General features: G+C 41.4%; 1 long non-coding RNA gene across 1 annotated transcript; it reads right to left on the minus strand.

Annotated features, from left to right (window-relative positions):
• Positions 1–39,810: 39,810 nt before the first annotated feature.
• Positions 39,811–60,675, minus strand: LOC121354516. The gene is made up of 4 exons (XR_005955292.1): positions 60,516–60,675; positions 48,824–48,919; positions 40,860–41,085; positions 39,811–39,879 (listed from the first exon to the last, which is right to left on the minus strand). It is a non-coding gene; the product is annotated as an uncharacterized LOC121354516 (long non-coding RNA).
• Positions 60,676–60,948: the final 273 nt, after the last annotated feature.

Raw genomic sequence — 60,948 nt, forward strand, 5'->3', positions numbered from 1 at the left:
CTTATTTGATGTCTCCCAATATTTTTTAGAATCTGGAAACTAAGAAGCCTATGACATCAGCTGTTCCAAGTTGCCAGCAAGATCAGAAAAGAAAAATCCCAAACCTAGAGACAATTAAACAGTTTCAAACTTCTTAGAAATACAAGTTATCAGTTTTTAATCAGCTGTCTCCCAACTTTCTCACTTCTGCTTTAACTTGTCCCTCCAGTTTCACAAGTGATACCAACATTATATATAAAGATCCACCCTTGACCTCTTCCCTTGTAGATCTACAATCATCTGCAATAGTGATTTAACTCACAGTCCCTGCACTGTGCAATATCTGCTTCTGCTAAAGCAAAAAACTGGAGCTAAACTTCATGGGAACTTGCAAGAGACTTGAGTACACAGATTTAGCTCACTGAATATAGCCAAGGATAAATTAGTTAAAGAAAGCACTGATGTTACTCAGGGTAATTGGTTTGAGTTAACCATTAGACCTACTGGACAACTTTAAAAAGTTCTTGAAATGCTTTTGACTCCAACACTGTGGTAGGAATAAGAGGAAAATTGCTTACATATATCTAAATCCTCTGGGCAAAATTTTCATACCAAACAGTCTTAATTTAGTCTGATAATTCAGAGAAAAAAGAAAAATCCGATTCTGAGCTGTGCGTTTTGATTTGGAAGGATCTTTTGGTTTTTCTTTCCTGAAGTACTTCATGGGAAAATGTTCAAAGCCTCTGAGAGTAATTTGTACTGAATATTAATTTGAGGGAGGGGGCTTTGAAAGGTTTTCCATAAATCAACAGCAAATTTAGGTACCATAGTGTCAGTGAATTGAATAAAGTAGTTTTCCTTAGTCTTCTACTTCCCTTTCTTCCTCCACTCTCTTGTATTTATGTCTCTCTCAAAATGTGAAAAAAACCCTGCCTGCAATTCCATTCCTTACTCTCTGTTTTTGCAATTAGATGTGCAGTCTGTGTTACCAGTATCCTGGGAAGACAACCAGGCTGCCTGCCTCCTTCCTGGTTGCTCTGAATTGCTCCAGCCAGCAAAGAAAACATTGTGGGACTTTGTTCAGAACAGTAAGAAACTAAATATTTATCTTCCCTCTTATAATTCATGCAGCATGGGATTAATATAGAAAGTACCAAGATTGAAAGGTCAAGTGAGCTTCCAAACAGTGTTTCACAATGATATATCATTGTACTTTACCATGTCCTGCTTTCTAGAAAATGAAACACCAGTAGCAGTGATGCACCTAAAGAAATTATCTGAATTGTGCCATGGTCCAGTTTTCAGTTATGTATTTGTAAGTTTTATTTAAATTTGCTGTGGTAATCATTATCTCTGCTGAAAATTTTAAATCTGTGTTGGTACCAAGAGAGTCTATACTTGTGCAATTTTTTGCAGGCACCTGCTGATGTTTTAATTATTCAGTGGACTGGCTATGGTATAGAGATATGTTTGTGGGATTTTCTGGTGTTGAACCAAGTCAGAACAGCCCAAATTCCTACCACCCATCTGGAACATGCCAAGGAGTAAAATTGTTGAGAATTCCTGGCTTTCCTCTCAGACATATAGTAGCAAAAAAGACATTGTCCTTTCTCATGAAAGACTTTTGAGATGGACAATTTCACTTCCTCCAAGCTGCTGGAGTCACAATTTTCACATTTATACTCAAAAGACCTCCCCTGAAATTTCAATAATCCTTGTGCCATTCCCTTTGTATGGCCATTATTAGAGAGACTTCAAGTAAGGCCAGTGCAAGCCACCAGCCAGGCTGCGCACAACAAAAAAAAAAAAAAAAAAAAAAAGAGATCTATCTCTAGTAATTTCATTTTTCTTTAGGCTCAAGTTGGTTGAATCAGATAATATCACTCCTTACTATATCCTTTCAGTTATTCACTTAACTGTGCTCTTCTCAGGCTGGAAAAGACCCTGTTCACAGCATTGCATCATGGGTCAGAGCAGCACTCTAGTTTCTACCCAAAGGATATTTTAAGTTTTTTTTTTTCTTTTGCTTAGGTTGAATAACCCAGGTTCCTAGTGGAGCTAGTGGGTTCTGCACTTCTTGAAGCCTTCAAATCAGCAGTGGATGCCTTTCTGAAAGATATCATTTAGCACAAAATGATTTATTAGCTCCACTACGGTGGGAAATGAGGAAAATACTAAGACTGGAATTATAAAGCCGCTTAGCATAGGTGACCTGATGACCCTCCCTGGTTTTAAAAATCTAACAGCTTAGCCAAAGATCTCAGAAGTGAATACAGCTTTTTTATAGGCATGATGTAAACAAGTTTATGTGGATGTTTTGTGAACCAGGACTCACTGAGGTTTTGCTAGGTCAGATTTGAAGCACTTTAGAGCATAAGGCCACTTCTTCATGAGTACAGAAGTCATAAAAGAATAATTAAAAAGAATAATATCATCATAGGTGAGAGCTAAATAAAGCAGTGGCTCAAATCCCTCAAATGTCACATTCTTTGGAAGAAGAGAAGTGGAAAATTATAGGTGCATGGCCAGAAAAAAAGGAGGGGACGTGAAGCAGAACCATCAGGCATCAAAATCTTCTGGTTTGCAGATAAGAGGGGAATGAAAGACTTCCTGCACACAGGGAGCAGAGGCCCTGGGGGCCAGAGGCAGCTGGGAAATGCCTAATGCTGTTTATAGAAACCCTGGCAAACAAACAGCTCCTGCCTGGCCCAAAAGTCATAAAAAGCAAAAGGACAGTGCCGGTCCCGACCCCTCTGTGCCTGCCTGGCCTGACAGATTTAACAAGTCCAGCAGTCACATCAAAAACACCCAGAACCTTTAGATGAATGAGCTGTTTGTTTTTCTTCCCGATGGCTTGATAAGAGGTCACAGGATGTGTTCAATTTATTTTCCTTTTTTTTCTCTCTTTTTTCTTTTTTTTTTTTTTTTTTTTTTAATATATAATGAAACAATAGGTTAAGAGAGAAGCCCCAGCCCAGTCCCAATAGGTCTCTCCGTCCCCCGTGCTGCTCCATTTCCTGCCTTTTTTTGAAGCAGACATCCCGCTTTTGTTTTCCTCCGGCCCGGCCAGCGCGTGTCGGCGTGGCGGCCACCAAACAAATGGGTTTTGGCCAGTGTCACCTCCTCGCCCCCGCCTGCCCGCCCGCCGCCACTCGCTCATGGCCGGAGGCTTCCTGAGGCCCAGCGGGCGCTGCCGACGCTTCGCCGGCCTCGCAGGAAGAGATGGCGCGGCCTTGCAGCCGCCCGGGCGGAAGGGACGGGAAATCCCTGCAGCCGCCCGATTGCAGGCCCGGGCATGTGGCGCGCGGCGAGGGAGCCTTCCTGTTGGCCCGGCCGCGCTTCTCCCCCTGACGCTGCAAGGCCGCGGCACGCCGGCTCCCACACGCACGCCGGGGGAAGTGCTGGGAGCTGGAGATAAGCGCTCCCGCTGCTGCTGCTGCTGTTGCTCCGGCTGCCACCCGGCTCTGCCGCCGCGGTGAAAGTGGGAAATAAGGCCAAGGCGCCTGGGAGGCTCGCTGTGCTCTTCCAGGACCTCTCCTACCTGGAAGGGGACACTGGGTGTCTCCAACCATGGTTTGAGGGAAGGGCAGGGACCATGCAACTCACTGGACAGGAGCAAGGGAATGTGCTGGGAAATGCCAGCTTCCAGGGAGAGGTGTGGATGAAGGATGTTCAAGGTTGGAGTCAGGTGTCGAAGCTTTCACAGCTCTTCCCAATCTGCCAGCCTGTCTAAAAACTGGGACGCAAATGGGTTGTTTCAGACATATATGAATTCTGTGGTTTTCAGGGAGTTTGGTCCCTCCCTCTGGACAATATGACACCAAGCCTCCTTGAAGGAAATTTGTCCCTAATCACAATAAACAGGGCTGAAATTTAAAAAGCAACCACTGCACTGATTTCTTTTAAAGTTCGTACACACCCTATCTGTCCCCAGAAAGAGTTGAACAGAAGTAGAAACAACAAATTTTCCCTTCTGGCTGGAGCTGCCCAGAAAGAAGGATGATGGCAGGTGTTGGCAGACCCCAGACACTGTATCTCTGCCTGTGTGAGGGATGGGGAGATGGCATCTTCAGGGATGAGCTGCTCCTGTCTGGAACTTGTTCTGTGTCAGCCCAACTTCTGAGTTTGGTCTAAAATTGTAAAAATTGAAAAAAAATGACATCTCTTAAACTGCTCATTAAAGTTTTCAATTTTCCACCTTCCATCTGATGACCTCTTTACAATTCCCTACATATGGGTGACCTTTTCTTTTTCACAGATCTCATCCACCAGGCAGCGCATGAGTTAAAAATATATTCATATAGACAAATTTGAACACTAAGATAAAATTGTCTTCCTGAGGTCATTGTCTCTGTAGACCAAATTGAGGGAGGAAGTGCAGGAATGTGATGCTGATTAAGATACCACATGCTGGGCAGGTATCAGTTTAAACACTTTAGACTGTTACCTGCTCAGCAGGGGAGACCTGAATCCACATTTGATGATTAGACCATATTTATGTCTCAGCTCAGCGAGTTTCTATACATTGGCCTGATGAGCAGAGTGTATAAAACTCACACTGGTGTCTCCACATTCATCAGGGGGCTGAAAAAAAGAAAAGTTTCACAGGTATGTCAGATTTCTAAATATGTGGGTGTCCAGGGCCCATTTACCCCAGATTGTATTATGGGGAAATGAGATTCTACTCAGTCTGCCCCCTTTCACATTTGGGATGAATCATGCAGCAAACTGAGTCATCTCAAATTAATACTCATTCACAGTTGCACAGGCAACAAAACCAATAATGTGCTGCCTGAAGAAGGGAGTTTCTAGCACATGGAAACTGCAGATATAGATACATACACAAATATATGCACATCTATCTATAACCTCTACATGCACACCTATATGGGACCTATGTATAGATGTTTTGCAACTTTGCATGACAAGCAGTAGCTGTGTTGCTTCATATGGTATTTGAAGGTCTCAAATTCTGATTAGCATTCTTGATGGGTTCTTTCAGCATGGTTTACTCAGGAAACCAGGCTTATGCAATCACAGTCTGTGTATGTGTGTACGCGTCTGTCACCATTAGACATCAGATAATTTACACACGAGAGGCATTATGAATGTCCCTAGACCAGGAAAAGCTTCCTGGAGAAATAGCTGCTGTCAGTGTTTTCACCTTAAGGAAACAGAGTGAACCCAGCTACGAGACATGTCTCCACTAAAAAATCTTCATTAGGCTTTATTAAATCCTTGTGGAACTGTTTGCTCCATATCTAAAGAATTATTATGAATAAGGAGTCACTAAAGAAGCAGAATGCTACTCATATTTCTTATTAATCTGCTAAGTTTTTCACTGAAAGAGATACACTTTTAAAGGTTCTGTTTTCCAGTTTACAAAATTCTCCTCTTGGCTATGCACAAATAGGTTTGCAGCTCTGGACAGAGTTCAGCTTTCAGGATATTGCACTCCCACATGACCCAAACCATCTCACATGACACAAGGACTAATATTTCTATTTGGGAGTTAAAGCAGCCCTCCAAATGCTTATGAGTGATGTGTGAGAGGAGTCTTTAGCCCACATGCTCTGTAAAATAGAATTCCAGAGTAAGGTCTGATTAACACAACTTCTGCTGATGGACCTGAGTGCTCGTTCAGCAACAGCCCATGAAGATTGAGCCCCATAAGGCCCAATTATGAACTTAGGATATAATATGGTATTTAATATAGGACAGTGGTTTAATTTATTTTCCTGGTGTTTTATGTTTTGAGGATTATTATACATGCATATATATATATATATATATACACACACATAACCTTGGCACTGTGGTTCACACAAAAAGCAAAGAATTGGGCTGTGCTGTTGCTTACACAGAAAATCCAACTCAAACAGCTGTGATTGCACCTGGAGAAGTCCTGGTTCCTGCCAAAAACCATCTCTGACTTGGAGAGTTACTCTAGTACCCCGTTAGGCATTTGTGCCCATGTACCCACTGCCTCAGCTGATTGCTACAGTTGGATCACAGACAATTTACTGGAGTTCTTTTGGGACAAATAATCCAGGGATATGGAGAAACCAGAAAGAGGAAGGGAATTACTGTTTGAATTGCTGATATTTCTAAAAGAAAAACAGCAGTTGCCATGACAATGAAAATGTGAAATATTCAAAGAGGTCAAAATTAAAATACATGATTTACTCTTCACAAAGAAAGTGCTACACACACACATAGCTTGTGGATTTTAGTTTTTCAGATTAAATTTTTAATTTTTTTTCTTTTACATTTAGGACACCATCTCTTGGAGAATCCCTCAGTTAATACACCTTCAAACTGACCTCTGCTGTGGAGCCCATTTCTGAAATAGGGTCCTTGTGCTTACTAGTAATTTCTAGAAAATTAGAAAAATGTGTCAAACATCTCTAGTCCATCTTTACATCTGTGACTTAATGGGAGTGAACAGGCCTGGAGAGATGGAGAATCCCCAGCTGGGAAAAGATGAGAGCATTTGCTTCTGGAATACTAATATGTTGGCAAACATAGATGTTTTGGGAAGGGCAGACCAACAATCAGTGTGTTGTGTTTCTTTCTTTTCAGATTCTCTGGAGAGGGAGGGCTGTTTTGCTTTTTATTTTTGTTTTCGTTTCAGCCTCCGTGTAGCATATTTCAAATATAGCCACCTTGGCACCTCCTTTCACCTTATTTTCTGTGTCTATAAGGAAGACTAGCTTACACCAGAAGATTGATTCAGTATCTATGTAATAAAACTGTTCACAGTCTCCATCCACAAAATTTCAAATTTGACCAAAAAATCCAATACTTTTTGGAATGCTCAGGATACAAAACCAGATTTTATTTCCCCCCTTGTGGCAGCATACTAAAATGAAAGAAGAGATTTTCATTACAAAACAAAACTAAATAAAGCAAAAACCAACAAAATACCCAGAAACTCCTCCTTCCAGGCTGGGACTGATCTCTGTTTACCTTGGGGGTTGCAGACTGGCAGGAGAACCTGCCATCTGAGCATGGCACGTGCCAAGTTCTCCTTTCAGCCGAGCCCTTGTGCTGTAATTTACTTTCCATGGAACAGGGAAGTATCCAGAAGGATCAGTGAGGTGTAAACCTTAAAGTGTACAAGGCCTCTTTTGTTCTCAACTAATAATGTTGTTACTCATGTGTGTCTTAGGTTGGAGATGGCCACGGAAGAGCAGCCAAGTCTCTGCTACCTTCACCCTTGGTCACCGTTCCAGCCACAGTGGACGGCAGTGTTTTTGTCCTCAGAGCCATCAAGAACAGGGCACTTCAGGAATTCACAAAATCAATAAAGAGTAAAATCATGTGTGAGTGGGAAAAGAGAGGAGAAAGGTCAGCAGAGAACCAGCCTACCTAATGTCTGGGGCTTGTTCAGCGTAGGGTGGGTGGACCGGGGCAAGGTTTTCTCAGAAGCTCTCCATTTACTGAAATAGGTTGAAGAGGTTGAGCCACTTAAAATCGGGTTAGTTTTAGTTCTTTTGCTGTGCTTGCTCAGGAAATGTCACCAGTGACCCTTACCCGCACTGTATTTTGAAGAGGATGGATTCTGCTCTCTGTGGTGCTGCTGGAAATCCCAAATGCATTAATTGTGCCAGATTCCCTTTGCCCAGATCCTTACCAAATTGTGCATGCATCTCATTCACTGTCATGGGTAAAACCCAGTTGAATTAATAAGTAATGATTTTGTGTGTTCAGCTTTTATTATTTTTTTTTTCAGTCATGTAGAAGGCTGATTCCTTTTATTAAGAAACTAACAATTTGCCACCAGAAACCTTTGAACCATTCATTTAAATTCCTGAATTTGGGGCAAAATATTATGTGCAGAACAGAGTCAGCTCTCCTTATCTCTATAGCCTGAAGTATTCCAAGTGTTACCTGCTGTACAGTGCATATCTCATTGCAGTACATAGGCTCTGAAGTGTGCCAAGTAATAAGCTATAAAGAGAGAAGCAGGACTCAAGCAACACAAGGATGCAAAGCAATATTTTCTCTTGACACCCAAGGTCATGGCATAAAGAAACATGGAACAAGGGAGCGTCAATTTTCATTGGAGAACAGGGTACAGTGCTGCTGTACCAAGCTAACAGAAATAAATTAATGTGATGGAAAACTTAGAGTATCCTCTTAAAATGTGCTTATAAGTGTGTGAGTGTGCATGCAGGGGGATGATGCTGCATTGCTCTGTATATTTTCATGGCTAGCAGAAACAGGCTGCTCAGACTTAAAAAGAAACACTTTTTAAAGATAATCCACTCTGTATATGCTATAAATACCGACACACAGTTTTGCAAGGAGCTCTGGGTTAAAGAGCTGAGACGAAAAAGTATGGTTTGCTGCCCAGTGAATTACTCATCAATACGGTCTTAACACATTTGCAATTCCTAACCAAAACATTTACCCAATGATAATTTTCTAGAATTGATTATATTTATACCTGGACCCCTGTAAACCTGGAAAAACTATTGTTGCATTCTTCCATTCTCTTGACTCCATGGTAGGAGCTATCTGTGTATAGGGAAATAGAAGGAACCTTTTTGTCTGGCTATGAAGTGTAAATAAGGAGTAAATGCAGAAGAATAGTTGGGTTTCTGATTGTTCTGTGCCCAATTTGTCCTGTGAAGGCAATGGAAAATCTTCTACTGGCTTAGGTAGGGTTTATATCAGTCCCTTAGACATTATCAATCCATCCAGAAGGATTCATAGCATTCACTCTATGGCTCCAACTGACTTTAATTCTTTACCTAACATTTCTGAAATGCAGACTGTAAGGCAGCATTTCTTTATAGTTAGGAAAGCACACGGTGCTTAATTTTAATGGAAAACTCTTTTTTAAACACAGACGGATCCTGCTGTGTTTGACAAATATGTTCCAGAAAGAAGCTCAATCTAGATGTTATGTGTAACTTTATCTTATTCCCTTTTGAGCACTACTGTTCTTGCAAAGTGATCTCTCAACTGCCCAAAGTCATTACACTTTTTCCCTTTCACATTGTACCTCTGTAAATGTCAGGCATAACTACATTTTTATTTGCAGAGATACCACTGCTATGAATGAGTAAAAATTTCCTGCTCCCCCGCCTCCTTCTCTTTACCCTGTGCGCTTTCTGCTAATATGATTTGTTGAACAAATTGTTCCATTAATCTGGGGCTGTTTGACAGAGTGAGAAAATAAGTGCCAAAGTGAGAAGATTCACAAGAATCGGAAATCTCAGTCCCTCTTTCTCAAGGTAAATAGTTATTATATCAGGGTGTCAGACTGGTGAAATGGATGTACTTTCATTCTCAGTTTGTAAATGTCACTTTTCCTCAGCCCATCAGGGTGACAAATGAGGTGTGGGTTACAGTAAGAGTTCATTCCTTGACAAAGTTCTTGCTGGTTTATTTCAACGGGAAGGTAACCTCCCCTTTCTGCCCCCCACCCAAAAAGCAGGGGGAGGGGGACACATCTTCAGTCAGGAGAGAAACAAAAAACACGGCAACTTGGGCTTGAATAACGCCCAAATTGCTCCCATTTGCTGCTAAAACCTGGTGGAGGTTTCTTCAAAAAACAAGTCATGATACATTTTGTTTGCTTTCCTACTCTTTTCTTGCTTGTTGTTTTTAGCAAAGACCCATACGACATACTTTTACTGGTGCTTATGTCAATATTTATTGAACAAGTGGTCAAGAGAGGGCACTTTCTAAGCCCTGTGCTATCTGGTTGTTAATTACCACACTGCAATGTGTTAATGAAGAAGAACACCCACCTCTTTTGACAGGTAATTGATATGAGATCAGGAGGCCCAATGACTGAGGAGGAACATGAAATGGCTTCTTTGATTGCCCCACAGATCACAACCAGCAAGGAGCTCACATGGCTCCTGGGCAAACACAGTCGCAGGGAGAAGAGAAAAGGATGGTCTAAACAATTTGAGCACCAGGTCTTTTTGATTTCTGAGTCTCTGATAACCCTCAGGAAAATAAGATTTGCAGTAGCTCATGAAATGTCTTCCGAGGCTGAACCATTATCTTCAGGACATAGACTGTGGGGTTTTTTTCCTAATGGTTAAGTAACCATGAAAGAAAGCTGCTCCTGTCAGAATTTGCCATAGTGGTAATTCAGAAAGATATTTGTTTGATGGATTCAACTCTTTTCTTTCAGCTTGTAGCAGCTCTTAGCTTTTAGAATTATCTGGTGACTCAATTGGGGTTCTCATATTGAGAATGGTTTGTGGGTTTAACGTGCTTGGTGCTCATGAACAAAACTGTTTTGAACGAAAAAGATGTGATTTTGCGAGAAATTCTGGAGAAAAAGCAGGAAGAAAATAAAGTAAAAAGTAAAAAGTGGATGAATTATTTTTTTTTTTAGTTTCAAAATGCAATAAAATTTTCTTCAAAAATTAGGAAAACAAGCAACATGAATGGAAAAAACAGAAACAATCAGCAGACCCCACTTGTATTTCCTCAGAAGCATATCAAAAGCAGTATGTTTCCATGTAACATTTTGCTTTTAGTGAATCAGCATTTTCTGATGAAAATACATTTTATTGCAAAATGTCTGCTCCACTGGCACATAATCCTGCACATGTCATAAGAAATGAAAAGGGTTGAGGGTGAATGGGAACAGGGATCCAGATCTGGATCTACTGCTTGAACTGAAAGGCTCCTAAATGAACAGCTATTATAGACTCCTGTGCGTGTTCGAACCCTCAGAGGGAGATATTAATTAAATGCATGTAACATGTTTCTTTTCCTGACTGATAAAATGTCAGGCTTTGAATTAGCTTGACGATGACAATGCTTATGATTCAGAAATGGAAATTTGCTTTTCATTATTAAGAAAACCACTGTACTCTAACACTCACTTGAAAGAATCTATTTCTTCCAACACGTCTGCTGTTAAATTCCCAAGCTAGAATATTTGTTAGAAATTAACATTAAAATGGAGACTACACATAATCAAAGAAAATCTGTCTAATTTTTTTCTCTGTGTGTGCAATTCCAATGTATTTATCTCTAAAATCCAAGGAGGAGATAATAGTGAATTTTGTATGACATCATATGCATTTCAAACAGATCACAGTTTCATCACCATACGATTATTTTTTCCTAACAAATCAGGGACTAAAAGGCCATACTGAAAATAGAAATTTCAAAAAGTAATAGTACAGTGAATAAGAAAAACAAATCATTTCATACTGCGACTTTATTTTTTCTTTAAAATGTTCTTCTCTTTTTCTCATCAAGCTTGCTCCTGCACATAAATTGTTCTTTGAAGACCTATTTTCTCTAGTACTGGCTAAAATAAGCAGAACAGTTACAGTCAACAATATTCTGCCCACTTTGCCAGAGCCTTCATAATTTATGTCTAACCTGGATAGGAAAAGCCCTTATAAATTTCAACAAATGTCTCATTAATTAACACCCCATCTCCCTAAGCCACAGAGCAGCTGGTGAAAGGAATTGTGTAGGTTGATTCTGTAGATATAAACTAGGTCAACAAGAGGGATCCATACTCACTATTGCAAGATGATATTTCTCTGGAGGGTATTAATAGTTTCTCGAATCTTTCAGCTTAGGCTTATAACTATACAAAGTCAACAGTATAAAGCTGCTCAGCCTATGTACTTAAATTAAATAAAAATAAAATTTAAAAAACCCACAATGCATTACAAGGTTTCTTTGCAATCTGATGCAATGGGTCAAATCCTGAAATCCTTCCTTAGGTCTTTAGCCAAGACAGTGGGAGGCTTTCTATTGATTTAAATGAACTTTGTATTTCAAATTTTTTCTGGTTAGTACTTGATCATGCAAACTCTTTACTGATTACACTATATATTCATGGAGAGTCTGAAGTCCTTAGTCAGGTAACTCTTTCTTCTTGCCTGCATGATAAATTATCTAGAGAGCATTGTTCTCTGCTCATTTCTAAATACTCCTTTAGCCTATTCAGCATGCTAATGTTAGGGTAATTTATTTTTTCTATAACTGTGCATAACTGTAATAAAATTAAATTAAAAATATAAGGCTGGACAGCAAGGAATTAATATTACAGGTCTATCTAATGCAAGCACTGAATACTAGGTGAAAAAATGAGAGGAAAAAAATGCCTGGGAAGCATTTCCCTTGCTATAGATGTCTTGCATATGAAAACCTTGTCTGAAGTCATCTGAGGAGGCAGACAGGCAATTTTCACCTATTCTTAGTGTTAGTATATACTATATCGTGATGGGATGCAGGGAAAGGAGAGGAGAATGCAGTGGCTAGCAGGGAAAGAGTAGCATACAAAATTTTAGCAGGATCTGATAGCAGGAGGAGGGAGTCAATGGGCAGGCAGAGCACAGGAAGACTTTTCCACACTGGCAGACTCATTTCAAAATGGTGCAGAACCAGGAGTGCAAGACCAAAATAAATGATAGCAAGAGGGTGAGCATTTATCAGAAAAGAGGGAGAGCAAATAGGGGATACAGTAGGATGTGAAAACAGCAAAGCAGTCAGGAGTGAAGCCATAAAGCTCCTCAGAGGAGATAATCCTGCCTCTAGTGAAGTCAATGGGAGTTTTGCCATTGACTTCAACAGGGTCAGGATTTCACCCAGGGAGTGTTAATATGATGTGGAAAGAGATAGGAAGACTGGGGAGATACTCAAGAGAGACAGCAACATGGTCATAGCATATAACATTAGCATATTAATGGCTATGGCTGTTTTATTTCACAGCTCTGTATGAAGCATAGAGACCATAGGAACTCTAAGAATACTAATATGTCCCTCATTATTAACTAATGCAATGTCAGGAATCCTCCAAATACAGATACCCTGCCCACCCCTATCTCCCCCTGCAATATCTCATGAGGGAGCTGGAGTCAGACTAATTTTGGTATTTAAAAAAAAAGTCAGAACAAATATCATTGTGTCCAGTAAGCTGAACGTAGTGATTGAATCCAAGCTGACCACAAAATTTAATTGCAGGTCCTGAATTATTTGAGGTTAGGAAAAGTTACATTATAGTTTCTGAGTTAAGCTAAATAGATCAAGACTTTTTATCTTGTAAAAGAACAACCTAGAAGAGGGATAAGGAGGTCAGAGATAGGTCTTTAACATACTGACTGGCCTGGAAATGGCAAATAGATAATGAATGTTCACTGTCTCTAGTAACGCAAGATTTAAAAGTCATCAAAGGAAACTAGCACGGGGTATATTCAAAAGGAGCAAGACTTCTGTCTTTGTAGTACAAAGGCAACTTGCAAATTCCTTGCAAAAATATTTAGGGGTGTTTGTAGAGCTTCAAAAACAATATATGGAGAAATTCATGGAAGAAAAACACATTGAGAGCTATTCAATGCATAGAGAGCTTTTGTTTAAGGAGTTTCTGGGCCATGGGGATTTTTTTTCTGAAAAACAGCACAGAAGTTTAGAAAAATATGCTTGCATTGTTCCCAGGATATGTTTATATCCAAATCCAGAGAGCACAGAGGTTTATACAACTCTTAGGTCCAACATGGTGCAGCAATTCTCTATTCCAAGGCAAGAGAGGCAAATTTATTTACGTAAAGCCTACATTTCTATTTTTTCCATTTTTTTTATTCAAATATTCTTGGAGTACCAGGCAAGGGATAAAATTCTCTGCAAGTAAAGTTTGGGCTTGTCAGAATAGCTCCACTGGGCAGCTCTGGAAGGTTTAGCTCTGCCACTGCTCACTAAAAGGAGACAAGGGTGCCAAGAAATCAGCAGCTTTGTTGGCTGGGATTTTGCCTTCTACTGGAAATTCACTTAGGAGCTAATCCAAAGCCAACTAAGTCAATGAAAAACTCCCATTAATTTTAATGGGTTTGGGATCAGGCCCTTAAATCATATGTAGGCAGCTAAATCTGCCAGTCCTTTAAAGCTGCATAAATTTACCTGCTATTCCCCAAAGCACAAATGCATCCCTCCAACACCTGTCTGACAGAACTATTGCATATAATAAGAAAACCTTCCAGAATCACAAGTAAGCTGTGAACACCAGCCTGCCACCAATCTCTTCTGATGCTGAGGTAGTTAGTACCTGGGACTGCTAAAAAACCATAATCAGGGATGGGGCTGAGATATGAAATACAAGTATTCCATCTGCTTAAGCTGAGCAGCTCACAAAACATTAGCCAACTGCTAAGTTTCTGCTTTTCTACAAACTGAGTCATCCTCATCACACATTACACTGGGTTTTAAATGATTGACAGGAAAAAAAGCTAAGAGAAGCAGCTATTTCTTTACATTTAGCTGGTTTGTCAGGGCATTTGAAAACTTCTGGATTAAGGTGAAAATGCTTAAGGATTAAGTGGGGAGTGAAGGGAAAGGGAATGAAAACATTTTAGTGCTGTGAATTTAGAAGTCAAGCAGACACACTCAGGAGAGCTAGCAAGACCTTTACCAATATGCTGTATCTAATCAACAATATCATTTAGAGTTTTCCACTTTATGGAGGAGAAAAAAAGTAATGTTTGAAGGTTTCTCTAGCCAGCGCTCTATCTCATCAGGGCCTTAATATACTCAGCGTGTGTTTTGCAAAATGAGATTTTGCAAAAATCAGGGTCACCCCTTGCACCCAGGCAAGAGGTATTAAAAGATATTCATCTTTACAAAGAGTGTTCTGAAATGATGTAAATAAATATAAGTCTCAAGAACTTTTGAGAGAGTTACCAGAGGCTCGATCACACCAGACAGTTGTGAATCATAACAAGAGATGTCTGGGAATGTATTATTCAAATGGAAGTGCTGATATTGATAATATTCACATTTAAAAGACTACTGTGAATTGTTTTAATGTTCCTCATCACATGAATAACAGACAAAAAAGAGGTACTTTTCTGTACTCCTTGTTTCTTTGCCCTGTGGTAGGCAAAAGGTGGCTTGAGGGGGTCAGGAAATAATAATTTGGTTCCTTGGCCTATTGCAGGTCTCTGGTAATGCTTTGAGTACTTGGCTTTCTGTGCTTATTTCCCCATAAAATATTTTTGGGCAGAAAATTTAAAAAAGAGAGAAGAAAAATCACATATGATCAATTTTACAGAGAATACTGGATAGTTCTGTCACATACCAGGAGATTAAAACATCTTCCACTAGCCATGGAAGCTTGGTTTGGAGGACTATAGGAAAAATTAGGGAAGTTTTTCAAATGCTTGAAGTAAGTTTAAAGACCCCAGAGAGGAAAAAGGCAAGTAGGAAGAACAAGAAGATTTAACATTATCACTTGTAGGAAGCTGTTTCTTTTGTAGAGACCCCCAGAGCTGGAGGCAAAAAAAAAAAAAAAAAAAAAAAAAAAAAAAAAAGGAAATAGTGAATCATTAATTCTCAGCTCAGTTGTTTTCTTTCATGTTTGCTATTCAGAGTAAGTATTTTATGCCCATTCTGGGACTGGAAACGTTTATATACACAGTAGCAGCAGCAGCAGCATCATAATAACTGAATAATTTATATTTTTAAAAAAACCTTGCACATTTTGTAAAACAGTATACAGGTGTATTGCTGCATTTGCTCATGTAAAGGTCCACAGCAAATCTCTGCCTAGAAAATGTCCCAGTGTTTAGGGGAAAAAAATTTTACTTAGCTAAAGACAATTACCACCTATAAACAAAAAGTCTGAGGTAATTTCAGCTTATTGTTAAAGATTGATTCATGTAACACACAAAAGTAGCAGTTATGATTCAGGTGTCTCTCTATCACAGCTCTGATTATTTCTGAATTTTCTCCCTGGGGCAATACCTGAAGCTACCAGGCAGCTCATATTTTGGGTGGTGTGGCTGCCAACAGCAGGTTCCAAGGAGCAGTGCTGATTTCCTTACTGCTCCTCACAGCCTCGCATGGCCCAGTTATTTCAAGGGTCTGACTGGAAATTCTTCTGCTCTCACAGCAGAGATGTAGAAATATGCTTTAAGGAAGATGAACCCTATCCTAAGGATGTCCCAGAGATGGCATTTTCACTCTGAAACCTGCTTCCCTTCAAGCCCAAGACAACAAAAACTCCCTGGCTCATCTCTGACCAACACGAGCTTATGGGCACACCATTGCAACAGGCATCCTCCATTGAGCACCAGTTCAGGGTCTGCTTTTTCAGAAAAGAGCATAGAGAAATTAGACTGATTCTTCTAGCCCCCCAAAAAGCCCAGCCTGATAACTGTGTATGTCAATGATTTTGTTGGACTTATTTTTTTGAGGTACCTGCTTAAAATAAGGGGGGCAAAAAAAGCCAAAACTAGGGGCTTGAAACATTACATAAACTGGATTTACTAATCATCCAGTCTGCACCCCTCCCAAGCCTGTAAAATACATGCAGGTTAACATTATTAAATCCTGCTTAAAAATAGGTTGGTTTTGTTAAGTGTGGCATGATTTTTACTGGGTGTTCTGCTCGCCTGGACCTCGGGAAGCACATGTAGGTACACGTGTCACTGGCTGATGTAGCCACCTGGCTGTAACCCTCCATCAGGTTCTTAACCATTCCCACTTATTAGTAGAGAGGATTTTTTCCTATTTTAATCTGCACATTGCACTTGCATTTAATTTTACATAAAAACGTATGCATAATTAGGCATAGCAGCAATGAAACGTTCCCATTTGGAAATGTCCTGCCCAAACCCACACAATTCAGTGTCACATTTGGTACCAAGGTTTTTTAGTACATGACAGTCCATTATCCATTAGTTTCGAATCTCTTCTGTTAAATGCCTTGTTTCGGTTAGAAACTGCACAGTAGGAAATTAAAACATGTTGATAGATTGGAAAGTTATTAAGCTTCCTTGCAGTGTTAAACAAGAATTTACAAGAATTCGCTCTCCAGATTTATCAGGGATATATTTACAGTACTTGAGTAAGTGTGAATATTACTCACTGGAGATATTTAGTCACATACTGTATCTCTCTGAAGGGAGACCATATTGCATTAAATGTCTCCACCACGTTCTGTAATTTGAAAGATAAATCCTTGAGTGCTGATTAGTCATATATTGATACAGAACATCTATTATTTTGGGTCTATAAGAAGATTTTCATCTCTGTAATATTAATTTCTTGGCTATCATCATGCTTTTTCTTAGCAACCATCTTTCATTATCATAACTCAGGCCACTCGATATTGTTAAATTTCCTCATGTACAGTGCCAGAAATGGCATTGCAGGTGGGGGAGGTAAATCTTACTTAAATTAAATGGTTTGGTGTGGGCTTAAAACAAGAGCAGATATTGCTAAGGTTTTGTGTGAAGTTTTTCCAGTGACACATTTTGTGGCATTAAGGAAAAAGCTCAGACTCACAGGGACTCCATTTCTACATCCGAAAACTGGGTTGTAATGTATTTTCCCAGTGACATGGGGAGATGTTGTTTTTATTCCCGAATTATTATGTAATGTATTAGTTAAAATAGGGTCCAATTGCTAAGATCAAAAATAGCATTTAGCACCTCGACTCCCACTGAATTCAAGTATCTGACTCTGCTTGGGTATCTGGTACGGAAAAAAAATAGGTGCTCTGTCTTGCATGTGTATTTCTGTCTAGTTATGAAATACAGGCAGCAATGGTGACCAGAATAAAACTTCAATTTACCAAAAGAAAAGATAAAATAATTTTGATAGTTTTGTAGGTAGTGAGAAATATCAACTATCTCTGATACACATGAGCTTTACTCAATACTCAAAGCCAAAATAGCTCTCGTAGTCCCATAGCTCAAAGTTGAAGTTAGGAGCAATTTTTAAGCATTGATTTTTGACTAACCATCAGTGTAACACTAGATTTTTCTGTCTTTAAATCACAGCTGGGAATGGTATTCTCAAAATACTATGGTTGAGTAAGAATCGAACGAAGTTCCATGGAAAGTTACTTTTCACAATGCAATATTGTTCCTATACATTAGAGAAATATCAGTTCTCCTTGTCTGTCATCAGCCCACTTGTCAGGAGAAAAAATTGTCATGTTTTCAGGTTTTCTCATTTTTTCCCCCTTTCCATTAAAAAGCAAACAAACAAAATCCCCAGAAAAATAACTGCCCACTACCAAAATCCACACAGGGACCCTAATTTACTTCTCTCTAATGTAAATGTTTTGCAAGTCTTTTAGCAAGAGGAAGATATACATTTTTATTTTTTTTTTCCTGGACAACAAACACAGCCAAGGTATTTGGTGCCCTGATACTGCCCTCCTAACACCTCTCAGCTGAGAGACAGAGGGACTCAGACCCAGGATCTCATCCCTGTGCCTTCCCAACCCTCCTCTCTCTGAGGCAGCAACCATCACCACAGCATAGGCAGCTCCACATCTTTTGTGATCAGAGAAGCTGCTCTAACACCAGCAATTAATTTCTCCTATTGGGACATCAGGGGCTTCAAACAGTTCACAAGCACGACAAAATAGATGGCAAGACTCCAATTTTCTTCCATGAACTTTCTAGGTCAGAAATCAGGTTTTAAGGGCACAGGAGATCATACTGTCTGGCTTGCTCTATAATCCTGGAAAAGAGACCTGTCCTAGGCTGACCAGCTTGTGAATCGAGGCCACTGTTTTTCTTTAGTTGGCCCTACAGAAAAAATAGATTTTTCTTTGGGCTGAATGCTCAGAATTCTTATGGAAATAAAAAGGTGAAAAAGGGGGATGGAAACAAAAAGAAAAGGGAAATGAAGGGGAAAGGGAAAGGAAAAAGTGAAGGAGAAGGTGAAGGGGAAAATAAGGGGGAAGGAAAAAGGGAAATGAAATAATTTCTACTGTGTTAAACGCAGCTGGATATAAGCCTGCCATAATTTCACACACAAATCTTAACCTTTCCTCCCTCAGCTCGACCAGACTCCTGTAGTTCACAAAATGTTATCACAAGCGAGTTGAGCTGGCTGCGCACTCACGGCCCTAGGAGCATTCAGACCAGTATGAGACAAACCAGCTGTGCCAAATCCTGAGCTGAAGCATTGCCATGAGGTTCATCTGGTTTAGATCAAAGGGCTATAGGGCAACTCTCATCAGAAAGTGCTGGGAATAGGAGACCTTAAACCTTTTGATTCCCGCAGTCCCTCAACCTCCAGATAAATTAAAATATTTAATCAAAATCTAATGGCAGTGATCTTGTTTGTAGAAATGCTTTATTATCCCGTGCATTTTAACCACAATCTGCCTGGTTCCTAATGCGACCTAAAGAACTAGTCGGCATTTATTACAAATGCAAGGCAGAAAGCTTCTGGCTCAGCAATTAATCACTGACATGGAGGAATTTCTTCTCTCCAGGTGGGGAACCCATCCAAAAACTAAGAAAAATAATCGGGCTAATTAATTCTTATCTGCAAAGAGCAATTAGATAAATGACCTAAAAACAGGCCTGTCACCCCTAGTGAGGTGCTCGGCTTCTAAATAGAATAATGTCTCTTTGCCAGGCCATCTCTGCAGTGAAATGGAGATCACAGGGAGGAAGGGGAAAAGACAGCATGTGGGGAGGGAATGGACTGATAGGGGAGTAGGTTAATTAGAGCTGAGACCAGCCATTGATATAAAAAAAAATTAAACCAAAGCTCTGCACTCGGGTAGATTTGCTGTGATCCCATCACCTTCACAGCTCTGCCTTTGTGCAGCCAGAGGTACTAAGGAGAGTGAAGCCATGTCTCCAAGCTACTTTTGAAGAGGAAAACCACTCACCAGGCTTGTCCACCACTGCATTGCATTTCACCTTGGAGAGTGGCATCCCTGACATGGCATTCTTATTAATTTTGAACCGTGTGTCTGTGGCATGGAATGATGGTGCCAAAGTGAGATGCAGAGTACTCTGCTTCAATTAGTTTACTCCAGCAGACTTCTGGTTTAGTTAGGAAATGTGCAATGCAGAAACCTTCAGGAATGATCCAAATTAATCTAAGCAGCACAGGTGAGAAGGCAACAAGAGTATTTGTACAGCAGACTTTTTGTCATCTGTGTATCCCCAACAAAATCTTGCTGTCCTTTCAGACGTCTCATAGCCAGGCAAAAACCAGGAGGGTAATCAAAAGAGGAGAGAAAGGGCTTTGGGATATATTAGGATAATATTAAGAATTTGTTTTTGCTTTCCTCTTCACAAATAAGTTCCTTGCTCAGTGGCACAAGGTATCTTTTCCCTGATCCTGCTGTTCTGCCTACTTATGTCATGACACCATGCCATGTCCGATGGCAGGAGACAAAGGGACGCATTGAAGGAATTGATTCAGGCTTATTGAAGTATTTACAGAAATAAGCCTAAATGACCAGACACAAAATACTACAGCAGTCAGATTAAAACAATCCACTCCGGTTATAGTTAATCAGGGCTTTAGCCTCCAAGGAACTGATTTGAGACTAACAAAGTGTTTTCCAGCTCCCAAACCCCATGCCAATCACGTTACTCGTGCCTTGGAGCTGTTAACAATACCAAATACAAAAGTAAATGCAAGTCTGCAGATAGTTTTACTGTTTCCAAGATCCGAAGCTTCTTACAGTAGAAAAGAAAAACTAAAAAAATTACTCTCCCCAGGGCTACAGATGCTGGTAAAAGACCTTTGTCTCTGTCTGAAACCTTGTGTGACCAAGGTTCTTATAATTTATACAAAGCAGATGCCTGCTTAAATGCTTTACTCAAAGCTGTCATGGCCCCTACATCCAAGCAGTTAACAATAAATTACAAGGACTAATGGATTAGATTAAGATGCATGAAAACATTGTATATATTCTGAAGAATGATACTTCACCTACCAAAAAAAAAAAAAAAAAGAAAACACCACAAAAAAAAACCCCACCCCTGTGAATGTTTGGAAAGGAAAAGAGATATATATTCCAGTTAAGTACTTTGCTGCTTGCATTGGCTGAAATGCGGCGGCACAACAAAAGCAACCATCTGTGTTTAAACACAAAGGAAGAGACAAGCAAGTCTGTGTCAGTTTAAATTTATATTTTCCCTCAATGATGCTAATGTGAGGTTTAAGGCAGAGCAGAGCCCACAGGATGCCTGAGGATGTTTCTGGAAGATGAATGCATGTGTGGAAGATGGACAGCTCAGGTCCAGGTGTGAGCTTCTGCAGGACTGGAAATGTTCTGGGGAGAAGGTTTGCTGCAGGAGGAGGAATCCTTCCTGAGCTTGTGTCCACTTAGTAAACTTTGCCACAATTCAGAGAATAAAGATTAATAGGTTTCAGTTTGCACTTTTTGCTGCATATATTAAAATGGACAAGGCTCCAGGCACAGACTGTTGAGGGGGGCTAATTGGAAGATTGCTCTAATAAATATCCTCTCTTCATTTTTTGTGAAGATGTAGGAAAGTTCTTAAGAACTGGAAATTCAGACATAGCTGCAGTCCAGAGTGGATACTTGCTAATATTGCTGTATAATAGAGGAACTGGGAGAATCTGAAAATAACACAGGAAAAAATGGAAAAATAGCTCAGAAATTTGCAGGCCAATTTGTGTTTACAAGAAATGCCAGTAGCACATTATCCAGACTTCAGAATAGAAGGCTGGAATGATGCAAATCAACACAGATTCACTAATAATTTCATTAAATTTGGTAAAGAAAAAAATCAAAGTGTGAAAACATCCGAACTGCAGTTTTCCTGCCAAAGTGAATCCCTTTTATTTCTGAGCCTTCTTTGGCTCTATCAAGAAGAGCCAAACCAAGGCCCATTCTTATCTACAGTACGTTGACTGCACCGTATTGGTCATATTCATGCCCACAATAAAACTGGAGCTACCTGCAATTGAAAAATTTGGGGGCAGCTGGCTCATCAATGTCCCCAACCCACTGCAAATACCTGCAAGGGCTGTTTTCTCTATATGCATCCTGTACAAGGATTGAGAGTCAGGAGAAATACCTTTTTTTTTTTTTATCTTTCAACCAACTCACTTATGTTTAATTTATACAGAAGTAGGTGCAGCCTCCTTCAGCAGCAGAGCATTAGGGTGTTTTTAATGAATAACTTACAAGAAACAGTCACCTGCTAACAGGTCAGCCTCCCTTTTGTGTTTCATTCTAGTTTCATTAGTAAAGAAAAAAAGGCCTTTGATTGGATTAATGGAAATAGAACCACAGGGTTTAAATTATAAAGTATCCAGTGGTTATTTCTAGTAGCTCCTACTTTCAACAGGGATCATGATTTTTATCATCTCAGGCTCAAAGCTTTTGTGTTGACTGCCTTGGACTGCAACATGGAAAGGTTTTGCTTTAGCAGAAATCACATTTCATCTTTCTCTCTTCAGTGATGCAGCTAAACAGCCTCTGGCTTTAAGGCTATCACCCCTACTTGATCCCTGAGCTGCTGGGGTTTCTCTCAACAGAAACTTCTGAGCAGACTCCCTTTGGTTGTTTGCTTTTTTCTCCCCTCTACTCTCCTCCTCCTCATATCCCTGCACCACCATCTTCCAGCAAGGGGCTATTTTTATTTATGTATTTATTTCTTTCCATTGAAACTGCAATATCTGGAGGTGGCTACAGGCAGGACACAGAGCCATATGCTCTGCCTAACTTATATAAACAGCATCCTGGGTGACAGCCTTTCCTGGCCCATCTGCAGCTGCCAGGGAATCCATTATTTTTCTGGTCCCTGGGGAGAAAAAGTTCTTGAGCATCATTACTCCTAGGCAAATGTAACTGACTCTACCATGCACCCTAATTTGCTTGCCATAATTATAGGTCGCTCACCCCCCTTTGCTATTTATAAACCTTTTTTATTTATTTTTTGTACTTATCAATAATGAATGGAGGCTAGTGAATCATGGGGCTGTAAATTTGAATATTATGAAAATGCTAATAACAAGGTATCATAGGCAGCAGCACCCAGGTCTTATCAGCTGGTCAGATGCTCTATTAAGCAGCCAGTGAGGAGTTCAAGCAAATTGGTTATGTTAATGTCCTGTAGTACTTGGGGAAGATGAGGAGTTAGCAATTAATTTTTTTTCCTTCTTCTTCCCAGGCTGCAAGCCGACAAGGCAAATTTATATTCCTCCTATTCTATGGGACCCCAGCTCGCAAGGGGGGCAAGGTGAAAATGCAAGAGGCTACCAAGAGCTTTCTGAGATCTAATTGAATGGTGCAACTGAAAAAGCTGCTGGGAGGGCGAAGGCCTGGGCAAGGAATAAATAAAGAAATATATAAATAATCAAGCAAACCCCAAAACAATGGGAATGAGGCATTCTTCCCCATTCATTCAGTTGACAGTGCTTTTGCAACTTAAACCTGTTTTATTAATTATGTTTGACATTTCCTTAATTAGTTTCATTTACATCCCATCAGCCCCTACCAGACGATTGCCCCATACATCATTTCACCAGAGGACTGAGATGCCTACAGAATTACAAAAACACCCCCCTCACTGCAAACCTCAGTAACTCATCACTGTATAGTTCACAGATTTTGAGAATTAATCTTTTCACCTCCTATTTCTCTTAAAAAATATATGGACATTTAATCTTTTTTTTTTTTTAATTATTATGATTTTTTCAAAGGAATGTGATGCAGGACTAAATTTCTAGTTTCCTTCCATACATAAAATTTGCTTTGTTTTACAGTTCTTATGTATTCTGACATTGACAAAATATGGACTCTAGTGAAGGATCCAATTCCATCGACTCTGCTTTGGCTCCAGAGTCCCGCTAGTAACCCCAGTGCTTTTCCCAGTTAGCTCTAGAAACTCACAATATTTTAATTTATGGAGAGATTCTTGCTCCCCCCACAGCTGATATGCAGTTTTCCATATATTGATTAATTTTTACAGAAGCCACGACAGACTTTTTACAACTTTAGTAAGAATGAAAGGATTTTTTGTTGTTGTTTCATGCCATTGCTCAGAGCTCTGGCGTGTTTGTCCTACCTCTCTCTCCATCCCCTCCAGGGGCTGGTGCGTGCGCTGTCACTCTGCACATTGAGCAGCCAGACACAGGACTGGCATTAGAGGCAGGCATTTTAAAAGTACACACTATTTTAAAATCAGCTCAGTGCATCGTGCAAAGAACAGAGCGAGTCACAGCTCAGCACGAGGAGCATGGAGTGCTTTCAGCCTGGAAGCCGCACGGCCAAAATCACACGGCGCTGCCTCAGGAAATCCAGTCTCCTGCCGGAGCAGAGCCCTGCATGCCCGACCCGGGAGCCACCTGGCAGGAGGCAGGACCTGCTGCCCACTTGGGCTGTCAGATGTCTGGTGCAGAACGTGGCTCTGCTGTCCAGCACTCGGCACACAGAGACTGCCTGATCCTGACTGGGGTAAAGTGACAACCTGTTTTTGCTAATCCCAGAACGTGCTACCAGGAGCTGTCATTTCAGAGTCATCACACTCTCTGTTGATATCACTGAAGTTAATCATGCAGAAGGAAAAAGCTTGTATTAAAGCAGATAATTATTCCCCAATTCCTTAATAATACATGCAAAGGAAAGTGATTCTTATTGTCTTGGCAAACTGTGATATTTCAGCACATTTTTTGTTTAATATTGATGCCCAGGTATCTTTCCTCCTTTACACCACCTAGATCAGGGTTGTTACACTGTACAGTGTCTGAGAGGTTTCTTTACTGTGAACTGCTATACCTTAGACTCAGCCCATACTTACGCTGTAACATTGGCACAGTGGGATCTAATTAACATAAATAACCAGGTTATCTTGATTGATTTGAGAAGTTCATCCAATTAAAAAGGCAGCTGAGGAGATGTTGTCCCTATCCAACCACCTACCCTTGCAAGGGCTGTCCAGATCTGTGTGTAACAGCAGCGCAGGGATCTGCCAGCTCAAGCCCTCCCAATACAAATACCAGATGGACTTACAAGCCTCAATAAAAGAAATATTAATGCAACATATGGAAATATATTCACTAAAAGAAACAGACTCAAAGAAATATTGATGTGCTTGCTTTCTCAGTGGGACTCATTTGCTAGGGCAGAGCTTGCTGCAGTCTCTTAACCACATTTCTCAGCCCTTTTGGCTCTGGGGCCAGGTCACGTGAAGCCAGGCAGATATTTCTGAGCTTTCAACAGGATCCAGATGTCACAGATGCTCCTGGTGCTCTGTCCTCTCCAACCTTCACATGGATGGCCCTAGCCTGGGTTATAACCAACTGTCTCCTCAAATTAAGTCTGCCCAAAACTTTAAGCCTTCACTTTAATAAAATTCTCTCAGCCCTCAACCCTCAACCCTTGGAGGGGAGGCAGAGGGGAGAAGTTGGGGGAATAACGTTCTCATTTCACCTCAGAGGTTATTACATCTGTGCTTTGGGAAGCAACAGACATCAGGGCTAGAGTTCCACAGTTGGACTAGACATAGAGAAAAAATCTTGCAATTTGTTCTGAAACCAGAGAGATTTCATCCTGTTTTGGAAGCCTTCCAGGTAAAAGCCATGTCTGGGACCCTCTCCAGATTTTCTGCAAAGCACTGGCTGTTTCATTTCCAGATCATTTCAACCCTCATGATCAAAGGGAGCCTGATTTTAAAAGCAGGAATTAAGTACTGGTGAAGAAGAAGGCAGTTTTAACTTTGCTCTAACCATACACACGATTCACAGAGGAGTTTCATCAAAAAGTTTGGGGGGGTGCTGGTTTTGTTTTGTTGTTTGCTTCTTGCTTCATTCCTTTCCTTGTTCTCTCTTATCTTTGATCCAAGCATTTCCCCAAGACACTGCAAGAACATGGGTGTGAGAGGAATACGAAGCAGATTGTAGGGAAAAGGCTGATAAGTCCCATTCAAAATTTGCTGGTGTTTTTCTTTCTCAAGAATTCAGCCCAGAAACCGTTCAGACGAAATTTGGAGAGATGAAGATGGGGGATGAAATACATATCCCTGTGGGACCACAAACAGCCCTGGGTGTTGTTCTTTGGGCTCTGGCTTCATAAAATGGTTCTTTTTGAGCAAGGTTGGCTCCTTTTTAATAATGTCCTCTTCTGTCATTGATGCTATTTCATGGCAGGTTAACCTCAAAGGGTTTAGATCATTTCCCAGCTTTCCTGTTTGGATTCCACTACAAACACATGAACACAAACCCCAGACCCTCCAGTTCAATTATGAATAGTTAAAAACCTCCACTAAAGTAGTCTGGTAGATTTATCAGATGCTGCTGAGGCTTCAGATTTATCTCAAATAGCATCAAATGACCAAAAAAGAAAAAAAAATCAAAATATTTTTCTGTCACATGCTGTCATACATTGTCAGGGAACCTTGTGCTGTAGCTGCAGTGAAGTTGAATCTGATTAAAAGATCAGCAAACAAGGCAGGTTGAGGGGAATTTGATCTCATCATTGCTATGCCTGGAAATACCTGTCATCTTCTAGGTTGTCCTGCACTGTGACACTCTTTCTTATCCAGTTTGCCAATGGACATTCATGGTGACATTCTCTGCAAGCAAAAAAGGGGAAAATAAAGAAGAAAAAAGGGATTTGAACCATACCAATTTTATTTTCAAGTTCTGTATTTTTATTCCTCTGAGATCAAGTCTAAACATAAATACCAATTATCAGAGCTACAGACAAATGAATAATTTGTTGTAAAAAAATCCTGATTTATTCAAATGAGAGTAGAGGTGAAATTAGAGCTACGCAGGATATTATGTTAAAAAGCACACGCATACAAAAAGAAAACAAAATGTCTAATTTTAACATAGTGTTGTTATCTGTGATTAATGATTTCCGTGGGTGTATAACTCTTATGCAAAAATGCCATGTAATCATGTACATATTTGATTAAATAGCTTAATTTGTGTTCATTTAAAAAAAAATAAAATAAAGCCAAATAAGCTAGATAATGAGTGGGCGTGTTGTAGGAAAAGCAGATGGGATTTGAGGCACTAGCTGTGTTCAAAGGAAGCCACCAATTTCACTTCAAGAATATTTGCGTATGAAAGCTGATATTTTCTAGAAACATTCATGAGTAGAACACAGAGGGAAATTTTGCCAAATTCTGCTGTTTTTAATGAAGGCACGCGGGGGGAAAAAAAAGTTCAGCTGAGCCCAGTTAAATTCCCACTCCACAGGAAGAGCATCTTTATTTATTTATTTTTCTATATTTACTGGGAATGTTTTCTTTCTCTGAGTCAATTATACCTAAAGCATCCTTTTGTTTACTTCTGAGCCTCTGACAACAACCTCCCCTTTCTTTGCCTTCACCTGTGGAATTAAATACTTACTTTTCGTCACACAATAAAAAAGACACCTCCTCAGACTGGAAATAATGGGATTCTTTGGTGGTAAAGCTGTGTAAATCACAGTGTCAAATGAATGGACAAAGCTTTAATGGGGCTAATAAACACGTCCCTCTGTATTGAGCAAGGGGACTTTTTATGAAAATGATCAAATAAAGTAATAAAAAAGAAGGGGCTTCCCCTCTGGGTTTATGAGCTCTCTTGTTACACATCATGTATGACACACTGACTGGCAGAATATATGATGGACTGTCATACATTGCAGAATGACTTCAATTAGGATGATAAGATGACAAGTTCCCATAGTTCATATCTGGGTTGGCTGTGGGTTTTTTTTTCAACGGGGCTCTTACTTTGACCTCTTTCTTTCTAATGTTTGATATGAAATTTAAAGGGCCAGTTGAGGTCGTAGGAGACAAAATATGACTTATGTCAGGGGAGGGAGAGGAAGGCCACTTGTTTCTTTGTTTTCTCTTATATACATGGGTAGGATCCTGTAATTCAGCCTCTGACTCACTATCGAAAATAATTAATGCCAACAGTTCAACCCACACTCACAACTCCAGAATTATAAACCAACACGTACAGCCTGCCACTCAAAACTGACTGCAAAAATCACTGCAAACCCCCCAAAAACCTACCAACAAATCTGGAGGCACATTAGACAAGATGACACACCATCCAACATCCACGAGTGCAATTTATTTGCTTTATACTGACCAGTCCTGTACATGGAATCACAGGGAAATGTATTTCTGCAGGGTAGAGACTGACTCTGGGCCCATAAAAACACAGTGGAAGAAGCAGAAGGCTGAGATAATTTGCATTTCTGAGATTTTCCAGCTAAAACCTTGGTTTGAATCTTTCTATTTGGCTGATACAGGAAGAAGGATTTGTGCCTGAGATGGATGGTGAGGCACTGCTGTCAGCATGTTGAACCTTAGAGAAGAAAAAAAAAGGTACAAATTAGGAAGTATTTAGAATCCGTGGATGGTTTTGAGGGTCTGAAAAACTACACATGTTAAAAAATAACCCCCCAAAACAGCCAGTGTTTTCTTTTAGGGCTATTTTAGGGTTCTTTAAAGGACTATGCTCCAACAGTCATCAAGAGCAAATATTGCTCTTGTAAGACCTACATATAATACTACTGGGTCAGGCTCAATCTCAGACTGCTTCTTCAGTGGCAGCTATAAAACAGACAGAATGAAGATGGAAAGCTATTCATCCTCAGCAGGCTCCCTGATATTGCTGATCCTGAGGACCAGCATCTGCCTGACCCCAGGGATGCTCCCTGGCTGGACAGCATCTCCTCACCCACTCAGGCTCTGACCCAGGCACTTTACATGGTTGCATGATTTGAAGCAGCCCGCCAACCTGGAAAAGGAAAATGCTTTCCAATGGAAGATCACATATTTTCCAGGTGGCGTATTCTGCGGATTCAGCGTTATTGCAGAGGATTTGCCTTTAAGTCAAAAAATTGCTTGTGTATGAGTCTCAAAAGCAAATCAGTAAGTGGAAGGAGTGGGATAATGGAGGCACTTATCTCTGCACAGAGGCACAAGTTTGATTTGCATAGATCCTGGCAGAAATGACTCTGACTTTGAAGAATGGCACATGTCATGGGACGGCCACGGCAAAGATTGTAACTCAAACACACTGGGAAAGAAAAACCTCACTGGGTAGAAACTGAATAGCACAACTCACTTCACTTCTCCTTAGCTCTGAAAAGCCACAAATACCAGGAGGTTCCAGGAAGAATTTCCTGGGCATCTACTCCTTGGAGTAAATCGAGGTCTAAATTTAGACTAATTTGCCCAGATGCTCCTGTTGAAGGAAAAAAGAGGAAGAGAAGAGAAGAGAAAAGAATAAATGGGGAAAATTCAGCTGAGTTTAATCTGAAGAGTGTATCCATCACCAAAAATGATACAAATCAGCTATTACTGGATCATGCAAAGGCAACTCCACTACCTGTGATCCTTCCTTCGCTTTCTAAACCTCTTTTCAGCCCAGCCTAATGAATTGTCAGAACTGTCAGACAGCTCCAAGGAATGACAAATGTCTATGATTTGCTGCTGCTACTTTGCTGAAAACACCTGATGTATATAGTCCTGAAATCCTCTGTTTTGTATTAAAGGCAAGTGTAAGCTGAAGGAATTGGTGTACATGTGGAGTTATTTTCTTTCCTTTTACATAAATGTAGCTTAACAAAAAGAATATGGTAGAAGAAAGTTCAGGTTGAACATTAAAGTATTCCTAAATCAGGAAATGTCAAAAAATAAGGCAGAAAATATAGCCTCAACCATGGCCTATTTTGAACATTTTACTATCCCATATTTAATTATAATATTTAATATTGTATGTAATAGCTCTCTATGACCTGATATAAAACTTGCAATGATATATCTCGATACTTGCATCATGTTTTCTTAATCAGAATTATAGATAATGCAACACAAAGCATTCTAACTCCACAAAGAAATTGTTTGACACACAATAAGATCAGTCAAATAATTAATGTGACAAATATCAGAATTTGAGTTAAACAGGCTCCAAACATTTATTAACTTGCAGCCAGATTCTGTGAACATTTGTCATTGACTTAAATGGGTCTAAGATTTCACTTCTTGACGAGTGACAGGCCCTGATGGGTATTTAGTCATTTCTGCTATACCAGATTGGCACTGTACTTAATACATTTGCTAATTCTGTCATAGAACTTACTCTCTATAACATTCCCCTGCATCTTCCCTAAAGAAACTCTTGTGAATCTGTCCCTTCAATAACACATACAGAAAAAACATAGTTTTGAAAAACAGACAGTACAAGTCTTGCCTAATTAGTCACTTGTCCAGCACTGTAATGCATCTAGAAAACGTTCCAATTGACTGGGAGAATAATTTTTGCTGCTTCAGTGCTTGTTGGATGATATTTTCACAACAATCACTTTGTATGACTTTACGGGGAAAAGAGAGAGACACAACCGTGGCACTATCCTTGAAGGTAGCAGACACTGAGAGGCTGATCTGAGTAAGGTTGGGAGTGTCACAAATTGTGTTTCTCAGCTGAAAGATTGGAGACAAAACACTGAGGTTGTAGAAAGCTGAACCAACTGTGCAGGAACCAAGTAGAGCTGATCCTTCCTCTCACTGTCACAACCTGTCTGTGACAGGTTTACTGTCACAGACTGAGCTGCCTGGGAATAGAGTCCAGACTCAAAACACTGCTAAAAGCAGTAAACCTGAATCAGAACCATGAGGATATTTTGTCATATTTCTTGTAGACCACCTCATTTTCACACTGGAAAGAGAAAAATAACACTGTTTGTAGACCAAAGACAATGCCAACCACCCCCCCGCAAGTGTGCACAGTGATCTCCATGAAGGGTAGAGCCAAGGATGATGCTTCAGAGATGGAAAATGAGGTTGAGCTGGGTCTTGATGTTTTATCAACTTCATTAATGCTTCAGGCTCTCTGCAAGCCAAGAGCATTCTCAAGTCTTATTTCGCAATGAATCAGGCCTAGTCCAAAAAGAAAATACTTGCCCAGCCCTTGCAATTCTAATTAAAGGGAGGGTTGGGAGATAAAAAAAAAAAAACATTAAAAAAAAGCCTACAAAATTTAAATTGATTAATTGACTCACATGAAAGGCTGCAAAATGGAAGGCCCCTGTGCTGTGTGTCTTATAATAAAGCTCCCCTGGCACACACTTGCACAGCTGCTACCTTGGTGTGGATGTCTGCCGATGATACAACATTGCCATCTCTCTGGATATCATCCCAATGAACACATTCCTCCTCAAACCACTCATGTGAGCCACTCCTGTGAGCCAGACAGGGAACTGAGGCACAGAGAATGCAGATAAAGACCTCCAAGGCATCGAGCTTGCTGGCCCCTATTGAAGTACAGAGCAATCAAGCCTCTAAACGGGGGTCAAACGCTGGAGAATTTCATCTAGGACGCTTTGCCCTCTGTGGTCAGTTCCAATTAATCAGGGCGTGGAAAACAGGTCCCCACACATTAAGTGGCTGTCTAAATACTGGCATCCTGCCTCCTCTCCCTTATGAGCAGATGTGGGTTTGGGCCAAGCCTGCCTGAGTGAAGGTACTGGGTTGTCATCCCCTGTGCTGTCACGTCAAAGCACGATGATGGGACTGTGTGAGGATCTCCCAGGGCATCAGTGCTGCTGGATAACAAAGGGGGGCTGGTGCTTTCTCAGCAATCAGAGCTGAGCTCCCAAAAGCAGCCTCAGCAAAGGGCAGGAGGAAGCTCTGAAGCACTGCTGGTCCCATAGATGCTCTGCAAATGAAGATGTGTATACCCAAGCAGAAGGAATAATGAGAAATGTATGCCAAGGAAATTACTGGGTTTCTCTGTTAGATTAACTCTAGTTTGACAGTGGCTGGGTTTGGGAAATCCTCTATGATTTAAGAATAAGAATTCTTCTCTAAGTGGCCTAAAACTCACTGCTATATCATCACTTGCTGTTGTCAAATAAATAATCATGCGAAATCAGCTGCAGAGAAAAGTCTGCTGTAGAAGAGAGTTCATGCATGACATATGATATATCTTTTCACAGGGACAGATACATCTTTCTTACAGCCAGCATGCAGCTTCCTTCACTGCACCTTCCCTCCCAACCAAATCACCTCAAATAAATGTGAGTTCTGCTGTGTTCACAGTAATTCCTTCATTTTTAAACACATAATGGAAATGTATAACTAGTCCTCATAAAAATTTATATCTCAATTCGTCCCTTTAATTTATAACAGGCCCTCCAGGCAGTTATTATTCAAACATTAATAAAATGCCTATGGATCACCAAAAGCATCAATTTTCAGATCCACCTCCCCTCCTATTTGTACATATATAAAGCCAGATTAGAGTTAATGCCACTTCTGTGTCTAACAACAATTACGCCTTTAATAAGATAGAAACAAATGATATATTATCTTAATCATGTTAGGAATTTGAGTTCTTTCCATGAAACAAAGTTGAATTTTTTATGCCCTTTGTGACAATTGTTACTTAACAGCCTATGTGTTTGGATATTGCAGTTTATGCAAATGTTCATGTTCTATAAATTTTAGATTTATCTCCATTTATCATTCCACATGTTCTAATATACAGACATTATGGTTTAGCGTCTGACTCTGCACACAGTCTAAAATATGATTAGGATACCTTTCACTTATTTATAACATGGAAAAAAGGATGGGAGGGGGAGGATAGCTGTTGTAGAGGCAAGATCCTCCACTTCCATAAAACCATGTACTGTGCAGAGCTGCAAAAGCCATCTTGGAATTTGGTCTTTCATTTACTAACAGCTGAATTTCAAAGGATTGAGGTTTATAAGGTTTAACCTCTTCATTCCATATTCTAAAATCAGTCATGAGTTCATTGTATATCACACTTTAACAACTCTTACTCAGGAGAGTAATTATGCCTAATATGAGCTCTCCCATAGAGAGACAAGGAGACAACTTGCATGCACAACTGTGTTTGGATTGAAGCCATTTTAGAGGATCATTCGGATCATAAAGATTTGTAGGAAAGAAAACCCTGGTATTTTTCATTTTTCTGCTGGGAGATTTAAAGCTCCTTAAATTTGGAGAGAAGAGCAAGGAAAGTACATCCTAGGCCATAGTTTCGTTCTGCAAAGATCACTATGTTTGGATTGACCTCAAAGAAACAACAGCAAATAAGGTAATCTGAGAAGCTGGACTTTTGCATAGCCATGAAAAAAAAAAAATAAAAAACCCAAACCAAAAAGCTAACTACACTGCAGTCTGACGTCTAAAGCAGGTTGAATTTACTCTTACACTTCATCCACAGGAGCTCACAATGATGTTTCAAGTGGGTGCTGAGCTAAGGGGGAATTACCAGGAATGGAGCTGTGGTTGTGGTTTCTTTACACCAACACAGTGAACGGGCAGGAATTCAGCTGTACCATCTCACCTTCATGATGGATCCTGTGTTGCACCCAGGCTTCAGCTGTCCAGGAAATCTGTGTCCTTCAGAGAGCTGGCAGGATTGATCTGGGGGATTTTCTTGCCGTGTTTCCCACCCCTGCCAGCGGGAAGTTCCCATTTGTGCACCGAGAGGTCCCTGCATTTCCCAGGCAGTGTAGAAAAAGCTGATGGAGACCCAGGGAGGGACCAAAAGTAAAGTGAACCCCATTAAGACAGGAACTGCCTTCCTGTGTGTTTCATTATTAATACTGAGTTCAATTACTCTGATTTCTTCTGTTGATGAATTAGTAGCACCAGAATCAAGTCCCTGGCTGATACCCATTTGTCTTTGCTTATAAGTGCTAATGTGATCCTGTTCCTTTAAAATCAAACTCCTGCTTCAGTCACTTTACATCTTTGCAACACTAACTGTCTTTTCACTAATTGGTTCTGTGTAAATGAAACAAGCTGAAAAACACCGTGGCACCAATAAATATTAATAAGTTATTGTTTGTTTTCTTTACCTTGCTTATGAATTCATACAAAGACAGTGCTAAGACATTAACTCCAGTCTATTAATTGCCACCTGATAATTGCCACCTGATACTTTTCTCCTGGATAATTAGGTACCCATTAGTTCTAATCAAGTAGTTACTTAATTATTGCAGTAATTAGTCTAATGGACTAGCAAATTGAAGCTTTATCACTTTTGGATACTTAATGTTCCTGACAGAGTACTTCACAAGTGTCAGGGTTCCTGATTCAGCAACCTGCCATTGCTGAACCCCCTGCTGCCATCTCCACCCACCCACGCTGCTCCCTGGACACACACACACCACAACTTGGGTGTGTGAAGCCAGAGGCAACATAAATTTGAGCCCCTCTTCCTTCTGGTTCCCCTTCCCACCCCTGCCTATGCCTCCCCTCCTGTGCTCCTACTGCTCAGCTCATTCCACGCCAAAAGAACTTTGTTGGGAAATTAAATAACATCTTGGCATGGAGATCACATGCATTAGGCTGTACAGCAGCGTGAGTCAAAGGAAGGAGCTAATGTTGGCAGGTGTGGGAAGAAAAAAGCAACTGTGAGGGGAGAAATAATAAGGAGTGTTCATGAATACTCATATACAGCCCTGCTTGGAAAGGGAAAGGAAGAGGAGCAAAGCAGATTGGTGGTAAATGAAGGCATGGCTCCGAGGTCTGGGACTGGTAATAGGTCTCTCCTTCATCTCCAAATTGGAAGTGCGAATCTAACAGAGATTTTTTAGTGAATAGACAAATGTGAAAAATCTTTTTTATTCTGCCCATGGCCTCTGTGTCTCAGAGCTGGTGGGCAAGAGGCCATTTCTCTGCCCCATAGTTTTATAGTTAATATGACACTAAATTCTAACTAGGCTCTCAATCCTACAACATTTCTATATTTCTACAACATTCCACTGAGAAATGCCATCCTCACCCCTGTACTCTGTCCATGTCCTCATCCAAGCATCATCTTGTGAACTGTGCTTGCTTTTGAATGCTGTGTTTGAGATGGATATAACATGCACAGACATTTAGAAGCATTAAATGTGAATTTATCTCTCCCACTGATCATCTGATGCAGATTCTCTCCTGTTTCTTCATGTCAGATTTGTATCAGAATTGATCATCAAACCCTTTGGCAAGTGTCATCTGCCCCAGACGCTGCAACGTGTAACATATAAGCATTCATTGTACTGGGAAGGGGAAAAAAAGATTGATCCTGACCAGAAATAAAGAGGCTAATTCCATTCAATAAAAGCTTGACAACTTGCTAATGATTAAACTACTTCACATATGTGGTAAGATTATGTATTCTGAAATAGATGTATTTATCTGTCTTGATCAGATAGCTCCTGTTCCCATTGCTGCTAACAGTGGAGCACAGTCTCAGATATTACCCAGAGAAACAGGCTCTGGAACGTGCCCTGGCTGGGTCCTGCTGGAGCCTGCTGGGTTTCCAAACAGCCACCTACCTGGGTTTGCTTTTTATGGATGGCAAGGTACAGGCTGGTGGCACTGAGGAGAAATTAGTGGTGTTCACCTGGGTTTTGACCTACTATGGAACTGGAACAAGGGCAAGTTGTGGGTCAGATGTCTCTTATGTGTCAAAAGCTGTGTAATTTATAATTTAGGTTACCACACAGAGGCCAGAGTCCTCTAGTCTACCATTTAATCCACACTCACAGACCAAATTAAATCCTACAACCTAGAATCCTCACAAAATATGGAACTTATTTTACTTATTGACCTATCCTCAGTATGTTCATATTATCAGAGCTGACAAGCTGACAGTTTTCAGGGAAAATAAGTAATTTAGTAACTTCATCTCTCCTAATTCTTCTCACTGCGTGAAAAGCAGTGTCCTTTTACAGTTGCTTTGCATTCTTACCCAAAATATGATAGACAATGACAGAGAGGTCACTGGCTCCTGAGTTTTCTGCCACCGCTCCACATGCATCCATCACAACCAGCTGGGGATGTCATTTCCTCTGAAGTTACTCTTGAGGTAACAGTCAATAAAACCTCATGCTGCTACTGGAAAATCCTGCCACAAAACTGCTTAAACACCTGTGTGGGGCCACTGAGCAATAACAATCCCATGCTCTGAAAGCAAAATTAAGCAAAGCATATTTGGCCCATTAAGAAAACATATTGCTTGAAATTACAGTGCCCCAGGATGACTAGATCTTGCTTGTGGTGCTGGCTCCAGAGGAGAGGGCTCCAAGCTATGTTCAGCAAGGGACATTTGCTGACCTGATTTCAGTGGCTGAGAACATTGTCAAAGAAATCTGTCAGACAAGTTTTTCATGGTGAGAAACAGCAACATCCTTGTCCATCAATAGCCCTAAGTTGTAACTGATGCTAAAAAAATAAGCAAAGTCACCCGAGAAAGGAAGAAAACCTTGGAAAATCAGTGATGCTGGATCCATCTGGGCTCCACACAAGACCAGACACATGTCCCTCAGCATGCAACTGAGAGCAGGGAAACACTGATAGCCTCATCTGATTTCCCCAAATTACTTGGACTTCTTTGTCCCACTGGAAATAAACTTGGTGCAGAGCAGCTCCTCCATGGGTGCTCCCCAGTGCCTGAGCTGGCACTTGGGGGACAAAGGGGCAGCAGACTGAGGGAACCATCACAAGGGTCTCACCCAAACTGTGCCAGCTCTGAGGCTGAACAGAGACTGCCTGTCTCCAGCCCTATCGATCCTGCAGAAGCAGTAAATTCATTTTAAGGATGCTGAGAGACAGCGAGCAAACTATTCGTGACAGATGTTAGTCACATTGCTTAATGTACTACTCGGAGGTGTTCAGATGCTCTTGTGATGAGGGTGCAAATAAAATCAAGGCAGAGTAGAGTGAAACAGGCTAAGATTTTTAGTTTTGGAAAGGTAAAATGGGGGGGTTTTAGCTTGAGGAGGAGTAAATTTAATAGTATTTTTCCCTCTGAATCTGACATCATAGATTTTCCCTCTGGATCTGACTTTGAAGCAGACTTTTAGAATTCTTTAACAATTACACTTCAACCAGCAAATTGGAAGGCAAACCAAGAATACCTTTTAAGTTGAAAATAATAGGAAAAACAGTCCAATGGCTATTGAGAGAGATGCAGAACTCATCAAGGCCAAATTGTTCAGAAATCTTATGAAAGAGGAAAAAAACCCCAAATAATAAAGCAAAATCTTTTGTACCCTTTCCCCACTTCTCTCTGCGCTGTTTCCAGCACTTCAGTTCAAAGGCTCAGTTGCAATCAATTTTAGCTTGTAACAATTCAGCAGTTTAAGATCTCCATAACAGTTTAGATCACTGCTGTTCAATGGGCTGCACTGCTTTTGGAAAAGCCTGAATTGTGCTGAGGAGGAGAGTATGTGCAAAAGGAAGGAAGAACCAGGGAGGCAAGCTGCTTCCAATTTGTCTATCCAGAATCTAAGATCTTTTTACGGAATGTGGGTTATTATTGGAAAGATCTTAGTCTTCACCTCTTTGAGAAGTTCTCTGAGTGCTTCCTTTATGAGTTTTGTCATTTTCTTGCTTGGAACACATGGAACAAATGCCAGCCCACAGGATACAGGGGATAAGGCTAGATCAAAGACAACCATTCAGCTTTCTGCCACTGAACAAAGCAGGGCTGTTTGCCTGGTTGGGAAAGCCAGTAGCAAAGTATCTACGAGGTGACCACTAAGTATTTCCTCATGAGAACCTCTGGTGAACACCAAATGCAAAACACCTTTCACAAAGGTAATGGGGGTTTTGCTTAAAAGAGGCCCCTTGGAGTGTTAGTGAGGGGTAGCTAAGTCATGAACAGTCTGGCCCTTGCTCCCTTCTCCTGATGGCCACGAGTAGCCATACCCTGGGAAGAGTTTGGCACCCAAGCAATTCAGTGGCAAAACGACACTCAAGAAGCAATGGCTGCAAGCAGCATCTGAGGAAAGCAGAGTGATTAATTACTGTGGAAAGACACCCCAAGCCATAATTTCATCCAAGCCGTAATTTCAGCCTTCTGGTCATAACCAGGCAGAGAGCAGGGAGCAGCAGCACGAGCAGCAAAGATACAAAAAGCACAGCCATCCTAACCTGAACCAGCCCCCCAGAAACAGTCTGGGGGTGTTGGATGGCCACTCATTTTCTCTTTTAGAGCAGCAATTTTCCTGCTTTCCTGCTCACCTCATTTACACCATCCTGGTGTAGAATTGAGATGGTCCAAGGGTACCAGTAAAGACAGAAGGACTGATCACTCTGAAATTTGCCTGTATGGGTGGCTGGACCCCTGGATTTGGGGTTCTTTGCTTTCTGTTGTGTTTTGGAGGTTTTTTACAGGTTGTTCTCAGCTGCCTGTCAGACGGGGCCATGATTAAACCCAACATCTTGCAGAGACATAAAATGGAAAACAGGCAACTCATCAGAAAAGTAGCAGCTGTTTTACACCATCTCTAAACAAAATCATCATACACTAAAAACTAGATTTAGCAGTTTAAAAGAGCTACTAACGCAAAATTAGCTGGAGACAACAGCGTGGTTTTGTAAGTGACAGTGCTTCACTCCAACGCCCTAATTCATGCAAAAACAACTTAGGAAACATTAAACGGCTGATGCTTTTGGAAAGGGGAAGAGCATCCACTTTCAATGGCTGCTTAGGAAGAACATGCAGATTTATTACAGCATCTTTTCTCCTTTTACAAATTTTAAATAAGAATTGTGTCAAAACTGCCACCTCTTAAATAACAACGATGCTATAGTCCTCCTGACAGAGGGAGATACCAGCTTTTATTGGCAAGTCATTTGTATTTATGGCAGGCTGAAAGCCAGTAAAAAGGTTGTGCAGAACTTTAACGGTGAATGAGATGGAATAAGAAGGCCTTGAGCACTTTGGATCATCAAATACTTCAATAACTGGATATGGCTGTTCATACAACCATAAATTCATACACATAGAGAGGATATAAAGACACAATTGCCATATGAATGGAGCTTCTGTTGCCTTCTGGAAGCTCATATGTGTGTGTGATCTGTTCTAGATACAGGTGCCACACAAGCTTTCCTTTGGCCCAGCTGTGTTTCCCATTGAGGATGAAAATTTCCCTGTGTTGTAGAAATATCCTGCCCATAACCAGCACATCTTATGAGAATTAGAAATCTGCCTGGCAAGAGATTCAGCCAGATCACTCTCCTACCAAAGGATATGTGGCTTGGCTGGAGGTCTGTCATCTTGTAGCAGTGAAGGGGTGACTCCTGATTGCTTGGGACTAGATTTAATTTGTCCATACAATTACTAAGATAAGAACTTGTTTTATTTTCTCATGAAGTAGCTGCCCTGCTCTGGCTGAGGTGCTTCCATATCTCCCATATTGTCACGTCCCTTCATCTGTGTGATCTGACCCTGCCTGTCTTAGGGGATTCTCCCATCAAGTCCCATCAAAATCCTGCCTGAGGGAAGAATTCAGGGCCGGATACAGAGTGAAAAAGGAATAAAGTTTTAGCTGAGGTCTGGCTATTTGTTCTGTACAGACGAGTTGTGGCCCTGAAGAAGTCTTTTGTTTCCTAAAAAATTGTGAGGGTGGGAGCATAAAAAGTGCCCTGTACTTCAAGGGTATTTTTATTTAGATGCTACTCTTCAAAAGACTATATATAGCAGTAAGAGTCTAGCTGCAATCTAAAGTTTGAAAAGTTGCAGACTCTTGCAGACAGTCTGATGGATCTAAATTTTTCAGCTAAACAACATCTATGCTCTTGACCTGAGACCTAGATTTCACATTTCAGGAATTAAATGAGCATCATTTTCTAAAAGACATTAGACCAAGGCTGGGCTATCCAAAGGATGGCTTCACGATTTAGATGAAGATGTTGTCATGTCAAGGAGACTTAAAACCTGACATATCTTTTTTCTATTGAAAAGCCAGACCTAGTTTGTTATACCACATTGTAGCTTCTTCTATGCAGGAGGCAAAGGAAAAGTGGAGGTTATTCTGGGTTTAACATCTCTTAGAGGATTCTCTGCAGGAACAGGGCAGAAGGCTCAGTGCCCCTGATGATCTGCCCTTGCCTTATATTACTCTGTTTGAAATTCATCCTCAGACTGAGCCAAAACCCTGCCAAAATATAAAGGAAATATTTGTGACCTCTGCCAAACTGTGAATCTTCTGTGTCTGAGATGCCTCAGATGCTTTGATTAGATTGAAGGAGTTGAGCCTAAAGAAAGGGGAGTGGGAAATGAAAGGAAAGCTATTCCTTACCTGATGCTGCAGAATTCATGTGTGTGTCTGAGAACTCATCCTCCTTCCATGCAGAAATCCTGTTTTTCTCAGGAAGCTCTTGAACACAGAACCTGCTTGGAAAAAAAAAAAAAAAAAAGAAAATAGAAAGTAAATTTTGATGCAGGCAAGTAAAGGAGATCTTTCTCCCTTGAAAGGGCTGTATTCATCCTCAAAGAATTGTAACCCATACTTTTCTTTGGCTGAAAACAGAAAAACTCAGCTTATGGCTCACAGGTACATCCCAAAGTGGGAACTTCTGGAAGCTGGGCAGCCCCTAAAGCCAGCCAGAAATGCCAGATATGCCACTGCTGCAGCCCTGGGGGGATGGAGACAGAACCTCCTGGCAAGCAAGGCACAGAGCCAGAGGAGAGATTGACTGATCTTGTTTCAGATCAGATGGATGGCTCTAAGTGACCTGTAAAGACACTCCCTGAGCCCTGAGCCACAGCATTAAGAGCCAAGACACCACTAGCACGCCTGAAGTAGTTATTAGTGACTGAAGTAGCACTTGTCAGCTGCAACTTCAGTTTCAAGTAATAGTTTAACAGCATCAACTAGAAGAAAGGTTATATCTCAGTGTGTCTGGTGTGCTGCTGACACTTAAAGGAAATAATTGGTAGATTTAGAGCAGGGGCAGATGCCAGTGGTAGAACAGGGGAGGAGGTTGGGTACTCGAAACAAAACTTCAACAGTATCATGTGGTACAAAAGCCAGGAATCCATCCTGAGCCCTGGCATAAAAAGTATGAGGAAACTGTAACCCAGCCTGTGGAAAGAGCTGTTCTCCCCACCTGAGCTGGGTTGCTGTGATTTCTAAAGACCTCTTGCATTTTGCAGCCCTGTCCTAGCAAGAGGAAAAAAAAAAACTAACATGTTGCCCCTTGAAGTTTTGTGCCAGCCTTTTGGAAAGGACATGTAATGCAATCTCCAGCTGATTTTTGGCTTTAGGACAGACCAAGAGAGAAAGTGTGTGTGTGTGTGTGTATTCATGTGTACTGTGGAGAAGGCAGGAAATCGAATGAAGTGGAATGAAGTGCAGAGTGTCGTTTTACCTGTACTTGGGCTGTGTGATGCTAAAATAGAGGAACTAGCATGCAAATCCAGCAATCCCCTGGCTGTCATCACCTTCCAATTAGCTGCATTTGATTTTGGTGGGCGCTGAAGGATTGTGTCAGCAGGTGAGGTGGGATGTCTGAAGGGTGCCCTGGCTGCCACGGGCAGGAGGATGCTCTGTGTGTGCATGTCTTGCCTTGTGCTGGTGGCTGGAATGATGTTGGCCTGCCAAAATAAAAACACTGCTGTCATTCACTGGCCAGAGGAACAGATTCTGGTCCTGGTGACCCCACATTTCTGCCAACATTAGTGCAACAACCACAGAATTGTAGAATATCCCTAGTGGGAAGGGACCCATATGGACCATGGAAGTCCAACTCCTATTTGATCCACCAGTTATCAAGGTCAAAGCATGGGTGTCTCAAACACATAGTTTGGAACTGCCTTTCTGGTTCCTGTCCCATTCTGCTCTTCTGCTGCCATTTAATAACCATTTTCTAATTTATGTTATTGATTACCGGCATTGCATGAGGCACCTCACAGTCCTCAGCACTGAGGTTTGGGAGCAACTGAACTTAGTGTTGTTGAAATAAAAATAAAAGATCTTGCTCTTGTCCCAGGGACAAAAAACAAGGGAAGAGGAACTGGCAGAAGAACAGGAGAAATATCAGGAGAACGTGCACCAGCATAAAATGCAGCTGCATCCAGGGAAGAGAAGACTTCTCTCTGTCATAAGGAGACAGTGTGTCTCTCCTGGCCAGCCAGCCTGGAAGGGCGGACAGGATTCTGGCTCCTTGGCTGCCCCTCTGACCTTCTCCTGACTGTGACCAGCAGTGTCTCATCAGACCAAGCTAAAGAGTGAGGCAGAAGAGTGTCTTCAAAGTAAGGACTAACTTGCATTTGTTGAAACAGAAGGACTCCCATGAAGAAATATCTTCCTTTCAAGGAGGAAACCAAAACAGCAATACATTGGCCACACTGATAAGCTGGAGAAATTACTTTTACAGAGAAATTTGGAAAAAACATACATGTGATTCAATTTGTCCAGAAAAATAAAGTATGTTTCCACAGATAAAATCCAAGTAATTCTAAACCTCTGTAAGAGTTTTGTTTGTGTGGAGCACCAGTAAATTCAGCATCTTTTCTGTTTGTTATAACTGAAACTCAGAAAGACATAGACACATTCTGTAGGTAATAAATTAGAGGGAGGTGAGCCAGTTGGAAAAATTGCTTACATTTGGAGCCTCAGTAACAAATATGAGTTCCAAGTCATGATTGTACAAGCAATATTAAAAAAAAAAAAAAAAAAAAAAAAAAAAAAAAAAAAAAAAAAAGAGGAAAAGGGGCTAGATTTTGTGAGGAGGACACTGGAAATTCATGGTCAGCTTAAGACGACAACTCACCACGAGTGAGTAAAAGTCAAGGGAACTGCAGGAAGTTTCAGTTTTGGACAAAAAGAAACAAGTCCAGAGTAGACTCGTGAGTCATTGTCAGAGCATGGATGCTTGATGCTTTGGATATGCAGAATGCAGATAAGGTTGCCAAGAGAAAGGTGGGGGAGCAGAATGGAAGAGAGTAAAAGTTTTATTTGTGAAGCCAACATAAAATTGTAGGGTGGGGAGATGATGAAGAGCCTGAAGTCAACCAGAGCAGCATAAACAGAAGATTGAGACCTGGGTGCTCAGAAGAACAGAATTTATTCTAAAAGCAATGAAAAATGGGAGAAGAATTTAAGCTGCTGTTAACAACAACAAAGTATGTAACTGTGACAAGAATACCAATGGTACTCTGAGCTGTACACATCTGTTTCTGTTGGGTTGGATTATCTTAAGAGAGAACATGCCAAAAAAGCTTAAAAGAGCCCTGCCACCTTTGGCACCTACCCCAAATCAAGCCTGCACATCCACCCTGTGTCTCACTGAGACTGAGAGCTTCTGTCCTTGAAATGTTAAACTCATTATCTGGTAGGTGTGGACAGTCTTGTGTATCACAGAGCCAGGAAGAAATTTGACATCAGCATGTCACAGGGAGGGGGAAAAAACCCAACTCCTGAGAAATGTTGAGAGTGTGTGTATTTTTGGCAGAGGATACCAGCCAGACATGTCAGCTGATAGCATCCATAGAGCTGGAAGACTGAAAATGAACTGCAGTACAACAAACACAGATTTCACAACTGAAAGCAGCACGCTGACATTTATATTAGCTCCGTTTGACATGACCTGATGAGCTGGGCTTGGCTGGAGCACAGCCTGTTGCAGCAGCCACCATCCTGCTGCTGGTCCAGCCCTCCAGCCCCTCTGCTCTGTGCCTTCCCCACCCTCCTGGAAAAAAAAAGGACACCATACCCATGGTGGTGCTCTTTGCTGTGAGAAGGTCAGTTCCAAACGCTCGGCTCATGGGTGAGGCAGGGCTTTCACCTTGTTCTGATTGAGGGGACATTGTGGCAGACCACGGCCACCAGTGCGAGTCAGGGGGGCTTGACAAGCCCCATCTAGAGAAGAAACGTGGTGGGGTCACCAGAGGTTCCCTTCCTCCTGGCTGACCAGAGTGACTCCTTTGACCTTGGTGGAGTTACCTTGATTTACCTGAAGGAAGCCCAGCCCGATAAATTCCGTCTGGTTTATGGCTTTGCGTAAGAGAGAAAGGGAAGTTTGGACCTGCAGTCCCCAGGGCTACTTTGGGGGCTGACTGTCAAGGTGTGTTTTTTATTGTGTGTACTGCTTGTCTGATGATAGGAACTAAATTGAGAAGAGGCTCATTTCTCACAGGCCACTGAGCAACCAGAATGTGCTAACTGTCATACGTAGGAAGCACTCAGGTGTCGGGATTGTCAAGAGAGAAAGTGCAGTGCTTTTTATTAACTGCAAGAGCAATCAGCTCTGTCTGGGTCTGCTCAGTCTTGTGGAAACACATAGTTCACACTGGGCAATGCTCAGAGGCTTAACACAGGTATCAACACTGTGCCTGCGGTAATAACTTCACATCAGAGCTGTTGCATTACAGACTGGTGCATAGTCACAACTGTGCTTGTGGTGCTTGGTAGTCTGATCCCTCAAAGGCATTTGCTAAGCCTGAATAGGCTGAAAATTGCACGACTCGATTGCATATTTAAAATGGATTTTGTCTTGCCCTCTCAGGTCTTGTGTGTGTATGCAAAGGCTGCGTGCACCCCTCTGCCTGGCGTGGTGCCATGCTCAGAGGCTGCCTGTGCTGCTTCATCCTGAGGTCTGAGCAAATGCAGCTGCTTCCAGGGCTTTGGAACAGAGCAATACAGCCAGGCAGGGTGGTGCATGGCAGAGGAACCCCAAAAAGAAAAAGGGTGATGAATATTCAAGGTCAGATCTGAAGGGGCTTTGAGCAACCTGGTCTAGTGTGAGATGTCCCTCTGTTCATTGTCTGTCTGCTCATGGACCAGATGATCTTAAGCATCCCTACCAACCCAACCTATTCCATGATTCTGTGAAGATGATGTCAAGACACTTGAAGCCTTTTTTTCCTCAAATTAAGTTCAGTTCCACTGAGTCTTTCTCTGGAGGATATGAAAATATCCTCAGATTTCAAGGGGAATTCAATCTGATCTTGATTTGAATTTGGCTAACTTGAATTGAACTAAAATTGGGTTAGATTCAAACACAATTTTAAAAAAATCAAATTATACATTAGAAAAGTGTTTCTAGCAGCAGCATCAGTGCCACTTAATGGTGGCAAAAGGGTCAGATGTGGTCCAGGTTTCATTTGCATCCTGACACTGTGTCACTGATGGACTCTGTGAGAGGAGCTCAGGGACTTTCTTTTCTCAGCTGGGACATCTCCAAACATGACCCAAAGCCATGATCACAAGCAGATCCCCACAGCATGCATAGGAAAGAGGTCAAATATCCCTCAAATCCCTAAATTGCCTCCACACTGCCTAGAGCTTATCAGAAAGAGTATAAAAGGTTCAATCTCTGTCAAGGAGTCCCTGTATCCATAAGACCTGCTACATCTTCAGAAGTGGGGGAAATCTCTAACCTGTTGCCTCAGCTGGGAGTTGTCTGCCTGAAGTGATGGGTCTATTACATTTCCCTAGCACAAAATCAGCTCACAATTAAATATATATGTGTGGGCAAAGTTCCAATCTGTTTACTTCCCTGCTCTACCCAGGGAGAGCCCTGAGAACAGCATTAAAACAAGAGGCCAGCTGGGCCAACAGAAATGTTCACGGCTGGCTGCAGTGCAGCACTTAGTTGCAAACACAGAAAATAGCCCACTACATCAGAGAGAGAAAAATGAAATACATGAGGCACGCTGCAGTGCCTGAGCAGCTCCCTTTCCACGTGGCCAGGGGTGCTTGGTGTCCCTCCCTGGTGCCTCCAGGGTGCAATGCTGCCTCGTGGTGCTCGGGGAGATGCCCAGCCCCAGAGCCATGCACGCCTCCCCTGGGTTATGGGTTGGCTGCACGTTTTGAGGACAAGCAAAGTGACACATCCTGTCACCAGAGCAGGGTCAGTCAGCTGTACAGCAGCCTGTGCCCTTAGCAGGTGCTTCAATGTCAAAGGTATTAAAGCTGGTTATTTTCAGCACTGTGCCAAGTGCCGTGCAGGCTTGTTCCTCCCCTACCCCCATTCTAATTAAATTTATAGGCGGCAACTACGAGCTGGGCTAAGAGTAGAGCTGTCAAGCTAAGAGAGAAGCACCAGCACTGCAAAACCCTCTAGCTGGAAAGACAGAGTTTCTGATGGTTGCTGTATTTTCTGGAAATTATCTCTCCAGTCTCATCTCTCATGTATTTCCCCATATATCTCATCTCTCCCTCTGTCTCTCACACACCCAGGTGCACGCACACACACAGAGGCACGTGCCCACTCCCTGAGTTATGTGCTATTTCCTCAATTTGGTGGATTACCCCTGTCTTTACAGGAATATATACAATATAGCTGAGGGCTCTATCCTTCTGCCAGCTACATCAGCGAAAGGCAGGCTCTTCCAGCAGTGAAAATGCCTCATTTAACCCTAGATACAGGCAATTCTGATTTTCAGTAGAGCTGGTGAGAACAGCAGGTTTGCAGCTCTCAACTGATGGTCCTGTGACTGTGTGGTGCAAAGTTGTCCCAGAGTTTGCACCTCATCCACCACCATAAGACTTGTTAGAGAAGTGCTATGGGCACATCCTGGATAAACTGGGGCAATCTTGGTCACTGTTCCAAGATTAATTTCTCCAGCAAGGCAAAAACTGAGATCTTCACATGGTTCACAGTGAACATTTCCTACAGCTTCAGCTTTACATAAGGCCATCCCTGCAGCCCTCAGCATCTCAGAGGAACTCTCTGATTTTGCCTGAGTAGTGCCTCCACAGACAACAGCACCTTAAGGGATGAGGCAACCCCAGGACCTACAGATGCTCTTTTTCCCTTCTTGAATTATTCTGCAGGGGTTTCCTTGACCTAGACTGGTAGAGGTGATAAGATTGCAGCCAGCAGCAAAATGGCAGTGTGCCAAACAAATATATTTTCTGCAGCCCTTCCAAGGGTCATATTACTTCAAACCACAGTGTGTTCTTACCTGCACACACGTGGAGTGCATTGGCTGGTCCCTGTGTGGCACAGCACAATGCTCATCCAGTTCATTTCCCTCTGGCCACAATGGAGGAGGACCACAATTCCAACGAAGCTATCTCATCCAGAGGTTGCACACAAAATCACCAGGGAAGGCAGCTTGGTGGAGGGTTTCAGTATGCTGTTGTACACATTGCAGCTGGCTTTGAAGCAGCTTAAATAAACTGGAGGATGATGTGATGCTGATTTCTACATCTCCTGGATGAGATGTTGCATTGCAGAGCCCAAACCTGGTCCCCAGAATTTTTTAAAAGAAAAATTCCCTCAACCATTTTACTACCACTATAATTCCTAAGACAGTTTTCAAAATTGAAAAAAATCAGACAAAGATGAGGTGAAGGATAGGAAAGAGATTGAAGGATAAAAAAATTTCTTTTTGGTGGAGCAGGGAACCTGCAAGAGGTGCTGAGTGTCCACAAAGAATGGAAGACGGAGCTCTTTCAATGTCAGGCATTAGGTTTTCCCATTACTATTTGCTGGATTTGTCAAAGAAAAAAAGAACAAACTAAAACAAACTATCCAAAACTTCATGGCTAATGATGTTAGAAAATCTTTCTCTAGGTGCTGCTGATGGGTGACGCAGAAAACCAGGTACATGTGATGCCTTGGTACCATCTTTAAGCAAAATTTAAAGAGTGGGGATTGGGTGCGGTTTAGGTCTCCCCACAAATGGCTTAAGTTTTAAGATATTTTGGGATGTAACCTGGAAAACTTGTCATCCCTTTATTGCCCACAGAGAGGACAATTAACACTGTAAAATGCAGCAGGTGACTGTACCCCTCCCTGATGTCAGGGGTCCACTTTAAGGTCAATGACTGAAATGCTCTGCTGGTGTCAGCTGAGCCTTTGTATCTTCTCCTAGGATTTTACTCACCAAGGACTCTTAAGACCATGCACATTCATTAGTTTCAAACAAGATATAATTGCCCAGCCAAGCTCACCATATTCCAGTTCCTCCTAACCTTGCTCACCTAAGTAGGTGGCAGTGAGTGCATTTGCTAACTGGTGATTACCAAATTAGTTGATTGATAAACCTTCATCAGCATAACTTTTAGGGAAACAAGTAAAGCTAATAATGAGTTGACCTTTTACTTCAACATGAGATAATTTTGTATTAACTTAGCTTGGCCAGTTTATTAGGGTTGGAAAGGAGAAAGAGAGAGAGCTTGTATTCCTTTGAACTAGTACTGCAACGGAGGCAAACAAATAGAAAAATTTCCAAATGTACTCATATTTTAAAATCCACATTAATTATAAATCCACTTATTCTTTGTAAAGACAGGGTCTGCAGCCTGGCTGGGGGAGGGAATAGAGGGTCATGTATAAATTGTCTCCCAAGGACCCCACTGAAATTTCCATAGCATTCGCCATATGACACTGATGTGTGAAAATTGACATGAAGATTTGAAAATTGGGACCGAGGGAGACCAAGCATAAAATAACTTCAATTTTGCGCTCTCTCTGTCTCTCAGAGGAATAGTGCAGTGGACTGACCAACACAACACAAACAAGTGAAGGGGAGAGAAAAAAATATTCAGGGAGAAGGATAGTAGTTATTAAAGAGAAAACACACTCCTCACTCACTGAGAGAAAGGATGATCAATGGATTTAGTCACAGAGAAATTCAAGCAGAAAATTGCTGCTGTTTTTTATCTGAGAGGCAGAAAGTTTAACCAAACCAGAATCCTCTCAACTCACACCCAAGGCAAACAGTGAAGAAAACCACTGTGTTTTAGAACAGCAGGAGAATTCTATTTGTGTGTGTGTGTGTGTGTGTGTGTGTAAATTTTTATTTGTGATTTTACTTATGAGTGTTATGATGTCAAATAAACTGTAAGGTAGAAACCTCACCTCCAGAAAAGAGCTACATTTTATTCTATCTCTATTCTTTCACTCTTTTTATGATTCTGAATGTCGTTTTCCAGAACTAAGTTTTGGTATTTTGGAGCCTCCTGCTAACACTTGTGTACACCAAACCCAGCCTTAGGACTGTTTCCTTATGCCTCCCAATAAATAGATCATTTTGCAAAGGCAGAAGGTACCAAAATATCACTGGCCTATGGAAATAACACAAAAATTCCTCTCCTGAACTACAACTGCTGTTCAGGAAATAGATATCCAAAATTTTTTTAGCACTGACTAGGTATTCAGTAGTTCACATCTTCGGGTTATTGGTCAAAATGTTAACATGTGAGAAACTCACTTTGGACTCTTAGCAGGACCATCCAGATCTGCCATGTTGCACTGCAAACAAATACCTGCCCCACCTGCAAGACCATGGGAGTTGTACAAAACTACATTTGGCATGAACTTGGTCTGAAAATTCCACACCTGATCTGCCCTACTTTATAGAGATGCTCAACACTCACCATTATCACGAGCTTTGGAGAAGAGCCCAGTTGCTGCTGCTGCTATTTCCCTTTGGGTCACAGGTTGTTTGCTGGTCCCTGTTATCCCAAAGACACCTGCAAGGCAATGGAAGTGCAAGTCTGTACATTTCTGCACTCTGTATGGATAGAGATTGAGATGAGACAGGCATGTAGACCACGGCTTTAGCTTTAAAAGCACCCATTCTCTAGCTGCTGCAAATCCTGAGGTCATTCTCAGGCTGACAGGATGCACTGTGCACTCCTGAACACTCAGTGGTCTCCCCCCAGCCTATTTTTCTCGGGATTACTTACTTTATTTTATTTAGCTTTGTGGCACGCAAGGTTCCTCGTGCTTGCTGATACGATGATCTACAAGAGCGGCGTTCACATGCTATGGATCTCATTTATTACAAAGTGAAGTATATAATAATGAAAAATAGCTGCAGCTATTCCTCCTCTCTCCAGGGTATCTCAGCACCCTTATGGATGACCGCACACACAGTCAGCTCCATAGAAACAAATGGAGGGGAAATGGCAGCACACAGCTCCGAGCTGGAGGACTGAGTGCCTTTGGTCTGGAGCACGCTTGATCCATAGCTCCTCTTGAAGGCACATTACGGAGGGTACTGAAAAAAATATATTTTTTGCAACAGCATGCCTAGATGTGGAGCAGATTGGCCTTGTAGGAACTGGGGAGCAGGCAGAGAGGAGAATTCTCTATTACAGCGGTCCGTAGGAAGCATTTGTCAATAAACACCTTGAGGATTTTCTATAGAGTCCAAAGCAAAATGCCCCACGATTCGCAGTCAAACACAAGAGCTGCCCATCATTGACTCTTAATGCTCTGCTGAGCATGAAAACAACAGCATGGAGACAATATGAAAAGGCCTTGCAGGTAATTTCACAGGGTAACAAGAAATGCCAGGCTTATTGTAATTACTGGCACTGGTGACAACAGAGTTAGTTTCATTTAAATGCTGGGACCTTTAGGGCAGCTTCTGTGCTTCACACACTGCCTGGATTTTATAAATTTTGTGCTTTGACTCATCTGATGTAGTTACATAAAATTAGGTTATTTGAGTTGCACTCAAAATGTGCTTTTGAACTTCCTTCCACAACTAGGAAAGCTAGGATATTACATTTAAATAAAATTTAAAAAAAAAAATAAATTGGAAATTTACTAGGTGATCCTTTTGAACTTCCTTCCACAACTAGGAAAGCTAGGATATTACATTTAAATAAAATTAAAAAAAAAAAGAAATTGGAAATTTACTAGGTGATCACCTGATTCCAGCATCTGAGGCTTTAAGGAATATAACGACAAAACTACAAGAATTCACAATACTAGAACAATAACAAGGATGATGATATTAATAATGGTTTATTATCATGTAAATAGAAAATAGAATGCAAGGACACAGTATCTAATGATTTCATTACTTTCTTTTACAGCCTGTTGCAATACACTGGCCATAAGGCAGTATTGACTTGAACTATAGTTCTGTGTCTGTCTTTTATTGAAATACTTTCATCTCTTTGTGCAGTGCCTGAATATGGCAAGGTTGATGCCATCTCCTTTTTAATGAACTCATATCATTAAGTTACTTCCAATTTATAAAGCTGTGTGATTAGAATATGGCTAAATACTTCTATTAGCACTTTTAAATCACTCAGAAAATCATTCTAACAATTATTTCTTCATTCTAGTAATAAAACTAATACTTATAACATCTATGCTTCCTGGGTTTTATTTCAAATACTCTTTAAAGGGCCTGAATTTCTCACCTTTAGAACTCTCTTAGTTTGTATGATCTCTTTGGTAAAGAGATCATCCCACTCATTCCAATACAAAGGTGATTTAAAAAAGATTTTCTTTACTTATTTATGTATAATCACGGTACAGATTACATCAAATGCTTTACAATGTACATATAAAACACTCCTGGCTGGTTTCACGCACTTGGGAGATAGTCATCTCCCTGTGAAGTTTGAGATGAAACATTCAAATAAGAAGAAAATAAAAAGGATAACACCGACCTTAAAAAGGTCTTCAGAAGCCTGCTGGGCAGAGTTTGAGGAGGAAAGATAGCGATATACTGCCATTTTTGAGAAGGGATGGAAGAATCGCCTCGATTACTACCATGGAGAAATGTTTTCAAGGTTACTTTTAACTCCAGAGCAATAGTAGCAAACACTTTGCAAGCTGTCCTGAAGATTTTAACTAGAAAAGTGATATTCACAGAAGCAAAAAAGACAGTTATAGGCCATTGGGTGCAGTGTAATTGGCACTCAGCCCCAGCCACAGAGGTTGGAAGCTCTCTCTGAGTTTGACACAGGGCATATATTGAAGTTGGAGGCAGTTTAGTGAAAGCTCATTTTCTTGGACTATATAGTTCTGTCAAAATGCAAGCGCTTCACAAACAGCTTCAGAAATAAAGACGGAAGAATAAAGTTCCCACAATTCTGAAATGTCCACTTTTAACGGTTTGGAAATAGAGTTTGAGGTTTGTGTTTAGTTTTTATATATGTGCATTTTAAATAGTTTAATATCTGTATATGTGAAACCCCCACAGTTTTAGATATACAAATATATACTTTGATATTTCCAGTTTGTATATATATCTATACCTATATCTATCTATATATATATATGCAAATATATACAGGTATATATAAATATCTTTTTCTTTATTGGAATTTTTGGAATTAGAATTTTTCCTTATTGGAATATTTCCCTCGTTATAAAATAATTTTAAAAGCTTAAAAGCAAAATAAAACACTGTCTGTAAAATGCATAATCTAAAACTTCAAATATCTCAGAAGGGAAAGGGGATTAACCTCAAATTATTTCTGTAAGTGCTGAGCTTCGTTGAATTAATCAGACTTTTCCATTTGAAAACAGAAAGTGAAGTAAGAAGCTATCTGACTAATCTTAAGGCAGATGTCATGGGTAAAATCAACTAAGTGTAGAGAAGAAACAGCCCTTCTTGGTTTGTAGGCATCACATTTTTTTTTACAGACAGACAAGGCTTCTTAAGGACATTCTTGATATCTTAATACCTCAGTCTTGTTCAGTGTCATTCCTGAATGAGACCATTGTTGAGGCAACAGTGAGTTGCATAGCTCCATCAACCTTCTTTAATTTGCTTGGAGATTATGGGAAAACCTCTATAAATCAGTTTTATGACCTCATGAAAAACTTACAGTTGTATGGCATCACTTGCATGAATTATGAGATAGCCACAAAAAGGACCAAAGATGTCAAGGACACCAAAGTGAAGCTTTATGTACCCTGGGACATGGCAGCACATGTCACAAATCTGCACTTGGTAGAAATACCAAAGGCAGACATGGAAGCTTAAACTCTCTGTGTCTCCTAAGCTTGAAACAGGACTTGAAAAGGCTGGGAAGGAATTGTTAAAATAATCTTCATGAGAGTCATTAGTCTGAAGATGTAACAATTTAATTCTTCATTAGCATTACAAAAAAAAAAAAAAAAGAACCAGAATGTGCACAGAAAAAATATACTTAATGAGAAAAGAATGCAGGTCAAATATTCTTTTTTCTTATTCAAATGCAAAGTTTGCATAATGTCTTTTGTTAGAGACTTTATGCAGTGTGAATATGCTGCAGCTGTAGACACATATTCAGTATGTTCACAAAATAGACCTCCAGTTGCTCTTTCCTGGAGTTCCTTCTGCTTTAACATTACATCTCAATGTTTTTTTCATATTTGTCAAAACCTAATCCAATCATCACTGAACTTTATGTTGCTTCATGATACTGTAAACCTAAAGAAAAGCCTGAATTTTGCAAATTGAGCTGAAAGCCTCAGAGAGCACCTGGAGGTCAGGCTCTCTGTAATGTTAACAGCAGAGATAGCCACACATACCCTGACTATTAGTTAGGTGCTTCCATCAACACTGAAACATTTCATATCATCAAGCATTTGACACTGCTTCTTTTTTGGAAGAAAACTAAAAGAAAGATCCTGACTGTGCTAAAGAACCCATGCCAACTTTTTGAGGGGGACACAAAAATATTTGACTTTACATTTTAATTTTCTATCGTATAATAGAGAATTATTAAAAAAAATTAACCCAAGTAAAATATTCTGGTTTTGTCAAAATATTTCTTTCTTTTATTGACACTAAATAAATCTTATGATGTTTCCTGGCATGAGTACTGAATGTTTCCATTGTCACTCTATCCAGAAGGAGCCAAGCTCCCAAATCTCATCCTCCCTGTGTTAAATGAAATGTTTATCCTTCACCAAGTACTGATCAGCCTAAACATAACCCTGCTGAGACTTGCCAGGATAGAGGAGGCAGAAGGTCCTGGGCTCAGCCAGAGTGAGCCCTGGCCGGGCTGATGTCCTCTCAGCCTTTCCCTGTGTCCCTGCAGCCTTGTGCTCAGGGAGGGGACACAAATGCAGCTCTGTAGCAGCTGTGGAGGGAGGATATTGCTGGTGCTGTGTTGGCTGTGCTACACCAGTGCCCTGCAGGTGGATCTGACACTATCTGTTCTCCCCCTGTTAAATTCCCACCTTCTCCCCTATCTGTCCTCACTTCAGATCTCCCTGGAACTGCTCTTATACCTTAGAGCCAAGCAGACTTTCAGACCAGGAGAGCAGCAGACACTGAGCACAAGATATCTGTGCTCAGTGTTGTAAACTAAGTGGTCCCATTTTCTATTTTATCAGGGCTTAGCGTCTCTCTTTGGAACAGAGAGCTGAGATGGAGAGATAGACTTTGCCTTCCTCCCCTCCCCTGGCCTTCTCAGCTTGATGTTCCTACTAATTCTCTCACTCAGGCCCTGCTGTTTGAGTCTCTTCTCTCTTTTTTCCCCTCTGCCATTATTTCGGGTGGTTACTCATCCCATTTGACTCCCCCCAGGGTGTCACCAGGCTGCTGCCAAAAGCTCTGCTGTTTCCTCTCCTGTTGTGTTCACTCTTTCTCTTTTTTTAACTTTTAATCTCAGCCCTCTGTGAGGTGCGCTGAACAGTCATGATGAAGCATTCAGGATGTTAGAAAGTAAACTGCTGGAAGAGGTCAGCAAGAGCAGAAACCAATAAAGCACCAGGAGGAAGTTTGATATGTACGAACAAAGCAATTGGTAATGATGTGAAATAGTTGGGTCAAACAAGGGCTGTGCACAAATGAAAAGATTCACCTCCAAACACCTGAAAAGTTTACCTAACCTGCTTCTCCTTGACAGGAGCTGGTCTGTTGCTGTGAACCACTGCTAACAGCTTTATACCCTGCTTTATTTGCACATCTCAACACCCACATGAGCGTCTGGCCATCAGCAGCAGGGTGGATTCTTTCTTCAAAAGAAACTCCTGAAATCCTATAAGCCTCCTGTTTCCTTTTCTTTTCTATTCATTGCTGCTTATTACGTGAAAGGTGTGATTTCAGACTAAGTTTCCAATACCCTCTCTCAGCACCAGAAAAGCCATTGAATTCAAAGGGGTGGCCTCTGATATATGGGATTGTTCAGTGTAAAGATGGCCTTGTCAAGCTCCTACTTAGTCAGAGAGCAATCAGATACTCCAGCTCCTACTAGAGAGGGCAAAATTCCCAATTTGACAGGCAGGGGAGGTTTGCTTACAAGTGGAAGATCTTTATTTAGATGGATTTCACATCTGAATCCCTCAGATTGACCCAGGAAAAGGTGAGGGACAAAAAAACAAACAAACAAACAGAGAGAAAGAAAGGAAAAAGAAAAGTTCAGTTCAGATTAACCCATTTTCATGAAAAAAAAACCAAGTCTTTTTTTAAATAGATAGTGAAAAACAATAGCAAGAGGAGATATTTTGGGCATTTAGCCTCTCCTTTCCTCCCTTCTGAGGGACCAGCACTGCAAGAGGGGATGCATTTTTACTGTTTACACTTGCAAGCCAAGGCCTTTTTCTGGCTTTGCTCTTGGTACAGCTCAGGGAAAATATTTTAATGAAATTTCCTCAGAAAGTAAAGAAGTCCCTGTTGGTCCCTGCTGTCTCTATGTCGTTGCTGACCTCCTCTGAGAAAATGTTCTGGCATTTCCACAATGGCTGAGGTACACTGACCTGAAAGGAACAAAATTCCAAGAGCCTGGCTCAGATGGCAAATTGGACAGGACTTTTCCCTTCTCTGGGAAGGCAGCCAGCCTTGCAGCTGCAGCCTGGGCCACTTCAGAGCAGACCTGGAGGGCACTTTCCTAGACCTCAATGAGAGCAGCCTTTATTAAAAGGAGAATTATAATATTAATAGGAAAATTATTTTGCTGCTAATGACAAAGAACTCAGTTTCTTCATACTTGGACACAGTTATATTCCCAGCTATGCCAATCTCAATATTATCTCAGATGGATACTTGTTCCCAGGAGGCCCTTAGGGGAGTGACCTTATGTCCCTCTACCTTTGATAAACCACTGCCTGCATGCATATAAATCAATTAACACCATCAGCTTATGCTAATTTTGAATTGAGATGGCATGCTGGAAATAAACAGGGGTGTTTGTGCCTGTCTAGAAAGAGACCACAATAACAATCTTCCTTCTTCCCCAATGTCCACACACAAATACACCCACATCCAGTGCACACACACATCAGGATCTAGCAAAACCCCAACTTCAAGGAGCTTTCATTTAGCTGCTTGTGCTCTCTCTGTTTTCTAGGGCAATTTGGACAAACAGAGCAGCCAAAATAACACCATGCAACATATAAATATCCCTTGTCAGCCATTTGCTTTCTGGTTTGCTGTGTCATTCCCATTCCTGCTTTTGTTGTTGTTCTGGTATTGCTTTCTTTAATCTAGGGTACTCTGAGGGAAGTGATGTTACCAGACTGGGAAGAAAAAAGACATTTAAAAGTGGGAAAAAATTACTGTATTCATGAATACAGGTTCCTTTTTATCATAGCCTGACTACCCACAAGAAATAGCACATCACAGCTTCCCCCCACCCCACCACAGAGCATGACTTACTGGTATTAATGGTCAAGAGCCATGCCTGTTGGGTCCAGACAGCAGCAGCTGGGAACACATCCAGGAGGGAGACGGAGCCTCAAGACACAGAAGATGATCAAAGGAGCCGCAACAGCCTTTGTGATCAGACCAAATGATAATTTCCCTCTTCACCTCTCCCCTGGCAGTCAGGTGAAGGGTTCATAGATGGTGGCCAAGCCACAGCAAGCAGATGCCCAAGGAGCTTCAAGGCCCTCCAAGTTCATCAGCAAAAGCTCCTTGTGCTTCCTTCTGAAAGACTTTTCCCTGCCCAGGCTCTGTCTGTGTCTGGACAATGAGTGGAGTATGAGGGTGCTATTTGTAGAGCAAAACACATCAGTATATGACATGTTTTAGTGCAAGACATGCAGAGCTGTGTGCTGAGAATCTATTCTCTGCCATTGACTTATCTCCATGATAAACATATTCATGAACTAGGGGTAATTTTTATCTCTGATTAAAGCTGTAAGCAGGCACAACTCTTTCTCAGTTGACAGCTCTGGGCAAGGAATGGATATGGCAGAATTGTCTAAAATACAAGTCAAGTTAATTTCCTTGGATCCTGCAATTCTCATCAACATGGGCATTTTCTGACGATCTGATTTACTTACCAGCAGTGCCCAACCTTCTATGCCAAGGCAAAGAAAAACAGAGGACATATGCTGAAAAATTTGTAACATGGTCCCCTAATCAAGTGCTGGCTCCATCCTGTATCCTGTTATAAATTGTAATCTACATTGTGTCTACTGTACACATGTCATTATTCTTTCCTCCACTCTGTCTGATTGCATTTAAATACCTTTTTAAGTCATTATTGGTTCTCCTATTATTTATATGTTACTTGGTTTGGTGGTTCTCTCCTTTTCTTTTCAGCAGAGAGACCCAAGGTTACATTTATTCCTCATATCCGAGGAGCCAATTAATTTCCAGCATCCCCCAATGCCATCCCAATAAATAGAGGCTGCTGTAGCCATATTTCCTTCCACAGGGAGACCAGGATGTTCAGCCAGTTCTGAATCCAGTCTTAGCTCTACTCCATGGTTGAGATATTCAGAGGATGGTCTCAGCTGAAGCCCTGTCTGCTCACCTGATTACTGTGTGTGCTGCTTTCCTCATTGCTTTTCTATTGCACTCAGAGTACCATTGTATTACTTGCACTCCCAGCCCAAAGGGACCTCATTTCTGAGCAGTATTACAATGACAATATCCATGGTTGGAGAGAAAAAGCTGAGGGGGGATTTCATTTTTAGTGGGTTTTTAGTTATTTTTAATATTTTTGCCACAGTCTGTTATTTTCCTTTCTCTAGACTCCTTACTTCCTCCTTATAAATCCACAAAATACCCTTAAAATTATTCATCTTTCATTTAAAACTGCTGGGGGCTAAACTGGCCCCTGTGTGGTCTGGAGTGAGGAATTAAAACACCACAGCAGCTTTCATGGGAACAAGTGTCCTAAAAGGAGAGACAGGCACAGGCACACCCTGGGCACAGCCCTTCCATAAATAACAGAACTCCAGCCCTCTTAAATATCCTCAGTAAGCCTCCCTAAGAGTTTTAGGGAGACATTATGTTCCTTTAAGACTGGGTAGTCAAGCAGCTTCCTTGCTGCCTGGGGGCAGAGGAGCGGTGCCAGTGTCAGGCACATACAGACAAGTGTTTTTTTAGGGTGGCAAAGCGATGGAGAAGCAGCATTTATGATGCTCTCTGCCCTTATGCCTCTCTGTGCTGTGTGCCTTGCCCTGTTTTTGCTGAACTGTCGCCTTTCAGAGTGGGGGAAGGTGGGGCTGTGCAGGTGGTGGCTCTCCCCAGGACAGGCAGAGGGATGTGACTGGAAGGTGGCCGAGCCCTGGCACTGCTTTATGCCATCCCAGCTGGTGGCACTACATCATCCCTGCAGGGCCGGGCAGGGGCCTTGACGCTGGCAAAGGGGGAGGGCAGGGATCAAACACCAGTCAAGGTCAGCAACATGAGCAGAAATGCAAGGGGGGAAATGCATCACGGGCAGCGGGGAGCCGGCTCCGTGCTGAGCCCTGGAGCAGCTCGGAGAGGATGCTGTGAATGTGGGACTAACCCAGCTAGAGACACAAAACTGGGCTTTTCTCTCCTTGAGAAACAGGGAGGAAACAAGGCATCCTTCAGGCAGCAAAGTGCTGTTCAGATCAGACTTCTTGAGGGGAGAGTGCTAAACTGGAAGGCGAAGAGGTCTGACATGGGCAAAGAACATACAATGAAGGATAAAGTGCAAAATCTTGCTGGCCAATGGCGAGAAAACCCTCTGTTAGTGAATCTAATAGGCGTGTGACACACACACGTGGTGGTAGTAGTTGAGCCTTCCCATCTGGCACTACTGATTAATCAAGTGCCTCTAAACCGAGGAAACCTCCAAAAATATCCATCGACAAGAGCTGAGAGTGTGAGAGAAAGTAAGACAACTCCAACTGTGTCGGCAGAGGCTGTGCTTGATGCTAACAGGTGGTGACGAACATTGCGTGATTTAGAGCTCAGAGGGGAATAGGAATCTGAAAGATCAAGTATCATTCCAAAACACTGACAGACTTTGGGATCTGAACCTTCAGGCTTGAGGTCTTCCAGGACAGAGCAGAACATGAAAATAGGGAGAGGAAATGGAGAAATCGGCCCCAGTTCAGCATTTCCTGCCTTCAAGAACTCTTCATTATAAATAGTTTAAAAGGAAATGTGTAGCTCACCTGATATGCTGACATTCTTGAGAATGCAGAACAATAAAAAGTCTGCTTTTGCTCAGATCTTAGACCAGTGTTCAGACCCCATTCCTTACTATCAGAAGTACCTGGCATCCTTTACACATTAAGTTACAGTGACACCCGTACCCATACTCTATACAAATGTTGATTGGCAGGATGAAGACTGGCAAAAGTAGGATCTACAAGTGATTTATGAATGCAATTCAGTGGCTGTTGTTTATAAACAGCCTGGTTTGCTGAATTGCTGTATGCATCATCCCTGCAAAGATACACGCAGGTCCCAGGCGCTCTGCAGGCAGAAAGAAATCTGCAAGGCACCAAGGAAGTGAAGGAGGAGAGGTGGAGTAAATGAAATAGAAAGTCCTGAGAAGAAAAAATTCATTTCCCTGAAGTTGCAAGACTGAAGTTTAGCAGTGGAAGGAATTCACTGGCCTGGCAAGCCTGGATGCTGCCACAGGAAAGTACTTTGAGATTGCCTTAGCACTGTCCCCAGTATCCTTAGCAGTTACACACCCTGTTGTTCTCCTCAGGCACAGAGCTACCTTGAAAACAGTTTATCCCTCTTACATCCAGTATTAAGCAGTAATATTAACCAGCCAAAGCTTTGCTATTGAACACAAATAAAATGTGATCAGAATTTGGGTTGATGAAGATCTGGTGAGGGAACTGCACAGAGCAGAGAAGGATTTGTTTTCTTTTTCCATTGTGTCAGAATGAACCCTATGAAAAGAGGACGGTGCAGCTTTAATAATAAAAAAAAAAAATGAGAGAAGGAAAGGAAGAAAAAAAGAAAGAAAGGTGCCTCAGTTGTCTCGGCAGCTGATCAACAAAGGAGCAGTCGTGAGCTGTAACCTCTTGGAGCTGCAGTCTGGAACATGACACATGTCAGGCTATGATAAATGGTGCGGAGTGTGTGCAATTTCAAGCGCAATGCCCTTGAGATGCTCAGGACCCCGATCGCAAATGTTATTGTTAAATTAAACCTTAAAGGAAGGATTGGGAAGGGGAGGGGTGGGTTTGTGCGTGTGTGTGTATGTGTGTGTGTGTGTATGTGTGTATTTATTTATATATATATATATATATATATATATGGATGTATGAAATGCACAGAAGAGAAGGGGAAAATGGCAAGGTGAGGAGAGAAAAACTTTATATTTCTTTTAATTGAATTGTGCATCTTCTAGGTCTGGTTGAGCTATGGGAGAACTTCAGGCAGGGTTTTTCTATCCTACAGGCATTTTATTACTTTTGCTCCATCACAATTTGATAGCTAGAGATCAGCTAAAGTAGGCAGGTACAAGATTGGAAAACAGGTAAATAAATAAATAAACACATGCCACAGATGTGCAGTTTCTCTAGCTCAAGTGTTCTGTGTCCAGGTACCTTTGAATCCAAATGAATGAAGTTTCAGAGAGTACTGAGCGCTGATTTTTGGGAGCTGCTGGTCTCTGAGGGCTTGTTTGTTAGTTGGGTTGTTGTTTGATGGTGTGTGTTTGTTATTTCTGAGACAAATACTCACTCTTAAAAGCTGCTCTGAGAAAGAGGCGATGTTTACACCCACATCCCACTGTGAGGAGAGCAGGGACTGAATTTTGCAAGTTCTCCAGGCAGATTTTATCCCCAGCCTGTAGGAATGGCCCCAATGTGCAGCTCATTACTTCTGTTGTGTCAGCATCCTTATTCATGTGGTTTTGGAATGGGAGTGGGGACAGGGGCAGTGAGCAGTGTTTTAGACAAGCAATTGCAGTAGAGTGAATGGTCAAGGGGTATGGAACAATGAGTAAAAAACAAAGTAACCTCTCCCACATGCTGAATAACCTTTTGCCAGGAGAGGTGGCAGGGAGGGCTCCACAAGCCTTACCCTCTGAATTTTGCATCACGTGGGTGCTGTGGAGAGCTGGCACTGGATCTCCTGGGCTCCCACCTGTGCAGTTTCCAGGTGCTGCCTTGCTCCTTCTAAAAAGGTGAGAACCAACATGCTCCTACCTTGAGGTTGTCTCTGGTCACTCTGGACCTGGACTTGAATCTGTTCCTCTCTCCTCTTCCTTCTGCTGCCTATTTTATGTCTTCCATTTCTTTTCCACGTGCAGAGGACCTTCCAGTTAGAAACAGAAGATTCACTCACACAGATTCCTCAGAAGTCCTCTCTTTACTTTCTCCCTTTCCAGCCTCCCTCCCCCACCACATCCATGCTAAGTGCAATTAGTGTAGGCAGTGCAGGAAACACAGTGGAGAAGGGAGCTGTGTAAACGAGGGGGAGGACATGCACTGGGGGAGGTACGGGGTGGGGGAGCTGGAAAGTGTTCAAGGGGAAATGCTTGCATGGCTCACATAATTGAAGGGAAGAAAGAAGCAATGAGAAGCATAAACCCTCCACTGGAAAAGGAGATGGGAAAAGCCTTTAAATCATGATGGAAAG

This window comes from Pyrgilauda ruficollis, unplaced genomic scaffold (genome assembly GCF_017590135.1).
Source record: "Pyrgilauda ruficollis isolate IOZ18807 unplaced genomic scaffold, ASM1759013v1 scaffold23, whole genome shotgun sequence".
NCBI lineage: Eukaryota > Metazoa > Chordata > Aves > Passeriformes > Passeridae > Pyrgilauda > Pyrgilauda ruficollis.